Raw genomic sequence first — 72089 nt, forward strand, 5'->3', positions numbered from 1 at the left:
TGTTGTGCAGCACACAGCTGACAAAACAATGTATACCTCGTTGTTCGCAAATCACAGGCAATCTATCTGTAGACATTAAATGGCAGCCCAACCTTAGTGATGGCCAGATTTTGGAGCATAGTTATGAAAATGGTATAAGAGCCATAACAAAAACTTTGTTGGAAACAAGAAATGTAAATTAACACGAGTTGGTAAAATACAGTCGAACATGCATAAACAAGGAGCACCAAAATAACTTCATTTTAAATGATACAAAATGCACTTAAAAAGAAAAAAGAACAGAGATCTTCAAAGGGAATGAACTATATAAAAAGCATTACAAAACAAAGCACTCCCAACACCTTTGTTGCATGTTGCCGTTTTGAGGACTTTTAAGTGACTAGGAATGTTTTTTTGTGTGCATGGAAGACGCACTCTTGGAATTTTCAGGAAAAGCAGCATGCGACATTACATGTCTGACCCTTGGCATCTGTGGCCCACTGATCATCACAAATGCTCAGCTTTTTTTTGACTTGGCCGCTTCTTGTGGAACATCACCAGAGCCACTCGGTGCCTTCTTCTCTTCCTTTTCAGCGTTCACTGTTGGACACACAAAATGTTGCAAAGAAGTTTAGCAAGCCTACGTTCAGCAAAGAAATTGTTGCTCTGCAGAACCATAAACACCACAAGACTCTTTACTTTTCAGAGCAAACAAGATGAAATGGCAATAGCTGAGTGAAACCCACATTTCCTCTAATAAATAGAAGCATTACACTATGCATTTCCCAATATTATGACGTTAAAGGGCCGCTCATTTAGTACTGAGGTCACATGCACGCAGAATATGGCTGCATACAAAAAGAAATCTGCCTTTGCATCGATGCACATAGTGCTCCAGTGCTTGTATCACCGTTCATGAAGCTTGCATTCTTCTCATCGCATCTAGCTAATCACTGCCAGCATAATGCTCACAACTCCAAGCGATAGTCCAACTTGAAGCATTGCCAAAGTGGCACCTCCAAATGTCTCACTGCACATGTGTTGATCTGCAAGCCCCTACTATTCTGTCCCTTGTCAGTGGTTAGAACATATAGCTCACAAATGAAAGTACCGTATTTTCCGGTGTATAAGATGCAGTTTTTTCTGAATTTTTCGTTGGTGCATTTTATAGAACGGTTTAACTTATGTACGTTTTTTTTTTCCAGGAAAACTGCCGTCAAAATCGGATTCAATGTTATGGCCATGCGAAGCACGCTGATTGACTTAATCGCTACGGGTTCTGTTTGCAATATCGAGGTGCCGGGTTCTTCTCGTTATCGAGTTCCCAAGTGCGTTGCGAGAAGGACGGAACAGCAACGCAAGTGGCGGCAGGCCGACTGCGAGTCAACCGACCCCAAAGTCGTCGCATCTGCAGATCACTGTCAAGATACAGCGCACACCAGTTGCTACCAGAGTACAAGGCCCCCCACCCACCCTGCCTCCTGCGCTGTCTTCCCGCTTTCCTCCCTTGTGCGCCATTCGGCTCACCCTCGCACGCTTTCACTCGCACATACAGCATAAGGTGCACGGGGACAATGTTATTGCCCTTGGACTTTATACGGTACATCACGGCAACCACGATGGCAGAAATGCGTCTGGAGTGTAAATATATGGCACCCATACGCTTGCGCGTGACCCGTGTTCACGGAGTGAAATGTCACTATTTTTTTAAATCGCTTACCGAACGAACAGGTGCGTCTTATACACCGAGGTGCGACTTATATACATTTTTTCCAAGAAAGACTGCCGTTTTGAGGGGTTGCGTCTTATACAAAGGTGCGACTTATAGACCAGAAAGTACGGTAATGAGCTCGTATGCTGTTTGGTGAGACATGGATTCTTTTTGCTGCCAGCGTAATTTTTTTTATAAAAGGAAAACCAACAGAAATCCCCAGTGAGAGCCTTACACATGCGTGCTCTCTCTCTCTCACACACACACACACACGCGCACAAACCATGCCAGAAAGCAGAGAAACATCTTGTGTGGAGAAACAAAAATGGCACATGCCAGTGTTACATGCTTAAACCAGTGAAACCAATGACTTAAAAAATCTTAAATTTTTATTGGCTTAGTTTTACAAGCTTGGCTGCTGGAGCATGGAGCTTGTGCATTTCAGCAGGTGTAGGTTTCAATAGTCGTTGAAAGCACCTATGTGACTCAAGTATTACTTCTACTACTGATCACCTGGACTACTTCAGCAAGACACACACCCTATCCCAAGAAAGTAAAGGCCAATTGCCCACAGCCAACAATGCCTCACTGGCCTTTACTTTCTTGAACCAGGCTGTATATATTATCTGTACATTATATGCCCTGCTGTTCCGCTCTAGTTGCTCACTGTTGCCTATGAGAATGGGCAAAAATTGATAGTTGTGGCAGATCATAAAAACTTTCCAGAGCATGAGGTCCGCAAAGAAAATAAATTTAGTTGCAGCCAATGCATCTACGTTGAAACTGAAAGGTTCAGTGTATACTTCCACGAGTGCCATGCCAGCATGCTGCAATTTGTAGTACATATGAAAAATAGTCGTGCGATCACACACACTGACTGAAGAGAAGGTAATAAAAGAGTGCTTCTCTGTCATATTGTTTCTGTCAGTTTGTGAGTCTACTAGGATTTTTCATTATGCTACACCAACAAGCCCAAGCGTCCTCAATTCTAGGGGTATGCAAATATTCGAAACTTTCAAATAACGAATCGAATTGTATCTTAATCGATTCGGTCTTCGAATTGAATAGTCACTATTTGTAAATGTGATTATTTTTTGAATATTTTAAAATGTCAACAGTGCCAAAATAAACATAAAATTGGAGCAAAATTGGACCCTGGCGGGTGTAGTAATAGACGTAAAACATGAGAACTTGTAAAGTGACGCAGCCTATGTTATTAGGTTGCCATACTTTACAGGCTGTAAAGCGATCACTTGCACGCTCTGAAGAGCCCTGTGTATGCAAACAAACTACTTGTTTGCTTCTATTCTCCATTTGTGCATTTAATAAACAACGCTTCATAACGTACCATGCAATGTCAGAAACTTGCTAAGTTTAATAATAGTGGGACGTGAACATTGCTTTATACTAATTGTGATAATGGCTGCTCATTATTCAAAAACTATTCGAAAACTATTTGAAAATCGATTCGCTTCTGGCACTATTTGATTCGTATTTGATTCGGTCTCAAAAATCACTATTCGTACACCCCTACTCAATTACAAGCTGAATGCTGAAGATGCAACAAAATTTAAATATTTCTGCAACTTCTGTGCTTCAAAAAATTCTGCAGTGGAGTGTACACTACAAACGTTGAGATTGTTCTTTGTGCAGGCTTGTTTCATAACCTCTATATGTCAGTGACTTCAGTATGGATTTCTCAGCAGAGTGGCATGACGCCAGTTCAGAGAATATGGAATACCGTACCCAGCAGCACTTAACATTTTTTGGCAAGACTTAGCCAAGCCTAGTAAAACCTGGAAGAAGCTAGGTCGATATCACCAGCTCCGCTGTTTACTCCAGCCTTGCACCACTAGTGTAAGCTGCCCACATTTTTTTCCCTCCTATTGGAAAAGTTTAACATTTTCCTATCCACTTGGTTGAGCTGGAAGCAAGAGAATCTGCCGGATCTTTTTTGTCATCCATGAGCAGACTGCTGCAGTGCAGTTGTTTATCTTTTTCCCAAGGGCTCTCCTAAAGCAGAAGCACACTGTAACTGCAGTTTCCTGACAATCTGAAGAATTGTGCTGCTAGTTAGAACTTTTTTCTATTGTAATGAAGATGAAGAGATGCACTTGGGCTCGGGCACTAGGACACCGGGCGCTAGGGGGCGAATGAGGAGAAGACGAGGAAGAAGAGAATAGAACAGCCGGCCCAGGAATAGGCGCTGTCTCTGTTCCTTTACAATGGCGCAACCTTTTGGCAGATTGCCTCGCCACCTGCCCCGCTGTAGACCCAGAACGAGAGCCATTTGTACCACCACGGGTCCTGGAGTCAGAGATGGCTTCCGACATCGTATTATCACTGTCAGTGAAACGGTCAGTTAAACAGCTTTCAACCACATCAACGCCGGGGCGCATGGAGGCACCGACATTACCACTCCGAGAGCCCGACCTGTCCATGGATCGTGGCCCCCCAGGGAGATGCTTCCCAACTCGTCGGAGCTACATCGTTGCATGTCTACGCAGCCGTTGGCGGAGTTCGTGGCCGTTCACACCGCACTGAGGGAGGCCTCGTTGGGGGGCATTATCATCAAAAACCTGCCCGCCCGCGATAGACGCACAAGACGCGCAGGACAGCGGACGAGACGCGTGGAAGACCAGTCGCGCATTGGTCGTGGTTTTTCTTCGGTCGCGGCTGATTGGAGTGCAACAGCGGACCTCAATCATTTTGCGGCAGCGTTGCGAGGGGGCACTGTGATGTGCGGTGCGCGACGGTGATATTTGTGGTGTGCGACAAGGTGCACTACATTCAAACAACAAGCAGACGACAAGGAGAGCACGCGCCGCTCTACCGCGCCGATAACGCCGCCGCCGAAGACCGTCCGGCGTGTGAACACGCGGCACAAGAAAAACAGCAAAAGAAAGCGAATCCAATCACAAAGGAACACGGAGCCTCGAGCAGCCAATGAGAAATCGACGAATCGACCAGAGCAGCAGAAAAAGGAGCCACACTGGCAGTAGGGAGAGGAGTTCCAGAAGCGGCACCAGGACAAGGTCGGCCACCGGATCGGGAGTTGAAGATGGCCGTCGGGTTCCGGACCCGAGCCACCAGGACTTCACCCGGCCGGGGCCTCCTGCCAACCCGTTCCTGGGCGCCGGTACTCCATCCGTTCGAGAACTGCTGCCCGAGGCCGGCAAGCGTCTGCGCCCGTGGGCAGAACGAGAGCTGTCGGGCTATGGGCCCGAGCTCCACGACCAGCTGCCCAGCCAGAACGCCGCCGCCGTCAACCCCTGCTGCCAAGCCGCCTGCCTTCCCGGGCATCGCCACCCTGCGCGATAGTCAACTGCTGCTGCCCGAGGCCGGTGAGCGTCTGCGTCCGTGGGCAGAACGGGAGCTGTCGGGCTACGAGCCCGAGTACCATGATCAGCTGCCCGACCAGAACGCCACCACCGTCGGCCCGTGCTGCCGAGCCGCCTGTCGTCTCCCTCCGAGCCAGAGCTGCCACGCTCTGGCAGCCTGTACGACGTTCCGACACAACGACTTTTGGTGAGACCAACACCGCTTATCTCGTCGTCTCGTATCCGCTTCGCCGCATCGAGACTGTAGTGCATACTCACACCCGCAGCCTGCCCGAACTTGCCTCATATCATTAGTGTTCTAGCTACATGTTTTCATGTTATCTTTGTGTGTTTGGTTTAGGGTTTTCTTTTCGTTCTAGTTTTATTAAAAGTTTGTGTGTTTTTCAACAAACGGCTTTGTCCTCGATTGGGTTCTGGGAGGCTCCGCCTCAGAGAACCGCCAGAAACATTAACACACAAGAACCTGCGCATCACAGGCACGCGACGGTTGAGCAGGGCGGCTGCTCATCATGCAGGATCTCCTGCCCTACGTGCCCAACTGCGACAGGATGGTCGTCGACGAGACGTGCGACCAGAGCACAACATTCAGTGCCGACCACCCGAGGAGCTGGTTGCGCTGGATGGTCTTCACGACGACTACTTCTGATGACAACTATGCAATGGCTTTCCACCATCAGCGCGCCCTCACAGCTGCCAGGGCTATCTTGAGCTGTGTGGCCGAGTGTAATGAAGATGAAGAGATGCACTTGGGCTCGGGCGCTAGGGGGGCGAATGAGGAGAGGACGAGGAGGAAGAAGAGAATAGAACAGCCGGCCCAGGAACAGGTGCTGTCTCTGTTCCTTTACACTATATATAATTAAACATTACGCTGCGAAGTCATCATAGATGGTGCATTTATGCCCCTTTCTTAACCGCTTCTGTGCCCTGGACAAGCTGGGTTTGTCTGTGCGTTTTAAGTAAAAATGGCCAAAGACGAGCTATGCTCCTTGGTGGTACTTTTAGTTTTCTAGCAATGCCATAGACAAGCTGGTTTCGCTTCAGTGCTTTGTTGTGTTTCTGGTAGATAGCAGATAGCACACAATCCATGGGGCAGCGCAAGCATGAGCAAGTTTATTCACGCGGAAGACGTAAAACATGTGAGGAACTGGCGTTTTAAGTATGGCGATACCAGCAGCTCAAGCTTCCCTGGCTTTTTTTGAAAAAAAAAAAAAAAAAGAAAAAAGCACACTTCATGATTTGAGTGATTCCGAAGATGAAGTGTACTACTCTGAGTGAAGAAGCCACCGAGATTCTTCAAGCACTCAGCTCCGTCCTTTGAGAGTGCGAGTGAGTATCGCACGGTATATGGCATGTATGGTACTGTTAATCCGGTCCCACTGCAAATTTTATTTATACACTGGAAGTTCTAAAACACCGTCTAGGAAACGTTTCAACGAAATGGTTTTTCAAATTGGTTTATTATTGGAGGAGATCGAAGAAATAGAATGCCCTGTTACCATGCCGCCAGGAAGCGAGTAGGACAACAACAGCGGCACTCTCTCTTTCTGCCTTGAGTGGCATCCGCAAGCTACATTCTTTCCTCTCATCCTCCCATACTGGAGTCGAAGGACCGCGTAGTGTTCCTATGATAAGCTCAAGACTCCATTTTTTCTTTCAGCTTCGCGGCACGTTGCAGTGGCGGCATTGCACATTCTGCATTGGACAACTTACTGATGTAACGTGCCATGGTGAGCGAGGTTGTTAGGATTGTGTTTTAGGCCATAGCGTTCGTGCGAGTTACCTCGGCTCCTTGAGAGAGAGTGCCTTCCTTGTGCTTGGTTTGAAATTCCAGCTGTTCTCGCGGTGCGCAGTGCTGTAATACTGTGCAGAAATGATCGTCTGCATGTGAAGATGCGCTGAGTTTGTCTGTTTATAATAGCCAAACCTGGCAAGGGGCCCCTTTAAGCTTTTGTTTTGCAATAATGTTGAGATTTTGAATAAATAAACACTTAAAAACATAGTCTGCATTGCTTTTCATAAACAATTCTGTAATAAATTTTTTTCCCATTTGTGATCAGAATTTGAGATAATAGCATGGCATGAAAGGGATAACATATGCCTGATGCCCAGTCAGTAAAGCTCAAGAATATTACAGAAACATGTCTTCTAAATTTGTACCTTTTACGTCTACTTTTTGCATCACGTGAGACCACTAAACGCTCACTTATTCATAAAGCAAAAAAAAAAAAAAAAGATGTGTTGTGGAGCTGGCTTTGCCAAATGACAAGCAATATATTGTGGTACTGCAGCAAGAGTACAAATGGAATTTCCCTTGTTGTGTGCAAGGTAAGAGAACTTCTAGGCTGATAAATAGCATCTGCCCAACATACTACATGCAGGTTGTAGCAGAAAGGATGTATAGTGTCACAATACAAGTGCTGCCTCCATTGTCATCCAAGAGGAGCACCATTTTTGCTTTACTGATTGCAGTGCACACCATTTAGCTGCTGCATGTGAATTATCTAAAATGGCAAGCTCAATATAACCAAATGAAAGAAATACACAGATACGAACACTGTGTTTTCAAGCAATGTGTGAATTTTCTACCTCACCTCAGCATGTATGTGAGAACGGCTTGTGGCCCAATCTACCATGCGAGAAACTCGCGAGCAATACGATGCTGCTTGCCTCTTTAGATTACATTATTTGCCCACAGGTAGTTGGACCAAGCTTAAAATCTTGTGGTTATATTGCAGCTGCTACACTAGATGCCACATTTCAACTAGTCTGAACGCGAAACTGCATTCTTCTGCAAACTCTGTTTGCATTCTGCATTCTTCTGCATGCTCTGTTTCTGCATTGCCATGCAGAAACAGAGCCTGCCCTGACCAACATTCAAGTGTGAAAGACAGCATACATACATCCAAATATGTCCAGTGGCGGTTCCAACAGGCTTTTTCGTTGGCTTTTCAGTGTGTTTCTGGTTTAGCAGTGAAAAAAAAAAAAAAAGAAAGATTAAACACACACGAATACAAAAAAATTCATTTTACGAAAGCACCTGTGCAGAACAATGGGTAGGTGGAACTTCGTTGTGCCAATGCTAGACAACCTAAACCCCTTGAATGACAGAGTAATAAGCATATTTATTAGCCCCTGGCGTCCTCCCATCACATTGTTTCCCATACATAAAAGCAGGCTGATGTGATTTCAGGAAGAATTTTCATTCGGTGATAAGATCTTATTTCAACTATGCATGGGTGATGTGTCCAGCACAACAGATTCTTTGTTTTCTTCGCAGACACGTGAAAGCCTAACTTCAGCAAACAAATGGAAGCTATCCAGCACATTTGCAAGTCAATGCACAGCCTTCACGTCTTACACACTAGTTACTGCCCTTCTACAAAATAACATCTGTGGTTTAGCAGTTTTTCTGGTGCAAAGAACATCCACACATTGGAAATAGCTGCTCTTAAAGGGAAACTATAGCAAACGTTTTGGCTGTGCAGATCTGAATGAACTTTGCATTAAGACATGCTAGCCTTAGAACAAAAAAGTAAAGGTGCTAAAAGATAATGCAAACTACCGATATGCATTTTATTATTCAAGACACTGACTGCTTATTTGAAAATTCACCAGCTTTGTTCTGTAAGGAATGATGTGAATACTGCTCTACTTGCTGATAGAATGGTCTGTAACACAGATGAGAAATAGAAATTATCACAGCTTTTCACTGCTGTCAACAGCCCCATCTTTTCTCTTCAACGTGTTCAGATGCACCAATATGCTGCACCAACAAGGGTAGAAAACATGACATCACAGTGGTACATAATAAAAATCTTGCAGGGCTTATCAATGCACATTGTGGGGTCTCACTCGGGCTCTTGGGATAAAGGAACGACAACACAGTAGTGCAGACAATCAAAAGGGCATTTATTGCACCTTTCATACACTGATACACGCTAGCCGAATTACTACCAATAGAACATTCACATGAGAGCGCCACAAATCAAGGAAGTCCGACTCACCGCGACCCGATAGCGAACGAATATGTTCGCCCCATGCTGTGACACCATCGCCTAGTCGTTCACGTGTACAGTCACGTGAACGGTGGCGCGTTCGAACGATCCGTGTTCGTTCAAACCGGTGTCCTGCTCTTAGCCTCGCGAGACAGTCGCGCGAAGTGGGCTGGCGCACGTGCGAAACGTCCGTGCGTGTTGGTCGCCAATCCCAAGCCAAAGAGGAAGTGCCTTCGACCTTTTTCTCCCAAGTCACCCCGCCGTTCGTGGTGTTAGCATTGCGACACTCGCGCCACCTCTCGCAATGCGCCGCAACCACCACGACCGCTGCCGGCGCTTAGCCACGCGGAAAAACCAGATTACAGGAGACGCGAGCTATGCGTGGAAAACAACATCAGGGACGTGTGAGAGTCGCGCATCCCCACATCCCCCCAACCTTAAATCACTACACATACTCCGGCGAAACATGTCACAAGGTCTATCAACGCGTGCGTTGCGAACAAAAGTTAGTAAACGCGACAGTGGCCGCGCGCCGAGGAAATGTCCACACGTTATCCACAACATGCGAGCCAACATTGTCTCTGGGGTCCACCGCTGGCGTCCGTTGGTCACAGCACCACCTCTGCAGATCCGATGGCACGACTTCAGCCCAGGACTCTGGAAACGGCGATGCAGAAGTTGGCACGAGCAAGCGTCGCTTGCGCCGACACGCCCTGCCGGCGAGAGCCGCTGCAGCCCGTTGGTGACTGCCGGCTCTTTTCCCAGCCGCCGAGGGTAGCGAGCCGGACACAGGCGGCCGCCGAAATCGCTGCGCCGAACTGGCCACAGGCATCTGCATCGCCTGGGGTAGCTCGATTGTAGTCCGGTGCAGCAGCGCTGACGATGTGCAGGTGACAGCAAACCAGGGGTGACTCTGCTCACGCTGCATACACTTAATGCACTCGACAAACACTAAAGTAGTGCAAGGGAGAGGAATTCTGTATGCGCATCGCCCACGTGGTACGATGTTCAATTCGGCTAGCAAAATTTCGGGCGGCATTTCAGATGCTAAGTTCATGTGAACAAAGCTTACTTTCTTGAGTCGAACGAGTAATTTTAATTCGTGCGAGGAGAACTAATGAGGGAAGCAATGTGCGACACCTCAGCACCACGGTCCACCAGGTTGTGTCCCTCAATGTGCGACAGGCAGCTTTGTAAAGCCTTAGGCCTAATGCGTCGCTACTTTTACAACAACCGGCATCCAAAAAAAAAAAAAAACACCCAAAATGGGCACAACAGGCAGCCGCGAGGAGACGTTAGCTCTGTGAGGTGGTCCTACCCCGCTCGGTGCACACAGCATCCGAGTTGATGGCGGCCACCGTCCCAGACGGTGTCGGAGCGCCCGGTGCCAGGCCACAATACCTGTCAGCCCGTAGCGGCACCCGTGGCCCGTGGCCACCCGGCTCCCTGAGCTGTGACTTCCGAAGTCAAAGAGATAGAAGAAGCTATTTACATAAATTCGGACCACCCACGAGGCTTCCGTACTCACTCGCTTCAGGCTTGCCAATGCTCCGCGGGCGCTAGGCCTCGCTCTCCCAGGATGCAGACCACGTGGCTCTCGTACCGACGAGTGTACAACAAAACACTCGCGAAAAGGCTTAGCATGTTGAAAAGTTCAAACACGCTACAGCAACCGTCCCCTCGCTCAAGAAAGCCCGCCGCCGACACTAGCGATCAAAATCCACGCTAGGACTACGCTTCGGTTGAAACAAAGGTTGTCTCGAACCGAGCGAAACTTAAAATTATCGTCCGATGCCCCAAGAGGCCCCCCGTTGGGTGCCAGATGTGGGGTCTCACACGTGCTCTTGGGACAAAGGAACGACAACACAGTAGTGCAGACAATCAAAAGGGCATTTATTGCACCTTTCCAAGCCAAGCCAAGCTCGGCTTGGCGGTCCCTACGTGGGACTAGCTGGGTGGCGTGGGGTCTCCCCTGCGTCTTCTCTGGACCTCAATAAAGTTATTTCACTCACTCACCTTTGATACACTGATACACGCTAGCCGAATTACTACCAATAGAACATTCACATGGGCGCGCCACAAATCAAGGAAGTCCGACTCACCGCGACCCGATATCGAGCGAATATCCCCACAACATGAAATGCAGAAAGTGGCATAAATTATTTTAAATACTTCTTTATGGAAATTCTGTCACTGCCACACAGCAATAATGCACTTGGTGGGAACCATGGAGCAGGAGAGAAGCTGAAGGTTTCCAACACAAAAACTAAAACACACCACTAGTAGCCACCACAGGGGTAATAAGTTATAACATTTGCAGACTGGATTTTTGTTATGTCCCCACTGACTTGGTTGCTAAACATAACTATGACAACTGAGTTGTCTTGAATATCAGTGCAAGAAAATAAGGGAAGGGGACTGCTTAATTTGTTGTGCTAATTGTCAAGACATTTAAGCTGTAGAGTAGCTATCTGGGTCAGTTGGTACATACTGAATAGTAAAAACGGGGGTTTTTCAATAAAGCACAGTTGTTAGTCCAGTCGTTGTGTGTGCCACATCTCTTCTCTGTCCGTCTTTTGACTGGTTTTTACAATTAAGCTGTGGTTTACCAATTCTGCCAAGCCTACAACCTTCTAAATTTCAGCACTGTTTGGTGTTGAAGTTTGATGCTATTGTTGAGGATTCTTTATCAGTGACCAAGTGGCATTTGGAAAGCATAGGAGTCACTGCACCAACAAATGCAACAGTATGGGTGACAATCTATAAGACTATCATGTTGAGACATCGTCCGCACAGATTGTGTCGAAAAAACTGAGTGAGACATTGTACAATGTCTCAACTTTGTCTCCCTTACGCATTGATTTTATGGAGTCGGTGGTGATGCTCCTGAGTTTTAAATAACTGAGCAGACCTCAAAAATCAGGCATTCAAGATATTGGTCAAGCTATCTTATTCATATACTTTTGAAATAAAATTATTCCTAGCTTAAAGAACTAAAATTGTTAGTCTCATTATGACTCAAGCCTTAAACATCTGGTATTTTGCAATAAAATAATAAATGTTGGCCAGGTATGTGTATCTTACATTCAAGTGTGCACTTTTGTCATGTGCAATAAATGGTGTGACAGAGTTGTGTAGCTTTAAGACACCTTATTAGAAATACTATAGGCATGCACATTTGCGATCCATGCCCTTGAGTGGATAATTTTTACCAGCCACCCCATGTGCCTGTAGCAGCACTGGTGAAATCCTCTTGCGAAACCAGCCTTAAACAACATGAGCAGGATATTTATTATCACAAGTAAATTTGTTCAATTCATCTGCTGATTTCAAGAATTTGGCAGCAATGTAGCACTCTAAAGGAATTCTTTTTTTTTGCCATGGAAAATTGCGCTGCATAGAAATGCTTAGAACTGTTCCAGGTGTGTGTCTTCTCTAATGTTGCCACTGACATCACAGCAAGTAGCTCTCCAGGCTTAAACAACATGAGCAGGATATTTAATACCACGAGTAAATTTGTTCAATTCATCTGCTGATTTCAAGAATTTGGCCCTGGTTTAGTGCTTATTGCTTACATAAAATGAGTTCTCTGTTTTTATACAAAATAGATTGTCTTAAGCGTGACATGAGGTGCAAATAAATATAAGACCAACTCTTTTTCTCACGTAATAAAAACATTCCCGGAGTTGCCCTAGTGAGTTTCATGTGCAAGTCTATATCACACATGAAAGTCTATCTCACTATCTTCAACTACATAACAGGCATGAGCGCATCTGCTCTGTAGCAACCAGCTATGCTCATAGCCTTTTTAGGACTAGCAGGTTTGTACTAACAACAATAATTAACAGTCCTGATGCCAAGTATAGCCTACTGAATTCCTCGATTACACAACAGCAGTAAAACTGTGCTAAACGAAAACCTTAAGATGTTTGGTATGGGCAGTTCAGATAAATAATTTGCTTACTTGTGGAAGCGGGCGAGAAAATAACAGACCATTGATGCTGCCATTACAACAAGTGTCATCCAAAGGGGATTCTGAAACACATATAAGGACACGATTAACAAAATTCATGGTGAAATGTTTACAAAAAATGTCATTAGCCCAAAATGTCAGGGTGCACTTCCAGGATAACTGTTACGAACTTCCATCCTGCAACACCCATTAACCTCTGGATATTGCGCAGTACTTACACAACGTGATGTTGCCTTAAAGCAATATCATTACTACAGACTGGAATTACAGAAAATTACTACAGCTAAGCCTCGACATAAAGAAGTCGGTAAAATTGGCACTTTACTGTTTTATATAAAAATTTCATTACAGTATAGACCACTTATAACGTAACCGCTTATAGTGCAGGACCGGATATAGTGCGGTCTTTTCAGACTCGCGTTAATTTTCCCATAGCACTCCATGTATACACGTATCGCTTATAGTGCAGTTGCGGGAAACGAAATACCGGTTACAGTGCGGCTGCCTGGGAGTACGGAAGTCAGCGGAGACGGCGAACGCTCCCCTCAAACGGGTGCCCCAAGGAGTGCTCGAGGAAGAAAGAGAGACCAAGTGGAGGAGAAGGGCACGTGGTGTGAACGAACAGCCAGTGAGGCTGAAACCAGAATCTTGAGTGCGAGTCGTGAAATATCATGGCGCGCATAGTGAGCGAGGGCCACGAAACTGCCAACACCGGCCAACGCTCGCTTCACGATAACAGCAGTAAATGAAACTTCAGGGAGCGGGCGGCGCCGGCACGGCACAGCGAAGGGCGCACGCAGAGACCGTGGAATGTGAGGGAGGAGGGCGGCAGGGAAGCGGATTTCGCCTCGGCATCTCCGCCCTCCCTCGTAGCTCCCTCACTTTCGACTGTCAACGTGCGCGCCCGCCGCCGTGCAGGCGCTGCCGCTTCAGCCGGCCCGGCGCCAGCTTCCCGAAGTTTAGTTTTCTGCCGTTATCGGGAAGCGGCCGTTTGCCGGCGTGGGCAGTTTCGTTGGCCGGCCTGGGACAGCGCCGCTGCTTCCCTCTGTGCCGTAGCCGCAGCGTGCAAGGTCAACACGTGAGTAGAAAGTAGCGCAAGCATAAAGGAGAAAGAAGGGTTCACTGCCATTTTCTACGCGTGGCTACGGTAGCGTGGCTGAGACGTCGGCACGTACATGCATGTTCTGGCGCAACGCAGCATCGTCGACCTTGCCATTTGAGAGAGGGTGAAATTTCGGCCGCATTTTTTTTTTCATTCTTTGTTTTGTTCGCGCGCGACATTCAGGGGTCTCTCCTAAGCTTTTACTCTATGGCGGTGCCGGAGCAATGCCGGTCGGAGGCGCCGCCGCGTGATTTGGTTCGAATTAACGAGATTCGACTGTAAATTGAATGCAAACATTCTAGCCGCATTCCTCAACTGTCGCATATGCGTGGCGGCTCGGTGCACATGTTTTGCATATGTGCGGGCCTTGCAAATTGTTGCTTTGGTTATAGTGCGGTACTGCTTATAGTGCGGATATTCGCGACTCCGGCGACTTACGTTATAAGCGATCTACACTGTACATGGAAATTCACACATTAATGCAAATAAGTACAGTCGCTGACGTATTTCTCTTAATGGAAGTCACTGTAAATTTTTTTGAGTTACTGGGCAATCAAAAAAATGAATTTCAATGAGTAAAAAAAATATTTAGTTGAATTTGATTGAGAGTTGGTGACAAAGTTATGGTTTCATGCTGCGTCGACAATATCATCACACTGGTCCACACTGCCGCTGCAGTGGGTCGCGCTATTATGAAGAATGCAGATGGAGGGGAGCGAATGCTGTACCTGTCTCTCGCTTCAATGCATCTCTCAAACTCAAGATTACACAAGCTCCACAATTATGCAATGCATGGGAAGATGAAGCACATGAAGCCGTGGCCATTTTGGCTTGCCCAGTCTTTGCATCCATTTCGAGCCACTTGCGTACGGGCTCAGCGGCGCTGAGAGCCATATGCACAGTCACGGAGGAGACATATGCTCACCCGCCCATAGTCCCCCCTCCGCCCTCCTCCCCTCTCTGGGTGCGACTGAAGCTTGGTTTTATTGGCATCTTGCATAAAGACCCTTAGTTATATTGAGGTTCAAAATACATGGTGCTCTACGTACAAGAAGTTATAAAAGTTAAATGCTTTGTTATAACTGTAATTTAATTATAATGAAGTTTGTTATGTTCAATTGAGGTGTAACTGTATGCTGTTCCTTCCTTCTATGCATTAGTGTTTGTATAAGCAAGCAAGAAATAGTGGTCAGCAACAGGCCTCACACAATTTTTATAGTGATTAAAAATGGCCATTTCTCAATTTGATGCTAAACAACACACTAGAATACCAAATGTCTATTAGAGACAATGGTGCCTAATGATGCCTTTATGTGGATGCTGTTTCCCCTCAGTTTCAATTACAGCTTACAGAGAAGCTTTCGTTCTAATAGATATGCTTAAAAATTATAACAAGCCAAATAACCTTTCTACTGAAATTGGATGTTGACGGGGCCCCCGACAAAAGTTACTTTATCATGATGAGGATAGAACACAACATCAATTCCGTCATTCCTACCTAAACAAACTAAAACACAAACAGTCCCTTCAGTTTGTATATACAGTGAAAGCTCGATGATACGAATCTCACGGGGTCACGAAAAATATTCGTATTAGCCGAAATTCGTATCATCGAAACACAATTAAAACTACAGTCGAATCTCGATAATTCGAACTCGAAGGGGCCCGAAAATTTGTTCGAATTAAAAGGACGTATTTTTGAAGTATTCGTGCACCATAGAACGATGCACGAACGGTGCGAGTCGTGAAATATCGCGGCGCGCAAGCGCATAGCAAGCGCGGGCCACGAAACTGCCCACGCCGGCTAACGGTCGCTTCCCGATAACGGCAGAAAACGAAGCTTCAGGGAGCGGGCGGCGCCGGCACACGGGTGCGCGCGGAGACCGTCGAAGGTGAGGGAGGAGGGCGGCGGCATGGAAGCGGATTTGGCCGCGTCAACTCCGCCGCTTCAGTGGCTCCCCTCACCCTCCCTCTCAACTCCATCGTGGCTCTCTCACCTTCGACTCCGTGCGCACATCTCCGTGCGCGCCCGCCGCCGTTCTGGCGCCAGCTTATTTTAGCCGCTCCCTGAAGTTTCGTTTTCTGCCGTTATCGGGAAGCGAGCGTTTGAGGGCGTGAGGAGTTTCGTTGGCCCGACTGCGCCTCCGCCGCTGCTTCCCTCTGCGCTGCTGCCGCAGCGTGCAAGGTCAACATGTGACTAGAAAATAGAGAAGGGTTCACTGCCATTTTATCCGCGTGGCTGAGACGTCGGCACTAGTGTGTGCTAGAATACGGTTGTTGAGAACACTCTAGTCGGCACGTACACGCTTGTTCCGGCGCGATGCAGAAACGGCGACCTTGCAATTTGAGAGAGGGTGAAGTTTCCGCTGCGGGTTCTTTCCCCCCCCCCCCCCCATTCCTTCGCGAGCGGCATTGAGGGGTCTCTCCTGAGCTTTTGCTCTATGGCGGTGTCGGAGCAATGCCGGTCGGAGGCGCCGCCGCGTGATTTGGCGCGCTGCTAAGAGCATTGTCGGTGCGCGGTATGTTCGAAATAAGCATGTTCGAATTAACGAGACTTGACTGTAGCTAAATTAAAGAGTCAGAGGTAAACTCACTCAGGCACATGTACGTAAAAAGCATTTATTTCTTGAAGAACAAGTCTCTAATGTCCTTCTATCTCGGTAGACATAGCTCGCTGCAACTAGGTAAAATGGCGCAAACACAAAGAACGCAGTCCGAAGCACAGCAGCCACTCCGTCCGATGGGCGGCCGCCGAAAAGGAGGAAAAGTACAAAAGCGCCACCGCTTCAAACTCTTCGCGCCCAGTCGCGGAGTCCGCGCTGTCTGGCGCCGCGTCCGCGCCTCCGCACCGAAAGATAACGGAAGAAAGCGCGTGACTGCGCGCTGTTCTCTTTCGTGGCCGTCAGTGGGGCGGCGTTTATTCGTATCAACCGACGCAGGCCGAAAATCGATTCGTAACAACCATTCTCTAGCACATTGCAAAGTAATGGGGCTCGGCCGGGACCACAGAAAAATTCGTATCATCCGGAAATTCGTATTAGCCGTGATCGTATCATCGAGCTTTTACTGTATATATATAACTTCATAAAAGCACTGAACATATTCTAATTGCAGACAAAGCACTATATATCTTGACTGATAGCATCATGTATAAACTTTTTCCTTGGGCGAGGAGGTAACGTCTTGTAACCAGTTCACGCAGAGCCTTTCGTCATTTTTGGCTTGTGTGAACTAGCGTGTTGTTTCTTGAATGTGCTACCATGTCTTGATGTGAAATGATCTGGAGATGCTTTAGCTCATTCTGTGAAATAGTTACGTGATGTCAGCTCATACAAGATCATCAAGAAACCCCTGTGTAGTCTTTGGCTGCAGCATTAACTGCAGAAAGCAAAAAACGGGTTGTGCTACGACCACTGGATTACTAAAAAAAAAAAAGAAAGGTATGGGCTGCCGCGTCAGGCGGGCTGCAATGGGGAGCGAGCGTCCCAGCTGTAGTTGCATTCGTGCCTGCTTGGCTGGCTCGAACAGCACTACTTGTGGGGGATGGCACGCGTCGGCTTCCGCAAGAGCCGGCATTCTTAGCACATTCCCGACGCTTTTTCTACACCGTTCCCAGACAAAAGTCCTTGAGTGGTGGTGCCACGGCGGATCACGCCGTTTTTGATGCACGTGGTAGGCCGCATCTTTTTTTGATCCAGCGGCCGTGGTTGTGCAAACATGTGATGTGCATCACCAATTGCCTTGAGTGTATTGTTGCGGACTATTTTGACTGCATCAGTTCACACTCAACCACAGCTGCATCTGTGGATCGCCAGCGTGAATAGGAAATATTTCTAATAATTTGATTGCTTGGCACAGAAAATGAAACATAAGAGAGATTGTGTACAGCCAACTTAATTCAGCCTGATGGAAGAGCCTGCTTGGACAAACGCAAAGCACCCAAGTACTTATTGTTAGCATATTTGCATCAGACATTGGTATTGTTCTTCCATATTTGAATCTGCGGGGACAGGTCTATACTGAGCCTCCTGTACGAGTCCAATGGTACGGCTCAATATGGTGATTACTACGTTTGGCACACCAACATGATATGCAAGCTTTGTGTTTCGGCACAGGCCCTTTGGCCTGTAAAGCAGTAACATCCAATAGGCAGTGCATAAAAAGAGTGCAATGGTGTTTTGTCAGGACATAATTCCAATGAACTAGTCAAACCGTCTTTTACAAATAGAATACATAGTCTGAATGCTTTTTGATGTAAACAGCATAATGGTGCCCACACTGTTAAGACCTCCACATTCCTTGAACTACTCACTGCCGCTAATCCACAGCCAGGTAAACGGCAACTAAAGTTTTTCAATCAACTACAGTATAAAAAAAAAAGAGAGAAAAAAAAGAAAAGAATGAGAGGCATAAGTGCCACTTTCAGTTTATTTTGCTGAAAGAAAGACCTTATTTGTACCCATCTCCTTTCTTTATCTGCCTAAACATTTTTATGCCCTTTGAAGGGCCATTACAAAGCTATGTTACATTTGCAAATGGAATGCTTAATTAGGATACAAACATATGAAGCATGCAGAGGTTCCTTACCACAAGAAAGGGTTGTTCTCTGATGCCAACGTCAAAGACAACAAGAAGCACACCCAGAACAAAGCCTGTTGCAGCTCCAACCCAGGGAATTTGATTGTCCACTGTTCAAAAAACAGAAAAAAAGAAAAGAAAAACAATGCAGCAATCAATACACTTTAAAGCCTGTAGCTGTTCACTTTTCTTGTCGAGAAGCAACACAATCGTTGCATGGTAATTATACATTGCAGAAGTTAAAACCAAAATACAGCAACCTGCGTTGCTAAAAAATAAAAAAAAACACTGCATGTTTTATTCTGCATTGTTCCAAAAAACTAGTATCAAAAGTACATCTTGCTTTCTGCTGTTGCAGCGACATAGACAGATATTGTTGCCTGTTGGCAAAAAGTCCTGATAAATTAGGCAAACGATGATACTACGAGTTTTACTGAACAGTATGATCCTAGAAATGTGATCCTGGGAACATGGCCATCTTAGATGAAGCTGGCTTCAACAATAGGCCATTGCTAATGCCACGAACATAATTATGGTTTCACATGCGATTGCAATGCACACTCAATTAACAGAATGCTTGGGAAAAAGCCGTGCATTAGAAATTGGGCAAAACGGTAATAATTCATTAGGAGCTGTCATTCTTGCTTTGAAATCTGCCAAAGGTAGGCCACAAATCAGCATTCTTGGCATCCTTCCCTCATTCATTGTCCCATAAGAGCAGCCACGACAGACACTGCTGCTATTGGAGTCACCATTGGGGTCAGGCGTGTACGTGTGCTGAGCAGTCAAGTTTGAATTATGCTGTGAAGGCCAATTTCAGGATTGAAATAATAAAATTATGGGCCCATAGAAATGTATGGGTGCCGGCTGGGAAATTCAGTTAGGATCGAATTAACTCTTTCCCTACCATGGGGAAAATAGGTGTTTTTCTATGTTACGGCAGATGATTTTTTTCTGAAGGAACTACTGCACTCAATATTTAATGTAATACATAAACAGAAAGCAAAATGAATGCACTTTTCACGCATAAAAGTTTCATTAATGAGATGTATGTCATAACAAAGATATGAATTGTTAAAATCAAGATTGTGCGATAAAAATGAACGAAGTTTGTAAAGACACGCTTGTATCTACTAAGAAAAAAACGTTACGAAAATTATGAGATATACAAAATGTATTGCCATCTATTAGGCACTATCTCCGAAAAAATCAAAATTTTTCATTGAACAGGTATTCTGCTACAAAAATTTAACTGCAAGCACTACAGTTGGGCGTGCTGGGCCGCTGATGTTCCGAGCTGGTTTGAGTCGTCATCGCTTTCAGACTCAAATCCGACAAAAAGTCAGTGTCCTCTGATTCGCTGCTATTCGATGTATCAATAAGATCAGCCGCAGAGGCAACGGAATCACGATATCTGCGATCTCCCGAAGCGCGCGGGCCTTTTCCGGAGCGAGACATTTTTGCGTTCTGCTTTGATGATCGCGAAACTTTGGAGCGTGTTTAAAAATCACCCCTTGGCGGGGAAAAAGCAAACGGCTTAGAACACAAAACTCTAGTTCCTCCTCTTTCACGTCCGATGGCGCAGTGTGTCTGTGAGCGGTGCGGAAGGTCTCGAAAGCGGCGTTTCAAACCATCGATAGCGGGCAGCCATTTTTTCCTTCTCCTTTGACCATCGCGACACTTTGGAGCGCGTTTAAAAACCGCCTCGGGGGGGAAAAGCGAACTGCTTAGAAAACTAAAATATAGTTCTCCTTCTTCACGTCATAGTGCAGTATGTCCGTGAGCAGCGCGGAAGGTCTCGAAAGCTGCGTTTCAAACCATCGATAGAGGGCTAACCATGCCCAGTGGGTGCAGTACGGAGTTAACTGAAAAATTGAATTAACCAGCCGAATTAGGGGAAGGAGCCGTACACGTGAAAGAAACTAGGTTGTATTAAGACATGTTTGGTTAAGAGTAAAAATGGGAAATGAAAGCAAAGAATATGAATACACATATGGTGGAAATTGAGGGAGAGAGAAAAGAGTGACCAAATATTGAATAAGTGAAGACAAAACAATAAATTAAACTGGGTATGATAATAGTAGAACAGAAGTGTGATTTTAGAATATGAAGTTGAAGTTCTCCAAAATTGTGACCTGGCAGGTTAAATTGCTGAGCGACTGCTTTGGGAAGTTACTGGGTCATGACCATACAATGCCTGTTTAATCTATTGTTTCACTGATGTGTTTTTTGTGGCAAAACAAGTTCAATACATTTCTACCCGCAGGAAAAAATGTTTCAATGGGTGTGCTTGAATCCATTCATTATACCAATGGCACACCCAGTTAGAAAAGTGCTGATCATATCCCCCCCCTCCTTTTTTCTTACCAGCCATTTTTTACTAATTGATTATCACACCCAGTTTATTCTACTTTGTGATTACTTTTAATATTTGGCCAATCTCCTTTCTGTCTCTCTCAGTTTCTGACAAGCTGTGTATTTATATTTGCTTTTCATTTCCTATCGTTACTCGTAACTGAGCATGTCTCGATACAACTCAGTTTCTTTCACCTTTTTTCTTTCGCTGCCTTTTTATTGCTCATTCTTCAAATGACCAAAACGTGTAGTTTCCTGGTTCCTGTTTTCTGGGAAAACTAGGCCCACCAGATTGACGCCTACCTGCATCTGTAGATCCTTTCCATTTTTTGTCACCCGCACTTCTTAGAAGAACCTACAGCAGTACCCCTGCCTGTTTTCTTGCTATCACAGCTAAACACGCACCCATTTTATTATGATTTTTCTTTTTTCTGAACACTTAGATTTCCTTCAGCTTAATGTATGCAACAGCTTATTCTTCGCTTCCACCAATCAAGCTGGGGAAAGTGAGCTATGCATACATAAATGCTGCCAAGGAAAGCAGTTGCTGCCCTGACAAAGACAAGTCCCCTTCTAGAAACGTTGGCTCCAGTGACAGTCTTCGCTCAGCTACTGCTAAAGGGGCCCTGAAACACTTTTCTAACTAATCATAGAATGACATCACTAGTATTAAATTAAGTCACTTAACAAATCTCCTACCACAAACAGCTTTTATAAAAGCACAAGTGAACTACTGTTAAAGGGGCCCTGAAACACTTTTCTAACTAATCATAGAATGACATCACTAGTATTAAATTAAGTCACCTCACAAATCTCCTGCGTATTAAATTAAGTCACCTCACAAATCTCCTGCGACAAACAGCTCTTGTATCCTTACAGCACAAGTGAAGTGTAAGCCCCCCGTCTCGAATGGCAGTAAAACAAATCAAAAGGCGCGGCGTGGGCCATCTGACCAGGGGGCTTCAATGCACCGACGCCACTTGAGTAATGGCTGTCGACGGCTCACACAGAGCACGATCTTGCACACAAGTAGAGAAAACACGTAGCTGACACTCCTAACTACTGCATAGGTTGGGGAGCAGAGAAAACCACTGGCGCCACAGTAGCAATTGTGCTTGACAGTGACGAGAGGCCTCGGACCCCCTTCTGCGGTGCGTTTTCTTGGAACCACCGTGGATGTCCTCCTCGCGTGCGGCAAGCGGGTGGGTGGGTGTGAACGGATTCACAACTTGAGGTTGCACCGATTAGTTAAACGGAAGGCCTCCCCTAAAGAGCGACAAACAACCCCTGCTCGCATCCGACTTCTGTACTGGTGTTGTGGCGTTGTAGCCTTGGCATATGCACGGTTCGAGTCTTGACACGGGCAGTTTGAATCGCGCAACGCCGACGAGATGTGCGGCCACCATTACTGTTTATGGGCGCGCCACTGCGCGCACCGCCTTGTGGTTTCTTAGAGCCGCATGAGAGCATATCGGTTTTGTCTCGGACTATAGGCACCGAGAGGATGTTTTCTTTGTCTTACGGTCTAGACACGGGGTCGGTGTTTGGCTGGAAAACAGTTATCCCTTGACAGGTTAACTCGAAAACAAGTGGTTGTTTATGATGCCACATGGCCCTCGACTCCTGGGAATCTGGTCGCTTCGCGCACATGTTCGAGGACTGGCGCCATGATTCCAATGCTTCCTGAAGTCTACGTTTTGTACATGTTTTGCTTGTTATCACTTTATTACACTAGTTGCGCTGGCATGCTGTTTCTTGGACCTTTAGACAAATACGGGCAGCGTGACCCTCTCCCCTTTGTTGTTGTATATTATGTATTTTGGGTGAGGATTCTACACTGTGAACTGTGCTAAAAAGTTTTCCAAGATGGTTGGTTGATCGACTGGCCAATCATGCATCGATGTTCTAACGAACTCAAGGGTTGGTGAATGATTGTCCAGTCACAAAACAAACCAACAATGATTCGTCGGCAAACATTTCGGGCATGTTGGGTCTAGAAAATGCAGCTGCAGCGTTCCGATTGGAGAGAGTGGTTGTGGACCTGACTTCAGGTGCTAAGCACCACCGGCTCGGCCGAGATAGGGTAGCCCCTAAGTGGTCCAAAGCAGTGTAACTCTGTAACCGATGTATCATTGCAACCAAGCTTTCTAAAATCATTATAAATACAAGTTTTCTTCGTTGATACATCAGCGTCTGCCTCCTTCAAGCCACAGTCACTTGTTGAGCCACCTGTGCAGACCGTGTCTGACGGTGCGCCCCGGACGCCGAGCCGAGGTGGGGGTGAGAACCACGCGTCATCATCATCATAGTTAGACAAGACAATTACTTGAAGTTATAGTAGTTATCCACTGCAGGACGAAGGCCTCTCCCTGTGATCTCCAATTACCCCTGTCTTGCACTAGCCGATTCCAACCTTGCGCCTGCAAATTTCCTTACTTCATCACCCCACCTAGTTTTTTTGTCGTCCTTGACTGCGCTTCCCTTCTCTTGATGGACATAAATAAAGGCTGATGATGATAGTAGTTATCGGCCTTTCTTGCTCCTTTCATTTTCCGCTACTGAGCTGGAAGCTAGTGGAAGACGAGCGAGACACCAAGAGGACGCAAGGAAGCTGGCCCATTTTAAAAGTTGAACATATTGGCGACGAGACGGCTCATAGAGGCACCTGGTGGCAGTCACATTTACGCTACGCTTTTCATCTTGGCGGTCACCCGCAGCAGACGCAGCAACTGTCCTGTGTAGACCGGCAGTACAATAATGAAAGAGCGACACTGCCGAAGTGAGAGCAAGCAATTTTTTCCCCGCTTTTGACACGCGATTGTAAATTTCCTGTTGCATGCAGTGCAATATTATTTGGCTCACACAATCACAGGAGCCTCATTAACCGATCGGCAACCTTCCCTAACAACATTCAAAAAACGTTTCAGGGCCACTTTAAAGCAACATTAAAGGGGCCCTGCAACTTTTTTTCGAGCCGCCATATTTGCTCTAGAACAATTCACAGCACTTCAAAGAACAAAAAGCACAATGAATTATGATTATTAACACATACAAACCAAAGTTATCAGTCAGAGAAATTTCAAATACAAGCAAAATGAGGGTTACTCTCAACTTGAATTTTCAAGGTTCTAGATGCCACATTTCACTCTCCTGTGACATCAGACAGTGGTGCCAATAGCAGTGGGGCATTAGTCTGCACGCCACGGTTGCCAAGCCTACTCAGCCTATTGATGGCCTTATCATGATCCCATGGCCTGCACGATCGGGTGGCACACAGTCTGATCTCGAAGGCCATGTCATCACTTTTATGGTTAAAAAAGCTTCCGCGAGGCGGCCATTGGCGCGCCAAAGTGCTCGGCATGTTGATGCATCATTCCCATGGTTGCAACACCTCGCCTGTGGCTGTGCAATACTTAAAATGGTTATAAAGCATAATGCTGTAAACATTTTTTTGCCGTACTCGCACATTATATTTTTAACCAATGATCATAGTGTCACACTTTGATGTCATGTCCTGCCTACGAAGCACACGAAATTGCCAAACTGAGGTGATGCAATCGGTTCCACTTTCCCTAGCGCGTTGCAGGGCCCTTTAAGTGCTTTATCTTAAAGTCGTTAGGTCAGAAATGCCAGTCGCTGTACTGTTTAATGAAAGTGACATGCAGTATGGGCCACTATATAATGGCCGAATGCAAAATGTGACCTCATGTCGCTTTTTTTCATATGCGCCAATTTAAATATAAAATTTTGCATTCATCGCATATGTTGTTTTCATCACTCTTAGCTGCTACATTGAAATATCCGCATAATATCTTACTGCAGCTTAACAGATGTCAGCACCGTTAAAATAAATTGGAACAGTGAAACTGTGTTTCTGTGTGTCACACTCATGATCAGTGGCTTTTCTCACCTCTGATCTGCCGTTCCAACTCTCGCTTTGCCTTCCTCAACTGGTCCAACACCTTGGGTTCATCGGCTCCAAACTGCAATGATTTCTAAAGAGACACAGGAATACAACATTTGAAACTGGGCTATATTGTTACGGGAATAGCGTGTATTTACATATTATTACTATATACAAGGTTACAACAGCCACAAGCAGCAGCAACGAATGCAAGGCCCTCGTGTGCCTCTGGCCACTTTGTCGCTGTCGTCGTCATCCGACTGACAGTAGCAGCACGTGCCCTATGTCATGGCCCTACCCTCCTGGGTGAGAGTGCCGACCCGGCGCTTGTTAGGACAAACCAGAGGGGGCGGTCACTATTAAGTCTCACAACGTGCACAATAGCAGAGGGTGGTCGCGTGGAAGGCGCTGGCTAGACGGCTGGTTCAATTTTGTATGTAACGTTGGTGCCTCGATGTAACACCCTGTAAGGACCATCATAGCCCGATAATAGCTTTTCAGACAGACCGATATGGTGGGACAGAGTCCACAGTAGCACGAGGGAACCTGGGGAGTAACACACGTCTCTGTGGCGACGGTCATACAGGGCTTTTTGGGAAGCCTGGGTCACTGAGCCGTTCACGAGCGATCTGGCAAGCTGTATTGATGTGCACTATGGCGTCGCGAACGTACGTACTGGATGAGCTTAGAGAATTGGGAAGTAAAGTATTGAGAGGCAGAGAAGGTTTGCATCCATACAGAACATATAACGGTGAGTAGCCAGTGGTGTCATGCCCGGAGGAGTTGAAGGTGAAAGTCATCATCATCAGCCTATATTTTATGTCCACTGCAGGACGAAGGCCTCTCCCTGCGATCTCCAATTACCCCTGTCTTGCGCTAGCGTATTCCAACTTGCGCCTGCAAATTTTCTAACTTCATCATCCCATTTGGTTTTCTGCCGACCTCGACTACGCTTCCCTTCCCTTGGGATCTATTCTGTAACCCTAATGGTCCATCGGTTATCCTTCCTACGCATTACATGGCCTGCCCAGCTCCATTTTCTTCCGCTTAATGTCAACTAGTATATCGGCTATCCCCGTTTATTCTCTGATCCACACCGCTCTCTTCCTGTCTCTTAACGTGAGTCCCTAAGATTTTTCGTTCCATTGCTCTTTGTGCGGTCCTTAACTCATTCTCGAGCTTCTTTGTTAACCTCCAAATTTCTGCCCCATATGTTAGCACCGGTAGATTGCAATGATTGTACACTTTTCAACGACAGTGGTAAGCTCCCAGTTAGGATTTGGCAATGCCTGTCGTATGCACTCCAACCCAATTTTATTCTTCTGTTAATTTCTTTCTCATGAGGTGAAAGTACCATACGGCAAATTAGGGTCCCAATTGCGGTGGCCGGCGGAAACATACGCTGAAAGCATATCGGTGAGAGTTCGGTTCAGGCGCTCTGTGAGTCCATTCGTTTGCGGGTGATAAGCGGTTGTGAGCTTGTGGCAGGTAGAGCATGAACGAAGGATGTCCTCCACAACGCGAGACAAAAAGTACCAGTCTTGGTCGGTCAGAAGCTGCTGAGGAGTACCATGATGCAGGACGATGTCAAAGAAGAAAGTCAGCGACATCTGTAGTGCAGCTGTTTGAGAGGGCGCGGGTAATAGCATATCGCATCTCGTAGTGGGTTGCGACAGCGATCCACTTGTTACCTGATGTCGAGGTTGGAAAGGGACCAAGGTCAAGACCAACACAAAAGAATTATTTGGCGGGAATGTCGATAGGATGAAGCAGACTGGCTGGAAGCATAGCTGGCCGCTTGCAGCGTTGGCATTGGTCGCAGCTAGCAACACATTGTTGCACGGAGTGGTAGAGACCAGGCCAGAAGAAACGGCGCATGACGCGATCATAAATGTGAGAGACACCAAGGTGACCAGCGGTGGGCTCATTGTGAAGCTGACAGAGGACTACCGACTACAGATTGGCAGGCAAACAAGAAGGCATTCAGGGCCATCTTGATGCATATTGTGGTGGTATAAGGTGCCGTTGTGAAGGCAGGAAAAGTGGAGTGAAGGGTCGGGTGTAGCAGAGCTAACATTGTCGATAATGGAACATCAAGCCAAGTAGCGGCGTTGTTCGTCCCCTACATTAAGGAGGTTCGAGATAGACAATACGCAGGTGTCAGTGTCTTGCTCGATGACGTCATAGGAATCCATGGGCCGCCATGACAGGCAATCGGCATCTTGATGGAGCTGACTGAACTTGTGCACTACCGAAAATGAGTATTGTTGGAGGCAGAGAGCCCAATGACCAAGGCGGCCTGTAGTGTCACTGAGCGAAGAAAGCCAACAGAAGGCATGATGATCTGTTACGACGATAAAGGTACGGCCAAACAGGTAGGGACAAAATTTGACGACAGTCCAGACAAGAGAAAAGCACTCTCGTTCTGAGATTGAGTAATTCTTCTCTGGTGTGAACAGGAGGTGGCTAGTGTATGCAATAATGCAGTTGTGTCTACACTGATGCTGAGCGAGGACAGCACTGATTCCATGGTCGCTGGCATCTGTGCGAACCTCTGTTGGTGCAGTCGGATCAAAATGAGCTAAAGTAGGAGAAGTAGTGAGGGCATTGATAAGCGCCGAAAAAGCAGCAGCTGGGGACGAGCCCCGTGTAAAATCAAGATCTTTTTTGAGGAGCGCAGTAAAAGGACGCGCAATGTCGGCGAAATTACGGATGAAATGGCAGACATGCGCACAATCCAACGGAGCTACGTACATTTTTAGCTGAACAAGGTACCGGAAAATTCTTCACAGCGCTTTTTCAGGATCGGTCTGGACACTCGTTACATTGACGAGATGGCTGAGTACGAATATTTCAGGGTGTCTGAAATGGCATTTTGAGGAGTTGAGTTACAAGGTTGACATTGTGGAATACCTTGAGAATGGTGGAGAGGCGCTGAATATGGCTTTCAAACGTTGGTGAAAAACGATGACATTGTCAAGGTGGCAGAAGCTGGTTGACCATTTGAAGCCGCGAAGAAGTGAATCCATCATGCACTTGAATGTGGCTGGCGCATTGCAAAGACTGAAAGGCATGTCTTTAAAATGATAGAGGCCATCCGGAGTTACAAATGTGGTTTTTCGCGGTCCAGTGGATCAACAGCAATCTGCCAATAACCTGAGTGAAGGTCAATAGATAAGAAATACTGGGCGCCGTGAAGACCGTCGAGTGCGTTGTCTGTACAGGGCAAGGAATAAAGTCTTCCTTCTTTACCTTGTTGAGGTGTCGATAATCAACATAAATTGCCAGGTGTTGTCTTTTTTCTTGACCAGTACAAAAGGAGATGACCGTGGACTACAGGATGGTTTGATGATGTTCTTGGCCAGCATTTTCTCAACTTCTTTTTGGATTATGTCGCATGCCGCGGCAAAAACAAGATAAGGGTGCTGGTGAATTGGTTTTGCATCACCGGAGTGGATGTTGTGCTTAGCAAATGCGGTTGGGCCTAATGGGCAATTTTTGAGGTCAAAGATATTGGCATAGAACAGCAAACCTGACAAAGATCTGCTTGCGTAAGTGGGAGGTCTGCAGATATCATTTTTTTAGATGCAAAGCAGCTTATGGCGGGGGCTTTGTCCGTCCCTCCCGCGGCGTCCCACACCCCCACAGAGCATGTTTGGTCCTTTGTCCGCCCCTCCCCCTCTCTCTCCTCTCCTACGCTCCCCCCTTTCTCTCCTCTAGGAATCCGGAGCAGCGAGCACGAGAAGTGGTGCAACAGCTGCATACTCCGCTGGGGGTGCCACAGTAGTTCCGCGGTATGAAAATGACGGAGCGCGTGCGCCTCATTCTCTCTCTTGTGCAGCGCTGCGATGAGCGCTCGGGCCGCTGCCGCGAAACCATCTCCCGCTCAAGCTAACCATCTCCCCGCTGTGTCGCATCCACACATGGTTCCCTTTAGCGGGAGATGGAGTAATTTTTTTTTAAATCGGCCCATGGTGATGCGATGGTTGTGAGAGAGCCTGAATCACTCCAATGGTCATTGACCGCTAACACTGAAATATCGCATTCTTGCAATAATGACATGGTGGCAAGCGTGATACCAGCAGGTAGCACATTGGTAGATAGTCCAAAAGTTCAAAACACTCAGGCAGGTTTTGTTTCTGTGTACGGTGACCACAGTGTGCGGGAGAATGACAGAGTGCATCAGGACCACGTCGTGAACAGGGGAAACAATGTTTCACCATTGCACACAGAAGGAGAGGGACCTAATGGGACATATGTTGCAGCTTGTGGTGGCAGAAGATGGAAAAACTCTACAGAACATAAGCGGCTAGGAGTATCGGATATTACGTGGGTGTCAAAAAGAAGTTCCAGTTGAACACCTGTTGAGCAGAAGAGCAATGCAAGATCGTGGGAAATATAAGGCAACAAAATTGTGGCTTATTACTGTGACAAACGAACTGCTAGCGCCACGGCTACAAGGCACATACAAGAAACATCATGTATCCAACGTATATACACAGACTTTATCATTGCTACGGAAAAGTCTGCCATCGTTGTATGCTTTATTTTGCTGTTGTGTAGACGATTATGTATGAATTAAAATACGAACTGCAGGGAATAAATTTGCTGTTAATGTATACATTCATAGTTTAGAGTCTATAAAGAGAAACAATGTGCAACAAACGGTATGCTTGTATGCCATACAAACATACAATGTTTGAAGTTTCGTGTTTTGCATACTCACGCGGAAAGACTCCATTGCTTCTTCATAGTGCTCAGCCTTAAACTCCACTTCAGCCTTGCGGTAGTAACCCTGCATAGTGATGCAGGCAAAAGAATAAAGATAGAAACTATGATAAATAACACTTTAGTAGTGATGACTAGCTTGTAAGACCCAGACACAGTAATTCTCTTTTTCAGAATGAATGATCATGACTTGCGATTACTTTTTCACTCCTGTGTGGTAGACCTTTTAAGATGCATGCATAACTTCACACTGACAATGCAGTGACTTAACTGCAACATGGCAGAAATCTTAGGAGTGTCCACAACTTTAAATGCATGAATATGCATGAACGCTACTTAAAAGCAACGAAGACATACCTTGGGCCATTCTGGGCTGAGTCTGATGGTTTCTTTGGCATCTTCATAAGCCAAGTAAAACTGGTCCATTTTCAGAAAGGCCATTGAACGATTGCTGTAGAGAACACTATTTTCACGATCATTCGCGATGGCATGTGTGTAGTGCAAGATGGCCTCGGCATACTTCTCTTCCTTAAGACACTGGTTGCCTTTCTCTTTAAGCTCTTCAGTCTGGGTGTGAAAGTTGAAAAGTCAAGGTAGTGGTTAGCTTTACTACAGAAGGTAGTGGCCACGTGACAGCAAAAAACTCATTAAATCGACAACATAATCAACTGTTACTTGAAACAACTAAGCGGCATTCGAAGCAGCAAAATATACAAAGATTAAAAAAAAAAAAAAAAAAACAGAAAAAACACAAAAAGAACAAGCGACACGACGATTTTTTATGCGATGCTTCTTGTTTGTACTCGGCACGAAATGCATTGGACTGCCAGCGTTTATTTCTTTAATCTCATAACATTTTCATTTTCGTACAACACTGCAACAGAAACAACAAATACACTAAAGCACTTCCATTTGCAGTACTTTCTTATGTACTAAATGCCACAAACCAACAGATTTTCGCAAAAGGTCGGCTACTCGCAGACACAAAATGCGGGCGATTAAATACACGCGTCTTCAAACAGCACCGAAAACGTTTCGTCTTAATGTTCTGGCACTAAAGTTGCCCTCCGTGAAAGAGACATTCCGACAAATCAACGCAATGGCGCGTAAATTCGTTTGGGGCAGTGCGAGTGAAAGGAGAGCGAAACATGAAAAGTAAAATATATAAAACAAGCGCTTTGATTTTACATCGTGCCGGAACATGAAATGCAGCTGGTGTTAAAGAACGTTCGCGAAAGTTGCCACACGCGCTAAAAGCTGCTACAAAAGCAAGCGCGTGCGCGGTACTGAAACGTGAAATGTTCTATATACAATATAGTTTTCTTAAAGCGCTCCTCGCAAAAGCACATTGGTTAATAAGAGGTCTTTGAAAATATCTTGCGTGTGCAGTATGAGCCGGTTCAGAGTGGAACTGCAGATAACCTGACGATAAAGAAACGGTTTTCAACACGCTGCACAAATGAATGCATATGTGCAACATCCTAAACCAGCATATAGTGCACAATTGCATAAGCACTCCCACATACAGCGCTTAAAAACAGGAAAGGTCTATGTATACCTTGCTTGGAGAACCCTTCATAGTACTTGCACTCTGCTTGCACTCCCACTTCTGTTTCAAGAGAAACAAGCGATTCGAGAACCAGCTATGGCTTAGACTACTGTCAGTTTAATGTAAATCGGCTCGGCTTTGGCTACAAAAAAATAACCGAAACCGAAACTGCCTATTAACACTAGAGGTATAAAAATAAATATATGAACTGGGAATGGACGATGCAGACAATAAAAAATAAAATTTGAGACATTGACATTATAAAATCCAACAGACTTCTCACTCATCCGTGGATATCACTATATTACATGTAGCAAGAACTTGTGATATCGATTTAGGTGGACACACACATATCGTCTACAAAATATCAGCGGCGAATATAGCTTAGAACATTTTTAAATAAATTTTAAAAGTATGTGCGCGCAGCCACCCGCAAAGCGCAGCACCTCGCGACACTGACATCAAGGAAGGATTGATAACCAAGAAAACGGGTGCGCATGGACTGTTTTCACAGAAGCTCCCTCTGGTTTAAAATAAAAAGCTCTCCCTCTCACTGTATCCATATCTTCCAGTGCAATGTCACGATCGAGCGTGGTTGAAAAGCATTATGTGTATCAGAGAGTATCCATGTCTTCCAGTGCAATGTCACGATCGAGCGCCGTTGAAAAACATTATGTGTATCGGAGAGCATCGTAATTGCACACGTACAAAGGAAATAGTGGAAGGTTAATCTCTAAAGCGGACCTCAACGTGCGTCAGTGCATCTACTACACCTGCGAGCGCAAATGAAGCTTCATTTTTCAGCATAAGTACATGTGTGTGTGCTTGAACTCATTCGTAATTAAACGGCGTATGCTCCATGAAATACATCCCGCGTCCTCTTTTATCCCCGTATCGTTTCACGTCACAAAGGCAATAAATTATCATGTTAAAAAAGCGATTACATTCTAAAAAAGTCTAAAGACGAAGAACAGGACGAAATGCACGAAACGAAATCAAGTTTAGAGGAAAAGCGACCAACCAAATAAATGTAACACGAAGATGCGGAAAGAGCGAAATTACTCATTATTTGTAAATTGTGAACTTCGTTGTGGTCTGGCGGCATAAAAAGAAAAGGGGAAAAAAAGATAAAAAGAAAAAAAAAAAAGAAATTCAGGCAGAACCCATATTTTGTGTGTGTATGTGTGTGTGTGTGTGTGTGTGTGTGTGTGTGTGTGTGTGTGTGTGTGTGTGTGTGTGTGTGTGAGAGAGAGAGAGAGAGAGAGAGAGAGAGACGTTTTAATGGCAGAAAGGTGGAGAGGTCGGCCTGAGTGAAGTGCCTCTAGCCTGCTACTCCACGCTGGGGAATGGGTTTGGGGGAATAACAGAGATAGGATGTGAAGAGGAAGGAGGATGGTGGTATGGTGAACACGATGATGAGGGCTGCACAGCATACTGTTTCTGTGCTATGCGTACGTGCACACTGCCCAGAACAGCACAGTCACCTTCGCTGGAGAGGTAGAGGCTACTACAGTGTAGCTAGAAGATGTTTATCGTAGTTAATGCGATTGGATATCAACTGGTGGTGTGCATGTAATTTGGTGGTGGGACCCATTATTTAGAGAGCAGAGAATGCGTTTCATGTTACGCATACATAATAACTAGGAAACTCGTGTATATTAATAATAATTGTACGAATAGTGAAATGATTAATATGTACAAGCGATAAGGACACACCTAATTGGTGGTGTGTGCATGAGCCGTGTGCTGCAACCGGGGTCCTCTATCTCGCACTTGATTCTCTCTGGAAACTCTGCACCATCGAGCTGCGCGCGTCCGCACGAAGTCCTCCTCTTTTTGCGTGGCCTCCGATATTGCAACGGTGGCGCTCCGGTATGTGCAACATGTGGCAAGAAACGCGATAAAGCGTGCGGCGGTTCTTCAAAGTAGATGAGGGCAAGGATGGGAATGGAGAGAAAATCGAGCCGATTGCAGACACTGAGATGAAGGATGTCCAGGGTGAGCTTATGGCGGCCAGTGGGCTTGTGAACAGGAACCTCCCTGAGGAATGTCGCGTTAATCCGAGCATTTGCTGACGTGATTTTGCTCTTTGCGGCGTCGGCCATTTTTCGACACGGCGCAGTTTCACCAAGGGCACTGCCAACATAGCCACCTAAGGATTTCGCCTTAACACTTATCGCTTTGGCATGCTGCTCCTGCTGCGCTGAGAAGGCTCCTCGACTCGGCACGTCCGTTCCCTTCGGCGTCACTAGAGAGGGAATACGAGAGGTTGTCCAAGCTGGTACGCAACCTGGGGCCGTATTCTGTAACGCTTCGGTTTTCGAAGGATTCGGTTTGCGTGCAGCGATTGGTCTCCGCCTGGGTGACGCCATCGCCTCAGGGCGCGAACGCATTTTTTGATGACGTCACGCACATGTCAATCACGCGGAAACCGAATTTGTCGTCTGCTACGAAGCGAAGCCGCGCGCGCTGCTTCGGTCTGATCCGAAGCGCGGTGTGCCGTGTGCAGAGCCTGTGCGTGCCGTGTGCACGGGCGAAATCGCGGCACTCGGAGCAAAATGACGGCGTGTGCGGTGCCTGTGGCGCCTGTTATCGTGCTTTTAGCGAGCCTCCGTTAAGGTGGATTCACACGACCGGACGGAGGAGGAATTTTCGCAGCGGATGGCGTATCACGTGACGCGCGCGTCATCAAAACGTGCCGCCCTCGCCTAGTCCGGCCTCCTCCGCTCGCGGTCCGGATTGAAAATGCTCGCCGGTATTTCCATCCGTCCGTTTGGCGGTCGTCTGACCTCAATTTAGCGTAGTCAGCGTCAAATCTGTCAACATCGGACGCATTGGCGTGGCTACGATGGCGTGTTATCGGCCTGGAGCCACGTGTGATTTCGTTGTGCAGCAGTGACCGCGTGTATTTTGTGGTGATGCAGCGGGAAAGGCGAGTCATGGTTGCGCGCGCATTTCTATTTACTCAGACCGCGCAGCCTGCGTGACTTCAACATGAGTGAGGTGCACAAGAAAACGCTAATTGACGAGACAACCATCACTTTTTTGGTTCTTGTTGAGGGATTCACAGCGCTATGAAATATAGAGCACACCGAGTATGCAAACGCGCAGCTGCTAATAAACGTTGGAGTCGAGAGTAAGCACGCGGATTCCGCAAACGGCGGTCCGGCTGTGCGAATGCGACCTAACTCGGCTGCGCCGCATTCAAGTGCTGACGTCACTGTTTGTCCGCGGAGCAGGCGGGATTTTGACCTCGCGTGTGTATCCACCTTTAGGGTGGCTAGAAGGGGAGGTGTGAATACCGGCGGCGCAAGCGTGACCCCTCAGCGCACCGATGCCGCAGGGCGGCGCTGTTGACCGAGGCGCGGGAAGGCACGCAACCGAAATGAGCGCATCGCCAGCCTCGGGTATCGCGCGCCGTCTGCGAGCGTCATGGAATATACGCCTTTATCATGAAACAACGTTTTATCAGCCCACATCACTACTCCTGTGAGATTTTACGGGCCCAGTTCGCATTGCGTCGATAGATTCAAACGCGTTTTTTTTTTTTTTCCTCCGGATCAGGATCATAGGGGCTGGGGGCTCTGGAATAATTTCGACCACTTCGGGTTCTTTAACGCGCACTCACACCTTACGGCACACAGGTGCCTTGCATTTCGACTCCCTCAAAATGCGACCGTCGTCGTCGAGGTCAGCAGTAATCACCCTACGCGTGCCGTACGTACGACCTGTAAACTGCAGTCATTACCCGATTACTTCTCGACGGACAAACCACTTTGTGCCAGCGCTTGAAGACGTGTAGCATGCACTTTCGACGCTCAAATAAGCAATTTACTATGATTGCAGACAGCAACAGATCTGGTCATAAAATCGTTTATTTAAGTGAGGAAAACAACTATGGGAAAATTTGACCTACAACACGCAATATTTCAGTGCTTTTAGTTTATTCTCAGTGCCCTGCTGAATGAGACCTTTAAGCAAAAAATGAATCCTTATTACGCAATAAAAACGTACAACTGATGCTGTCAGGGCAGCAGAATGCTCTAGGCAACCAATTTTTGGCACATCACCAATTGATCAACTGCATAAACTTTGCCACAGCTTTGGCATGCAAACGAGTGAGTTTGTTTTCAATAAGGGCATTAATTGACCAGCTTGTAGAATGGTTCTGATAGATATAAAAGGCCCCCAAGGTCCCTTCTGTTTGTTCTTTAGATTCCACAACGGTTTCGTTGTGAAGCTGCCCAGCCAAGTAGATGCTACAGCTGGCAAGTCCTTCTCCAATGAAGAACACTACCATTTTGGTTAACACAACAGGCGCAGCATTTCGTTCAATGCAAACTCTGCAGTTCAGTAACGAGCAATGTTTTGTTTAAACTTTTGCAGTGACCACAGTTCCAAAGGTCGCTTAAGCTCGATAATGAACAATTCTTCTGCGACTGGACTGGGCATTCCATCCCGCTGTATATTTACAGCCTCCACGTCTGCCGGTGGGCATGCATTCCCCCGTCTTGTCAATAGACAAGCGCCGCTTCTCTTGTAAGATAATAATAATAATACTTTATTCGTACTCAGAGAGTCGAATATGTAGTCCAGGCATACAGGAGATATAGTAGGCGGAACTGCCTATACCGGAGTGGTTTGCGTGCCGAACCTGGGACCCGTGGAGCGTGTGAGACATCTTTTTCTTTCTTTCGTCAGAGTCATGCTAATGTATTTTGGCAAGTTCGGAAATACTGTGGGCACGGCATCTTCTGAGAGGGCATGAATGCGACGTGGTATCAAGACTGCAGTTCCATTAATAAAGTCGCGAACGATAAACCTAAGGGAAAAAAAAGGCGGTGGTGATCAGATTGAGCTAACGTGAAAGGCCTCGTGAATAATACTAGGATGGCAATTGGCAATGCCACGACGACGCTGTGCAACACGCTATCTATCGCGAGAAACACCACAAAACAGGCGACGAGACCAAAACTGACGGCGAAGGCACGGAGGCGAGGCGAGGCCGGCCAGCCGGCGCGGCTATGCTTCCCGCGCCGCGAGCGGTAGCGCCATATTTCCCCTGGTGGCATCGGTGCGCAAGGGGGTCACGCGCGCCTGCAGGAAAGCGCCGCCGGTATTCACACCTCCCCTTCTAGCCACCCTACCTCCGTGACAGACAGCGACAACCTCGACGTCGACAAGACGCCTTTGAGATGACAGACGAGGGATTCCGGCGACAATTCACATTCTCAAAAGAGACAGCGCTCCGACTGTGCGAGGAACTTGAGTGTGTATTTTGGCCGCAACGCGAAGTTAGCGTACGACGTCCCACCTAGCGGCATAAATGGGTCAACCGAAGTAAACAAAATTCGTTAAGTCACTCACCGCCAGTACAACTCACACACGTTTCATGATGAAAAACGTAAACCTCATCAATACCATGAACAAATTATTTTTATTTACCAAGAAGCGCTCGTAAATTGCTATATTTTTACTCGGTTTGTGACGTTCACTGCCACAAAAAGAAACCTTCGCGCCGATTGGTCTCTGTCCTTTCACTTGTTTTCATTACGTCAACGGACCGCCCCAATGTGACGCCACCGCCAAACCGAATCCTTCGAAAACCGAAGCGTTAAAATACGGCCCCTGGTGTACATGTTGGTATGATAAGCGCAAGAAAATAATAACGATAAGAGATTTTTTAATTGCAGGGAGCCTATAAGTAAGCTACCATTGCCACAGGCGCTGGCTGTGGCTTTGTGCGAACCACGGCCGCGATGCACCTCTAACTTGCAGCTCTGCCAAAGGTACGAGGGGCACACAGGCGATATCGGTGTGTAGCAGAATATAGTTCCGGGCGTGTACTATCTGATTAATAACGAGATAAGAGGGTTTTAGCGTTGCTTCTTGCATGATGCATTACAGCGATGCGTGATACGTTAGGCCCTCCGCGCATGCACGTCGCATACTATCCAGGAAGGAAAAAGTTAGGAGGGAGCATCGCACAACGCGACTGAAGCCAAGCGTGGCGGCCCAACACGTGATAGTCATGTCAGAACGCGCGGTAAATTTTAGGGTTACCGATGTGAGTGCATCGCTGCGGCAGGGCCACCGAACAAGTGCACATTGATTAAAAAACTACCGGGCACCAAACCTCTCGGCAAATTTCAATTCTTGCTCCGTGATCTCTACCCAAGAGGTCACGTGTTAGGCCGACACTGAGCAATGGGCTGGCTTCACGGAGCGTTCGCTTGGCAAGGCTGGCTGCGTGACGTCATGCGCTCTCCTAACTTTTTCTTTCCTCAATGTCACGTACTCTGAATTATTGTGGTGGTTATCCGCTGGTAACCGTAATAGCCACCCTAGCCGCGATGAAGTACAGCAATATGGCAGCCTGCATACAGGCCAGACCGTCCGCTTCGATCCAAATTCGTGCTTGTTAGCTCTTCAACCGGACAGCAAAAAATAAGTGGTAAATTTCGTCATCGCTTAGTCTCATCTCACGCTGAGGGCAAAGCATTAGGTATCATTTGTCGTTATTATTTAAATCAGTTGCTTGTTTGTTTTGATGCTGCTAGGCCTACCGAGCGGTGCCGAGCCGTAAAAGTGGTTTCACGTCAACTTAGCGAATGGCGCCGCACTAATGTGAATGGACTAATGTAGGCAGTTGACACTACCGTGTATGTACTATTAATGATGTCTATTGGCTTATGTGTATTTCATGCACATCATGTACAGAATGCTTCCAAATGCTCAGATCTATTGATTTATAATCCTGGTTTTCCATTTACATGTTTTTTCTCTTCTTTCATTACTTTTCCTTTTGTATGTATATGTCGCACACGAAGATGTTGTTGCCAATATACTTTCTCCGTTGTGTACGTTTATATCATTTTGCTGTTCCTTATATTTGTATCATGGTGGATTGAAAAGCACTGTATGCTAGATTTGTTTTTGTATGTTTTAATGCCACTTATGTTACCTCATAGCGAAGGTAAAGGCCATTCGGCCTGACGGGGCTTCGCTACGTTCGCTACGGGCCTTTAGATTCACTTCGTTTTTCTGTAATTGTCTACAGAAAAAAATTGCTCCATCTCCCGCTAAAGGGAACCATGTGTGGATGCGAAGCAGTGGGGAGATGGTTAGCTTGAGCGGGAGATGGTTTCGCGGCAGTGGCCCGAGCGCTCATCGCGGCGCTGCACAGGAGAGAGAATGAGGCGCGCGCGCTCCGTCATTTTCATACCGCGGAACTACCGTGGCGCCATCAGCGAAGTATGCAGCTGTCGCGCCACCTGTGGTGCGCGCCGCTCCCGATTCCTAGAGGAGAGAAAGGGGGGGGGGCGTAGGAGAGGAGAGATAGGGGAAGGAGACGCGCATGCACTGGGGGGGGGGGGGGTGTGGGACGCGGGCACCGCTCCGTACAGTAGAGGATTCCGATTCCTAGAGGAGAGAAAGGGGAAGCGTAGGAGAGGAGAGAGAGGGGAGGGGACGCGCATGCGCTGTGGGGGTGTGGGACGCCGCGGGAGGGACGGACAAAGCCCCCGCCAAAAGCTGCTTCGCATTTAATAAACCGTTCATTCAAAAGTGGTTTCATGTCAACTTAGCGGATGGCGCCGCACATTAGCATGGGTGATTTGTTGACGATGTGGAACGCTCTAAAAACCTCATTGCTCACTGCGCCAATAATTTGCTAGTCCGCTCTATGTAGCACGGTTCGTGATAGCCGCTGAAAGGGCACCGGATGAATCTCCGGAAAGAAAACAACCTGATTCGTCTGGTAACCACCTACGCCCTGAGCAGGATCACCTATGCCACCCCTTACCTTCGCCTCAGTGCGACTGGCAAGCTCAAACTCAACACCATGATCAACAGGGCCCTATAAACAAGCCCTACATCTTCCCATTTCCCCCTCTAACGAGAAACTGGACGCCCTCGGCATTCACAACACCATAGACGAGCTTATTGAAGCTCAGCGTATTACCTAATACGAACGACTCGCCAACTCCACCACGGGAAGGCACATTCTGCGCACCCTAGGCATAACTATAAACCACCCAATTCGGACCAACAGTACCCGTCCCTCCGAACATTCATGCTCAGTTAGTTATCCCGCCCAAAGCTTGTAATATGCACCCAGAACACAATCAGGGGCGACGTGCAGACAGAGCTAAACCGCTACAAAAGCGCTACGACCAAGCCGCAGACGTAGCCTACGTGGAAACTGTGGAATAACCCCCCAGAACTTCATGGCGGTCGCCGTATAGTCGCGGGCTCACAGTATAGCTTCGCCGCGGCCGCGTCAATACTCACCACTCAACCCGAAGAAGGAGAGGAAACGGCCATCGTTTTGGCTTACGTCTCTACCAATGCACACTGCATCATCAGCGATTCAAAAACGCCCATTCGCAACTACACAAGAGAACTCATAGCACCCCAAGCACAGAAAATACTCTCCTAAGACGCCGTCAGCAAGCAAATGACTGGCCGCGGTCTGAGGAAGGGGAGGAGGACTGGGGGTTAATCTCCCAACCCCCGCCGCTCCAAGACCCATCATGGACACAATAAAGTTTTATCTCTCTCCGGATCGCTACAGGTAAAAAATTAAGTATTTTCCGAAAGAAGCAAGGTTAGTAGCATTAAATGTGTTTGGTGCGGTCAAAAAACAACTTGGTAAGAGCGCCAGTATAAACGCTGTCATACAGAGAACCGCGTCCCTCACGAACGCCAGCGAACGCTCCCTGTACCAGTGGGTTTCTGAACATCAAAGAAGCGGCAAGGTGGCGTCTCCCAAGAGGTTTTCCCGCGGCGCTAGAGGTTGCCAACGGAAAAAAAAATGTCGCAGTTTGGCCCGAAAGGCGAAGCATCAGTTGCGATAGCAAATTAGTAGAGAGCTATACGGAGTAAGAATAGCAGTTTTATCAGCTGTGTAAACTTGGACATGTAGCAGCACCAGCAAAGCGCAGAACTGTTGTCGACGCCGTCGGCGTTTTGCCCGCGTTCGCACCGAACGCGCGCGGTGTTGGTGACTGTTGCCGGTGCCTCTGGCGGCGGCTCGGAGGTTTTCGACGAGATCAGAAAGGGACACTCGTCGACCAGCGTTGGAAGTCTTTACCACCTTCTCGCCTCTCAACGTTTTATTGAGATAGCAATTATATGGACACTCCAAAGCGGATTTCTCCGTCACCGTCGCCGTCGCCGGGAATATTAAATTTCTCATTGGTCATGGGTGCTGGGGTCATATTTAGGGAGCTTAGGATGTGCTTACCAATGTGGGTGTTCGATAAGCGCTGGTATGGAGCTGTCAGGTGGGCTTCTGCGAGCTCACTAAACGTATTCAAGGTACCTGTAGCCTGGGCGCGAGGGACGCGCGCTTTCACGGGGAGCGAACGCACGTCGGAGAGCAAACGCGCGTTCTGCGCCGTGCTCCACGAAGGGCTGCAGAATTAAGCGTCTCTTTCCTCCTTTGCAATCACCATTTATACAGAGAGCAAACGCGACTTCCTCCGTCGCGCGAAAGGCCGTGGGGGACGTTAGCGAAGGAGGGGAGGCGACGTTTAGCTGTGGCACCAAATGCGTATTTATATAAAAACGTTGCGAGGCGACAAGGTGGGTAAGATTTCCGACGCTGCTCTACGAGTGTCCCATTCTGGGGCCGTATTCTGAAACGTTCGCCTAGGCGAAATTTCTTTTTTCGCTTTCAGGCGTGCGCCGATCGGCTGTTTTAGCAAAATTGGATGAGCTGATTGGGTGGTTGAGCCCGACGTCATTCAATTTTGCTCAACCAGCCAATTAGCGCACACGCTGATTTTGCCTAGGCGAACGTTTCAGAATACGGCCCCTGATCTCGTCGAAAACCTCCGAGCCGCACCCAGAGGCACCGGCAAAAGTCACCAACACCGCGCGCGTTCGGTGCGAACGCGGGGTCATTCTCGAACATGTCATGCTTAATCGTTTAAATAAATACACAGAAGGCAATCAGTTATTCCCGCCAGAGATGATTGGCTTTTCCCAGTCGCTCTCATGCCAGGATGCCATGCTAAGGCTCAAGCATGACCTGCTTACTCCTACAGGTAGTAAAGACACCCAAGTCATCTTGGGACTCGACCTTCGCAGTCCATTTAACAAAATAGATCATGGATCTATCTTACGTGAATTGAATGTTGTTAAATGTGGTAGAAAAATACATGACTCCATCCGCGAATTTCTTACCAATCGCACAGCTGTCATTAGTATCAATGACCAAATTTCTCCCCCAATCACCCTAGGTAGCTTTGGCACTCCTCAGGAATCTGTGCTTTCGCCGTTTCTATTTAACCTAGCTGTGAGGTCTACTGGAGGGACACTGGCAGAAATACCGGATCTCAAATATTCTTTATATGCAGACGACATTACCCTATGGATTAGGGATGGTTTGGATGGCTACATTCAACATACCTTGCAAGAGGCTGCAGATGCAGTGGCTACGAGAGCCGTGTTCATGAACCTCGAGTGCTCACCCGCCAAATCTGAGCTGTTACTTCTATCCGCAAATAAACGCGATACGCCCAACATTCAGATTACTATTAACGGGAAGCAAGTTCACGTAGTGGACAAAATCCGTGTACTTGGCATTCACATTCAATCTAACCGACTCAATACTTATACACTTCAAACGGTTACTGCCATCGTAGACAACACCACACGGCTTATAGGAAGGGTGTCCAATAAGCATGGAGGTCTTCGCGAAGCAGAACTGCTAAGACTGGTACAGACGTTTTCCGCTAGTAAAATCACATTCTCCCTTCTTTATCTCCACTTAACCAGGGCCGAGGAAGATAACGTTAACTCACTGATACGCAGACTCTACAAATTTGCCCTTGGCGTGCCAAGTAGAGCCTCCACTGAGAGACTTTTGGCTACAGGTACCTTGAATACGTTTAGTGAGCTCGCAGAAGCCCACCTGACAGCTCAATACCAGCGCTTATCGAACACCCACATTAGTAGGCACATCCTAAGCTCCCTAAATATGACATCAGCACCCATGACCAATGAGAAATTTAATATTCGCCTCCCGATTCATGAGCACTTTCATACCCCTCCTCTCCCTAAGAATATGCACCCTGTTCATCACGAACATAGAAGGCAAGAACGAGCTAAAGCCCTAGCTACAAAGACGTGGTCTATGTCGATGCCGCAGAGTATCCGTGTGGACACAAATCCGCCATATCGGTCGTCGACTCCACTGGCCGTGTCGCGACGGCAGCATCCATTCTAGCCTCTTCGGAGGAGGAGGAGGCGGTGGCACTCGCCGCAACAATACCCAATTACTCTGTCATAGTAAGTTACTCAAAAATTGCCATATACAACTTTGAAGCGGGTAGGGTTTGCTGGATAGCCCTAGCCATCTTATCACATAATCCGCCATCCAAACTTCTGAGTTTAATACCTGCTCACGCAGGCCTAATCGGCAATGAAACGGCCCACGCAAGTGCTCGAGCTTTCACGAACCGAGCGCAGGCTAGACTAGGGGACGGTTCAGACGCCAATAATCTCCCTCCAGCATTTACCTCCAAAGACAGATTACTTACATACCACGACATTTGCGGGAATTACCACCTAGGTCGCCGAACCTTCCCACCTTTAATGCATCGGTCATCACGCATACACGAGGTGCTATGGCGTAAACTACAGACTCACACTTTTCTATCCCCTGCCTTACGTCACAGAATTCACCCGGGAATATATCCTACCTCAGCCTACAAGTTTTGTCCTGCTAGCAGAGCGGACCTAAACCACATTATGTGGCAATGCAAGCACCACTCCCCACCCTTAACCTTCGTAGATTTTTAAGTAGTCGGGAGCTGTGGGAGGCTACCATGCACAGCTACAACCCCGAACTTCATGAAGCTATCCTGAGGTGGGCTGAAGTGGTAGAGACGGCCTACCGCGAGTAGGACAACCTCTCTCGCCTTCTTCTCGCAGCCCCTTTCCCTTTAAGATGGGATAAATAATGTTGTTTCTCTCTCTCCCCGCATGAGTAGCCTTTAAAAGGAAATGCAGGCCTGGCTTTCACAAAGGGAGGTTCCCTGGAGTGACGATGTGGCAAAGGTAGAGTTAATGAAACTTATGGACACTGTGAAAGTTGATGGCAACACATACCGTATAGACTGTATTCCTGCTGCTGCTGCTGGGACACCTCGTTTTAAGGATACCACCGTATCACTGCCAGCTCAACCCCATAAAGCTGGTGTGGAGCGATATGAAGTGGTTTGTGGCTCCTGCGAACCGCAGATTCAAAATGTAAGAGCTGAAGGAACATGTTGCAGATGCCATAGCACAAGTAAGTCCACAGAAGTGGAAGAACTATGTTAAACATGTGGTTGAGGAAGAAGAGAAGATCGGAGAAATGGTCCACATCATTGACGATATTGTCGACAACCAACAACCAATCGTCAGTCTAGAAGATGACACAGCAACCTCTGACAAAGTGGCCAGCATGGAGGATGAACACTTTGGGTGCCAGTGACTTCTCAAACTTCAGGCAGTTCTCCTGGAACATTGTGTTGTTTGCCAGACACGGATTGAACTTTAGAACATGATTCTACTTTGAAAGCATATTATGTTTATTCATTTATTTTTCTAAAACTCAGTGCACACACAGTACGCCATACATTACGACAGCCGAAAACTCTAACGGGCAAGCGAAAATTGAGCTGTCGGGCTTCAGTATCAAGCCAGTTTCGGCAGCAGAATAATTGATGCTTAGTCACTTTAGCATGTAACGATGCGTGGTTCGCGACTGCTGTAATATACGTAACGTTACTATAGCCACACTTCCTATTTCTCGGGGGGAAGTTAGCCTTATCGCTTCCTTACATATTCAGGCGTAATAAACAAGCTATATTAACTGCGTGGAGCAAGTACCGAGAAAGCAGGCGAGCAGACACCAGAGAGACGAGCAGACGACGCGGCGCGAATGAACGCATATTGAGGGGCTTTCGCCTTTCCTAAATTGGCTAACGAGCCCTGGAGCTTCCACAGTGCTAGCACGCGAGCACAGCGTTCCAGCGCGGCTGTGTTGCAAACATACAACAACGCCTCCTATAACGTCTTTATAGGATGCGTTGCATACGACTGCGCTCGAGCTCCGCGCTCTATAGCGCTGTTGCCACCTGCTTCCTGTTCCGCTTAACGGTTGCGTTCTTGATTGGTGTCCCAATTGTTGGTGCTGCAAGTGCTCGTTATTGCGCGTAACATTTGCTCTCGGGAAGACTGAGCTGGTAATTAACGCACACTGGTCGCGGAATCCAGCAGTCCCCAACTACGTCTGCGATGGAAGAGATAGTAGCCAAAGTAGGAAACGTTGTCTTCGAGCTGGAGGTGGCCCTCGATCGACAGCTCGGCGCGCTTCCACTGCCTTTTCCCGGCATGGACAAGTCTGGAGCAGCCGTGTGCTGCTTCTATCTGAAGGGCAGCTGCAGCAAAGGATCCGCATGTCCCTTTCGGCATGTTAAGGGCGACCGAACCGTGGTATGTAAACACTGGCTGCGGGGTCTTTGCAAGAAGGGCGACCAGTGCGAATTCCTTCACGAGTTCGACATGACGAAGATGCCGGAATGCTATTTCTACTCGCGTTTCAACGCATGTTGTAACAAGGAATGCCCATTTCTGCATATAGATCCCGAATCCAAAATGAGAGATTGCCCCTGGTATGACAGAGGGTTTTGCCGGCACGGCCCACTCTGTCGCAATCGACACACACGGCGCGTGATGTGTATCAAGTATCTTTGCGGATTTTGCCCCGATGGACCCGAGTGCAAATTTATGCACCCCATGTTCGACCTGCCTGTTCTAGACCCTGTGCCGCAAGGGAAGAACATCGTCTGTCATTATTGTGGTGAGCCTGGGCACAAGGCATTATTTTGCCAAAAAATGCCCAGTGATACGCGCGAGGAGCAGCAGTTTCGTATGCAGTTCCACAATCACCACGGCGGAACGCACCGACGCGACCACGACGACGGTGGAGGAAACAACACTGGACGAGTGCAACGAGGCCTCAGACCACTGGATCAGGTCACCTGCTACAAGTGCGGCGAAAAGGGACACTATGCCAACAAGTGCCCCAAAGGCCATTTGGCTTTCCTCAGCAGCGCACTTCGAAATTCCCCGCACGTGTAAAGCTGGCGCACGCAGTGCATCGCAATATTTGGCGCTGTTTTGTATGTTTCAATTAATAAAAAAGCTTTGTGGCAGAGTTTGTTTGCCGCGGTCAGAAAAAAAAAAAGCGGATCCCACGCTTTGTATGCTGTTTGCTTTGATTGACGATAATTAGCGGGGATGTTGGCGGTGAATGTGTAATTTGTTAAGCGTTTAGTGCAATACGAGAGTCGTGAGTTGATGTTAAACGTTAGCTTGTGTGCACCACTGCTGTTTGTCTGCGTAGTCCACAGAATACGCAACTTTACTACTACTACTACTACTACTACTACTACTACTACTACTACTACTACTACTACTATACTACTACTACTACTACTACTACTACTACTACTACTACTACTACTACTACTACTACTACTACTACTACTACTACTACTACTACTACTACTACTACTAATAATAATAATAATAATAATAATAATAATAATAATAATAATAAAAACGCCAAGAGCAGTGCACATAGGAGCGGTTATGATAAGCTACCGGCACAAGGCAGCATTTCCATCCGCCTGCGCAGTCTGGGTACATAATTATGTGAAGCTGGATGCCACGAACAGCTCATTCAGCCATTCTGTTAGCTGCCGTGCGATATGGCGCTGTGAAACCGAGCATAACTCCACGTCGCTTTGCCGATTCTTTGAGTTGATGGCTCCGAAAGGCAGGTCCATTGTCGGACATTATTAGTTTTACGTTGTCAAGCGTATTGTTACGGCGCAACCAAGAGTGGCGCTACTCAGACGTGCTGAGGTATAATCGGTCTCGCTAGCCATCTTTTTTATGTATCGTTGCCTCTCTTGTATATATTGCAAATACACCTGTATATGTGACTTCCGCAACGTAAAAAATTGGTGGAGGTGTGAGATACCCACGAGAAACAACAACGGAGCTCCGCAGTGGTCGTCACCTCGGACAGGGCAACATGATGGACGAACAGGACCCGAAATTGGCTCTTCCCGGCCCTTGTCCGCAAGCCATGCACATGAACGACTATGACGCCAATCTATAGACACTACTTCGGTGTCTTTGTTATGTCGTCGACGGCGGCCCGGGTGGCGGTGGAGGCGCCGCCGTAGAACAAGGGGGATCGCGCCGCAGACCGGCGGCCGACGACATGGAAGGAAGGACAAGTGCACAGTCGAAGTACCCCTCGTGTAATCCCAGTTTAAACATCGTGTCTCCGGTATAAATAGGCCTCCACCAGGTGACGCTAGCAGCGCTTGGTCACTGCCACTCTGGGGCATCCTAGTCGGGGGAAGCATAGACGATATCACATCATCCCCCTTTTAAACAAACACAGTATCCATAAGAGTAACAGTAACTGCACGCAACAAAACTCGCGGCAACAAATTACATACTGCACAGAAAGTACACCTGCAAAGTACACACTGCAAAGTACATACTGCAACGTACACGCTGCAAAGTACACACTGCAAATAAAGTGCACACCACAAGAAAATACACAGTAGAGTTAAGTAACGTGGTGTCCAATGAGATCCCAAGCCTTCCGACGCCTTTTTGCTTGTCCATCCACATCCTCTGCACAAGTCGCAGGTGGTTCACTCACTCGTAAGGCAGAGCCTCTAGGCCCGCTGGTACGGCGACTTCTAGCCGATGCTGGAAGTGGTGAACAAGTAGTAGTATTGTCCTGTGGTTCACGTAGTGATGTGGACGCTATGGACCGATGTCCATCGGCAGGAGCGTGGGGTATGAGTGCATGGGCCCGTCGGCCCAGAAGGCTGCGTCGTACATGACCGCATGTCGTCCGTAAAAGTCCGGCAAGGGTCAAGTCCACAGGAGCCGCATTTGGCTCGGTTGATCTGTCGCCCGACAAATGCGGCGGCGAAATGAGCTACTTCGACGCTTCTCCCCCCTCGAGAGAGCATGGCAGGGGAATTGAAGAAATACTCTTCGGAGAAGCAGGCATCGATACAGTATCCTTCACGGGCGTAGGCATGGAACACGTAGGCATAGAAGTAGGAGGCATTGGAGTAGGCCTCGTAGGATGAATACTCTGAAGAGACGGCGTCGGAAGAGACGGTGTCGGAAGAGTAATTGTAGTCGAATGGACACCAGGAGGCGTCTCCTTGAGACGCTCGGCACTCGTAAAGGCTCCTGTAGTACATGAGGTGCTGAGAACTGTAGGCGTCTCTCGAGCGTTGGTGTCTTGCGTTCCGAAGTCTCGCTCCAGCATCTTTAGCGTCTCCTCGTACTCGTCCGTGGACTCATCGTTCGATGAATGTTTGGAATTCCCGGCCTGTGTCTGGGCCTCTTGGAGCTCGAAATGTGTAAGCAGGCTCTCAACCCCTAGGGCGGTAAGAATCCTCTTCTTGAAATCGGGAGTGGTGTCTCTAGCCAGTTCCACATAGATTTGGAAAACGCGACGCCAATGCGCCCACGGTATGAGCATTGGACCCGGCGTGTGCAAAAAAGGCGGTGGCGGAATTCCACAAAGCATGGTCGGCGCCAGAGTCGGGTACACTGGAACGCAGGTACGACCTAGGACGCGGTCTATGTCTTGGCAGCGTCTAAGTTCACGACAGCATCAATGAAATGCACTGTAGCGTTCAGGGGGGGGGGGGGGGGAGGGTGTTAGCGCCCGGGTAGCGTCTGAGCCCTTATAAATCCGCACAAGTGATGGCAGGAAGTAGTGACGCGTCTCCGTAGTAGTACAGTATATTCTAGGCACTGTAGTAGTAGCATCTGAGGTCCATAATGTAAGTCGTCACAGCAGTATATAGCAAGGGGTTCTTCATAGACAGCATGGACAGCAACTTGGACGCGTCGCAGCATCAGTAGTACAAGTCGAACAGGGATGCGTCTCAGTAGTAGCAAAGTCCTTGGCGTCTATTGCAGAAGCGTAATCCGAAGCAGTAGTAGTGGCAAGAGAGAATAAACTTTATTACAGTACCGAGGAGACCAGTTGTGCCTCGAAGGTGGAGCCCTTGGTCCGGGGCCCCATAGGTAGCAGCCACCGCCTCGGCACGGTCGACCAGCCATTGCTGGCCAGTCGCCGTCGCGTCGGTCAGCCGCGCCTCCCAGGACGTGAGGGTGGGGTTTGGAACGGGAGGGACGTGGGGAATGTCTTGGCAAAGCCAGACCATATGCAGTAGGGTGGGGCGGTCGGCGCAGTGCGGGCATTGGGCTGGACCACGGGAGGGGTAGAGGTAGGAATAGAAAAGGGGCGTCAGGAAAGTATTCGTCTGTAGTTGTGGCCAACAGACAGCCTGTCGGCGAGTAAGGGAAGGATGAGGTGAGGGGTAGTGTTGCCGAGTTAGGCGTATCTCAGCAAGTTGGGATGCGTACGCGAAAGGTTGTGGTCGGATGATGGCAGAGCGATCCCCAGCGGCTCGGTGAGAGAGTTCTCGGGCCAGCGCATGAGCACGCTCATTACCGGGGATCGCTGCGTGCCCAGGCACCCAGACCAACCGAAAAGTATTCGAGGTGGATGATAGGAAGGACTCTAGGACTCTAATATGGACGTGGTAGTAGGATGTAAAGTGTTGAAAAGAAAACGCCGACAAGCTGCCTGGGAGTCTGTGAGAATATGATTGGGGGTAGAAGGAGGGAGAGAAGAGGTGGAAAGGATTGCCCTAGAAATCGTGCGTTCTTCCAGGAGGGAGACGTCGGTTAACGTACGTTCCGAGGCTGCGAATACGGTCGTGAGATCAGAGTTCACTACTACCGTGACTCCCCCGCGTTCATCCGCTGGGCATGGCGTCAGTGAAGAGCACACAAACAGCGCTGCAGCCCACGGGATATTCGCGCCGCAAGTAACGCGACCGATGATCTCGGCGGGCAGTAGTGGCAAGGTTCGGATGTATTGCCCGCAGCAGTAGAAGACCGTTTCACCTCGTAGCCAATTGTTATGTCGTCGACGGCGGCCCGGGCGACGGCGGAGGCGCCGCCGTAGAACAAGGGGGATCGCGCCACAGGTCGGTGGCCGACGACGTGGAAGGAAGGACAAGTGAACAGTTGAAGAAAGAACCCCTCGTGCAATTCCCGTTTAATCATGGTGTCTCCGGTATAAATAGGCACTCCACCAGGTGACGCTAGCAGCGCTTGGTCACTGCCGTGCTGGGGCGCCAATCGACTCTTCCCGGACCTCGTCCGCAAGCCATGCACACGAACGAGTAGGACGCTAATCTAGACACTGCTTCGGTGTCTTTCGGGGGAGCTCCTGAGTGGTAATCTATATTTCTCGCTTACCAATGTGTTTGCAGTAGTTCACAAAGAAAGTCATCCACATATTGACTCTTGCCGCCGGCTGCGCCAAATTATTTAACAAGCCCGGAAAAAATAAGCAGACCCATTACTGTTTATTTCTTTGTCGTTGTCATTGTTGTTATCCGGAATAATTCTGACGCATACCTACTGTGGCGTATTGGACAAGGATCGCATGGTTAAAGGAAATGGACAAGAAGAGGGCAAATAAAAAAAAAAGACAATTCTTAACGCTGTGACCTCATGAAGTCATTTCTCTCTTCCTCATTATCATCTGCCTTACTCCCATACTGAGAATTCCGTGCTTCCCACTTTTTAACTGCCTGATAGCGCTTCATTATATTGTCATCGGTGAAGGTCATAATTGTTATTTTCAACGAAGCAATTTCGCATGAACGGATCATACTTCCATGATGACTTAGCACTAGGCATTAAGTTCGCTGCTGTTTTGCAGATATATACGTACACGACAACACACGATAAGATACATGCCAATGTCGCGTTGCATGGTCAAAAATATCATGGTTCATGTTTGGGCAAATGGCACCGAACATAGATTACCACTATGCAACGACTATTCCTTCCTGTACTGAGAGTCGTATTGTCAAGACACCCTATAGTGTGCGCAAGGCTGATATACACCATCCAACTTTTGTGGAGCGGGGATAGACACAGATAACACTTTTATTTTCCATGCAGTGAGCCCTGGAAGGCCGAATGTTAAGTTGGGGCATTTCAATAAACCAGTAAAAGCGGCAGATCCGACTGCGGCAGTACATACAACCTGATGCTCAACACAAGCGTTATACATCAGTAGTTGCGAAGAGAGCGCAGTAGTCGCGAATCAGAACACAAAGTAACCGTTTAACGAAAAATGGGGTAATTTTGACAGGCATTATGCTTATACCGGATTACACCCGCCTGAGGAAGAAGAAGACGAAGAAGAAGAAGAGGCGTCACGAAACTCGCACCAAGAATTCTTGGCCAATCCTCCAGTGTGGGTACGAGCCAAAGTATGAGGCTATCATCATCATCATCATCATCATCATCATCATCATCATCATCATCATCATCATCATCATCATCATCATCATCATCATCATCATCTTTGAAACTCGCGCTTCCTGTGCTCGCGGCGGCGGTCGAGGAGGCAGAAGAAGAAGAAGAGAGACGTTTCCAGCGGTCGGCGGAAAACACCCCGTGGCTGCCATGGCACCTCCCCACGTCGGGATGACGTTGCACGACGCCGACAAGAAATACGACATCGCCCGTCAGCACCTCGCCTACCGGGTGAGGATTATACCTCTCGAGCGATCCCAAAGAGCGCTGTGCCTGTAACCCCGACTTCGGCACAGGCCGCACGTGACTACGGTTGCAGTAATACCAATATGTGACTTCCAGGAGCGATCATTTGGGCAAGTTGGCATTTCGCGATACGAGGTTGTGTATAGCAGGGAAATAGCTGGGCGACGAAGGCAGCGCTTGTCCTTCGTCTCCCTTATTTCCGTGCTATACACGACCTCGTGTATAATACCAATATAGCGACACTATTACTTGCTCTTGGTTGTTTGAATTTAATTTGACAGTACACTGCAGCAGATTACAGCAGACTATGGAAATGTATCCGCCGTATTTGAAGTTCATTATACGAGAAATTAACTTAACACAAGCACCGCACGAAATACGGGGACAAGATGGAAGGACGAACACGGCACTGAATTCCAACGCTGGTACGAAACGTGGCACACAACTTGCAACAATGACAACACGGCGCTGACTCCTTTGTAAGAAATCAACCGCATGCAGGAATGATATTCCGCACCCAAATGTCCAATACACAAAGACAATGAAACAGTATTGAAACAAATAAGTCACAGAGGCAAAAAAAAAAAAAGAGAAAAATCGAGGAGGAACTTCTCTGGGAGTGGCCTAAGGATGCGTAAGCATAATGCCACTTGCTCATCTCCACGGAGCCCGGTGTCATTATCAATGTTATGAAACTCGATCCGACCAGTATAAACTCTTATCGGTCGTTATCAACCTTACAGGACTAGACACCACCCATACCAATCCTTATCGGCTGTTATCAACCTTATCAGACTTGATCCCGGCCTTATCAACCCTTATCGATTGCTATCAGCCTTATCGCAGTTGATCCGATTCTTAGCAACTCTTACCTGTCCTTACCAACCTTATCGGACTTGATCCGACCCTTATCAATACTTATCGGTACTTATTAACCTTATCGGAATTGCTCCGACCATTACAAGCTATTATCGCTCTTTAGTACCTTATCCATCCGCGTCGAACCATTATGAACCGTGATGAGACCCATATAACCCCTCATCACTCCTTATCCTGATAAACTCATTGACTTCTTATCTATCTGTGTTGCGCGACGTGAAGCGCACGGGCCTTAGAGATCGGTGGTATTTCGGTGTACACACATAAATGCATCTACATAACATTCGCTTCCACACTGGACTGTACATGTCACACTGATTGAATTGCTGCCGAGGTTTCTAAGTTGCTGCACTTTTTCGATGAAATTTCAAACATGCACCGCGAAAGTTGAAGGCAATCTTGTATTTTACGAACATTAGACCGATTTTAGAATACGCTTGTGTTGCATGGGACCTATTTACAGGCGTATTAAAAGATAAATTAGACAGAGTACAGAATCAGGCTGCGATTTTTGTGACCGGCAATTATGATTTCACCATAAGAAGCTCGCAGATTACAGATAGATTGGGCTGGAAACGACTCTCCTGTGGATATGGCTAAAGTTTCTCATCAGCATTTTTAATGAGCAAACCGTAATAATAAAGAAAGATAGGCAGATTGAGCGACCATTTTATGTGTCAGCAAGGCATGACCATAAGCTTAAAAAATAAGCAAAGAAAGGGAGCATAAATGTCGCCTTGAAATATTAGAATTCTCATTCTTTCCTAATACTATTACTGCTTGAACTGAGCTCACTGCATATTTACTTTTGATGTATAGAATACGCAATTGAGTCTGATAAGACACACGTCCATTTTTGACTGTATTTTTGTCCTGATTTTATTATGCAGATGTTATGTGTTTTTATTCTTTTTTTCGCTTGTACCTACCTGCAGAGATGTTTTCGTATCTGGTACTGTGAGTGCCGTTGACACTGTTTCCCGATATTTGTGCCTATTGAGATTTGTTGGCCATTTTTCTTTTTATTTTCTTTAGCTTTGTACCCCCCTACAACAATGCCACCGGGTGATGTAGGTATCTATAATAAATAAATAAAATAATAAAAAAGGTCACCAGCCCTTTCCCTGTCGAGAAAATGGCGGTAAGCGAATCTTCTCGTCTGTGCACGCAACCTACTACTTTTCCTTCCCTTGTGTTGTACAATTCTCTGCTCGTCGCTGTTGTCGCTTGCATTCGATGTCTCGAGTTTGCTCGGCGGCGTGGTTAGCAGCATTCGCCCGACATTGCCGCTTTTAGATTCTTCGAAATTAAATTGCTTCGCAATTAAAATCTGTCCTTCATGTAAGACAATGAATGGCTCATACCCCCTTAAGCATGGCTAATACCCCCGTAAACGCGGCCTCCCCATTACGACGACAGAAGAGAAGTGAAATTCTACGCTGGAATGATGAGCGGCAACGGAGCCAGCTGCGGACGAAGACGACGACGCTCGAGACAATGCTGCTGATGATAGTTTTCTGCACATAGGCGATTTCGCCTGGACATATCAAGCTTCGCTTTAAAATAATTTGTTCATGGGGGACACACAAAAAATTCTGCCGGTGACTTTGATAAAATGAGTTAGTTCCCAAATGGGCTCATCTTTCCATTTTCTTGTTTGGCCTCAAGTACAGCTCACGCGCATGGAAGGGCGCTCTAAGGCGCTGTAATGGTCACTCAAGCCCAAGAAAGCCTGCTCACACAAGAAAACAGAGTGATGGTTTCACTGCATTTCAGCTTTGTAGCAGGTGAAGCCATTACTCTTGGCTCTGAAAGAAAAAAAAAAGTTTATCTGTTCGACCTGCGCACTGAAGATAATGAGTTTTCGTGCATTTAAGACCGTTTTCATGCGCCATGGCTAAAGAAGCCGCTAGTTTTGACATTGCAGTTAATTTATTTCTGTTAGGTTACTTCTTTCTATTTGTTTTTTTTATACAAAGATAATGGAGCGCCCGTTCAAATTGCAAATAATAATAATAAGAAACCAATCTCTTAATTACGGGAAAGGGCTCCTCGACGACGTGCCAATTCTAGCGTGAGGGCTTCTGAAGGCCAGGCAAAACGTCAGCGAAGAGTCGCCGACCCCTAGTTGCGGGAGCGCGATGTTGAGGCCAAACGTCAGCGTCGTCTAGCCCTCCAGGAACCCGACAACGGTGGTGCACGTTTCGGCAACGCTAGCACCAACTTCCCCGGTGCGATGGCCAGGTTTCAACGCGAGTTTCTTAACCGAAACATCGGAGCCAGCTGCAGTGCGTGTGACCGGTTGTGGTTCGAGCACAACGTGGTACTCGTCAGTGCAGTTCGTTCGGAGGAACACCGAAGAAACACACGACAAGCTTCGCTTACCCCCATCTGCTCGGCAGGGGAGGGGCTACTGATTCTTTCAATACTTTAGTTCCCGTGTGACAGATTTCTGTGTTTCAACGGGAGGATTCGATTTGTCGAAAGATATGACTTGTCTGTACAGTTATAATTGAAGTGTGCCTTTTCTGAGGCTATCTTGATGACCCAGTATTTTCTCTCTTGCAGCAAGGAACCGTAGCTTTTAAGTTCGGCTCCATGTACCTCACCGTCCCGACCGTCAGGGTGAGCACATTTTTTTTTGTTTCTTCACTTTTCAACGCATTTCGATTTCAACTAAAAACTTTGCGGCGCACGCTACGTGCGGCATACAGATGATGTGAAATGTCCGTATTCTCTCCCTTGAACGATACTCGTAGAAAAACAAAAAGGAAGAAAAATACCTCTGTTTAAAATGCAGTGATTTTAGAAACACGTGCTGTCATTGGAGACGTTTCTCGGTAATTTCCTTGCGCCCCACTTTTTAAGAAAAAATATGACGAGAAAGCAGGAAGAGCGTATAGTTTTCTTTTTTCATTTGTCCTCGGCTCACTTGCCTGTAGTCAGGTTTTACCATTATTTTCAATTTGTCTCATATATCACCAAGAATACCTGCTCACATGGCACGGTAGTTTAATATAATAGAACTGAACCAAGTGACTCCTATCTTTCTATTATTACGTGTAAGCGGCCTGAATCTGTTGTGGTTTCGTTTGGATACTAATCTATGGACACTTTACAATTATAGACACTTTACATGGAACGGAAAGACGAGGCGTCTTTCCTTTCCTCTCGCCTCTCACTGTTATCTTTTATTTCGAGTTTTTGCGCTACTAGGTATCATGTTAAGTAAACACCAACTCGCCCAAGAAGAAGTTATTCTATAGACACTTTGTTCACGACCAGAAGCGCCGGAATGTGGCCGGTTTTACCCCTGAAATAGTCGGCTAATCAACTTATTAGGAAAGAAAGGCAACGGCAAACGGCAATGTACGCCACAACAGAACCATGTAGACTTATAACACGTATTGTTCGCAGCTTATAACAATCTTACAAATCACATTTGCTCTAAAATACCCAAACACATGTACTTGAAGCATGGCGCATCATTATTTTATTCGAAAACGTAAGAAATATACATCCTGCGTACATTGAACGCACGAGAACACAGGCTTCTTTCTTGGCTGCAAAGACACTAAAAGGGAAGTTTCTTGTGGCTGTAGGGCTCACCGATGCCATAGCGCATCATACTGAAATCGTCAATGGAAAATAACAAATGTTGAGTCTCAGAACAAAAAGCTCACGACTCAAACTCGATGCGTGGCTATCGGTGCGTGAGTGAAGAGGAGCGCGATGCCAGTTGAAATAAATAAATAAATAAATAAATAAATAAATAAATAAATAAATAAATAAATAAATAAATAAATAAATAAATAAATAAATAAATAAATAAATAAATAATAAATAAATAAATAAATAAATAAATAAATAAATAAATAAATAAATAAATAAATAAATAAATAAATAAATAAATAAATAAATAAATAAATAAATAAATAAATAAATAAATAAATAAATAAATAAATAAATAAAATGTGAGCAGCTTGCACTAGTGGTGCAAGGCCGGAGTAAACAGCGGAGCTGGTGATCAACCTAGCTTTTCTTCCAGGTTTTACTAGGCTTGGCGAAGCTTTGCTAGGAAATGCCGAATGCTAATAGGCACGGTATTCCGAATCGGCTCGCCGCCGACGCGCTGATTCTCGCTTGGCCGCGCGACACGCTTCAAGATGAGTGGCTTCTTCTTCGGGTGTCCGGATCTTCTTTGGTCGTCCGATGTCAAGGGTACATGTACTCGCCACAGAGTCAACGAGAGTTCTGCCACAGAACACCCATCCGAGTTTTATCTCCCCGGTCACGTCACGGCCAAGCTGCGCCTCCACACTTGCCGGGGCGTGGCTGGTCGAAACCTGCCGAGCCGGCGCCAGAGGCGCCTGCCGCAGTCAGGGACACCGCGAGTGTTCAGCGCGAACGCAGGGACACAGGGAAACGCGGGCGGCGTCGGCCGCAGCTCTGCGCGTTGCCTCGTTGGTGCTGCTACAATCGAGGTGTGTTCGATTCAGGCAAGATTCTCTGCACCTTCTGCACCCATCCACGGTGCGCTGCACCTAAACCCTCGATTCTCCAAGGTACAGCGGCGCCCCTGAACTCTCGTCCTCGATTGCGCGGGGTGCGAGGTTAGGAGTCGCCGCGGTGCAGTGCACCTTTGACCCTTGCTGCGACAAGGTGCAGCCGCGCGAACCATCCACGAAGCGCCATCGCGGACGCGTGCAGACGACAATATGGCCATGTTTGTGGATATCGACGGCGTCCGCACACAATTATTCACCATCATGGATGAACTTGGCGTGATCGTCTTTGACGGAGACGCCGAGCTGTCACTACAGCAGGTAAATTTGCCATTATGCTCTGTAAACATAATAGCATGGCTTGTATATACGTGTGAAGTGGCGACATTTATTCCATTGTTCTTGCAGATGGAACACGGGTGCGGGTGCTCTGCACACCTAGCGGTTTGGCCGCCGATTCTTCGGACATGGAGCTGTCTGGAGCGTCTATACTTCGCGTTGCGGAGACGCCACGCCACCGACGCCAGGGACCAATGAAGCTGCTGCCGCAGCTGCCGTGCCGTGTGGAGCCATGCCGCCTCCGCATCGCGATTCTGAAGAAGCTTTGTGGAGTGGCCGAAGAACGAAGTTTCTTATTGACAGCTATAAAGAGCATTTCGGCCGCATCGGGAAAAAAATGTCGCAGTTTCGCCCGAAAGTAGAAGCAGAATTTGCGATAGCAAATTAGCAGAGAGCTATTCAGAGTAGAGATAGTAGTTTTATCAGCTGCATAAACTTGGACACATTCGCTTACTAATTGAATTAACAAGCGTGGTGTCAGCGCGCACAAGCAAACATAAATAGATCACACTCAATGACCGCAGACAACGACTGTCAAAACGCTGGCAGCAAGCGCAGCCGCCGCAGCGAGCGAAGGTTCGTGCGGTCTATCGCTTCAACGGAAACTGAGCGGCGAATGCACAGCACATACAAACGTCAGAGCCGTGTGGAGGTCGCTTTTAAGAGACTGCGCGGGCGACCGCCACAGCCGGGCAAAGCACAAGCGAAGTTGTTGGCAGAGTAGAAGCTCCCCCCCCCCCCTCCCACCCGTGCTGCCTTCCCGCTTTCTTGCTTTCGCGTGGGAGATTGAGTGGCCAATTCCCCTTGCACCCGGTTGCAAGATACGCATTTGGTGCCGCAGCACCGCATACCCCCACGGCCTTTCGCGCGACGGAAGTCGCGTTTGATTTCCGCCGTGCGTTCGCTCTCCGTGATAGCGCGCGTCCCCCGGCTGAAGTGTCCGGCTGAAGTGTCCATATAATTGCTATCGCAATAAAAGGGGGACTAAGCTGAGGCTTAGCATTCTATTTGTTTGTACATTTTGTTACATTTTGTATTGTTCTGCACGCAGGAACAAAAAACAGCTGATGCTGTTTTTAACGGATGCATTGAATGACGAGTTCGGATGCACCATAACGGTGCTTGAAGTGACCAACAAATGGAAGTCACTGGAGAGAGCCTATAAAAAAGTTCGCGTTAATCAGAACAACTCTAGAAGCGCAGCTGCCGAGTGCAGTTTGGGGGGTCAGTTCACAGTGCTGCTTTTATTTTATTCACAATATTGTATGCTAGTGCATAGTTCAGCTAACACCTGACGTCTGTGTTGCACATGATACACATCCATTGAAAGAACGCTTTACTCACAGCGTGTACATTAAATTAGTAACAAAACTGGCAGTTTCCAGGCTTAAGGAGTCCCTGAAATACTTTATGCTAAAGCATTCAAAAATGTCAGAATAGCTTATTCTAGTAGGGCATCGTTCAATTTACTGGAAATTGTACCGCTGTTGTATGCAGTTATGCTTTCTCCAAGCCATGCGTGCAATTCGGCTAAGTGATTTGTTCGACACCAATGTTTCTCCCTATACAGACCACTGTTTGCACTGGGATATGCATAAGGGCATGAAAAGCAGTTAAAGAGCAGAAACTTCCTTTTTCTGTTGTTGCTACAATATGCCAAGTTTTGCTTGTGCAAATTCACGTTTTACTGGTGTACTAAAGTTCTGTTGCCACTTGCATTTAACGTTTTAGAGACCTGCAGGACTTTAAGGAGAAGCAACACCACATCAGTCCAGTAGTGACGTATGCACAGGGATGCAAAATTGTGCCAGACAACTGGGAGAGGTGAGCGTGGTCATATATAAAGATGGCAACTTTATGTTTTCTGTTGCATCCTGCGTGTCACCTAATGTCACTAGTAATAAACATTTCCTATTTAAAATGAATGTGGGCAACACAGGTGCCATGCGTGCAGTGTATGTGATGACATAACCCACTTAATCTGTGCTTACAGGCTATTTATTTCAGAAAGCAGCGCCTCAATGTCCGCACTGAACATACAGTGACTGCCATCTCTTCAGCTATAGAATTCTTGGCCCCTGGACTAACACTGCCCGAGTGTCTCGTGCCAATGAATATACAAAGCACTGGTCTTATTGACATACTTTAGTCTGTTGATTGTTGTGGTATCTGTCATGTGCTGTGCACAATTCAATTTTTATCATACCAATCTGGAGCAATATGATAGGCATGCCGCGAGGCAAGCCTCTCTCTCTAAAGAAATGTAGTTCTGCTAGCAAACAATACATTTGCTGCAGGGAGCTGCAGGGTGCAACGCAGGCCCCAGAAACGGCGCTTAGCCAAACCGCAAGCTTGGAGAACGCACAGGTGGAGCCGCGAAAGCTGAAGAAGGACCCGCCCTTGGTGCAGCTGCTGCAGAAGCTCGATGAAATAGAAAGAAATAGGGCAGCGCGACACGAACAGAAGATGACCCTTCTGGAGCACTTCGTGAGCGCGTACGAAGCAAAAAAATAAACACCTTGTTTTCATCAAATCTTTTCTGGCATTTATACAACTCAGACACAAACAGAAGGTACAAGGCTGGGAGTGCAAAACATGCAAAACAAAATTATAGTGGGCAGAATACGGCAGAAAGTAAAGTTCGCATCGTTGAGAAAAGTTTACTCTCAGCACGGTGTTTCAGCAATATTCTGGGCCGGTATTTTGGAGCGATGCCTTTCCGGTGCTAATGCCTTTTCGCGCTTATCGCGCTTTGTCAGTGATCAGAGCGACGGTCCCCTCTGGTTATCAACGGGATCAGCCAGCCGTGAGCGGTGGATGATAAGACTAGTATATAATAACTTAATAAGTCATAGGGCATCGCTACAAAATACCGGCCCTGGCGTCTAAACTCGCACATCTGTTTAATAGCTGCAGTACTTGTGATGGCTCCATCGTTTTCATTTCGATGTTGTCCTCCCTGGGGGGTCTTCGTTGTCACCTAGCATGTCAATGCTACTGCTACACAGGTTATGTAGCACGCATGCTCCAAGTACAATGAGACAACACTGGTCAATTGAGTCTGCATCTACAAGATACAGCCTTCTGAAACGCTGTTTCAGAATGCCAAATGCATGCTCAATTGCCACACGTTGTTGGCTGTGTATCTTGTTGAAATTCCGCTTATAGCGCTCAAACGTTGCCCTATTATCCTTATACGGAGGCATCAGCCATGGGAGAAGCAGATACGCCGCGTCCCCCAGCAAGTAGTCGTTAGTGCACTTAGTCTCTGCTACACCATAGATGGGGCTTTCAGCACGCGCGCGTCGTGTGCGCAGCCGGGATAGCCAACGAAAACGTCGATGAAACGGCTGCTTGAGTCGCAGATCTCTTGCAGAACGATAGAAGGGAATTTTTCCCTGTTGTAGTATGATTTTGGGGACTCCTTCTGGTGAGAAATTTAAATGTGGCAGCCGTCAACACATCCTATGTTTTTCTCGGTCCTCTGCCGTTGCTTCTAGCAAGAAAGCGTGCTTTGATATTCGCCTGCTCTTGATCACTAGGCCAAGCAATCACTTCCTCGCTGATATTGAATAAGAAGTCCAGAACCCTTTTGAGGCACAGATACACTGATGACTCAGACACATCAAAGGTATCAGCAATTCTATACATACTGTTCTTAGTACCTAAATAACTCAAAGCAATGAGGCACGTTTTCTCAGCGGGTATTTGCGGGCGACCTCCCCGAGGCATTGGGAAAAAGGCAGACGACTTGAAATGCTCCGCAAGGGTTTTAAATGTGTCTCTGGAGAGCCGGAAAAGGCGCTTGAACTCGTAATCAAAATACCTGGCCACAACTTCCTCGTAGTATCTTGGAATGCGATTGCGATCGCTACGGACAAATTCAGCACCGACTTGGCACAACACTGCGTCGAGTTCCTCGTCTTCGCTCTCAGATTCTATGAGTTCCATGACAGCGTGGAGGTAATCCATTTCGTTGTCCGTGTCAGCAAGTTTGTGGACGCACGGGATAAATAAAACGGCTTCTTTGGACACGCATGCTGTCGTTGCTGTCGTCGCGCTAATGCTTACCCACGCCGCTTTTGTAGACCAGCAGCAGACGACAGGCTTGCACCTAACACTCGATTGATATGTTAGCGGTGGCGCTGCTGATAGGTTGCATCTTACAACCTCACTCAAGGTGCCGAGAACTTCTGCACCGCGTGTCGGCCCCACCTGCACCTTTTCGTTTCCGGTGCCGTGCACCTTTTCTGAATCGAACAAACCTTTGGTTTCTCTCTCTCGCTCTCATTTTCTCTTTCCCTCTCCCGAGCATTGCGTGCGCCACGCGCATGCTCACCTTCCCTGTCCTTAACGTCCAATGTCAAGGCAACATGTGCACGGCACGGAGAGGAGGCGAAGCACACGCCGCCTCGCAAGGTGGCTGCTAGGCAACGCAGTGACGTTATAGCGCGGCGAGGTTTTGCGGCTCGCGGCACAACTTACGGCCGGCTTAAACAAGCTCCTCTGTTAATAAATAATTTGGAGGACGCTTAAGCTTCGCCTTTAAGAGTAGAATGCGATAGCGTTATCGGGCTCCGTTCGCATCGCATTTTTCTTTATGAGTAGGCTTCACTGCAACAAAGAACGTAGGAAAGCCAGCTTACAAAGACCAAGCTTACGCCAATCTCCTTAAAGTCGGCTTCACTTTTAAACACAATTGTATTGCTGCGAAGACATTTTTCAGGGGCAATATAAGCCGTCTTATATGGAAATGGGAAGGCCCTAGGAACTTTTCATTATTATTTTATAAATTGTTTGCTGTTGCCCAGATGCCCAAATGTGTCCATAACGCATTAGGAAGTCCCAGTTTGACCTGCTGAGGATGCGAGCGCCATTTGGATGGTGTTTTAGCAAGCAACCTACGCGGACGCGCCGTTGTTGTATGGTACAAATGCTGGAAAAGGGGTTTGTGTTTGAATTTCCTCGTAACAGAATTATGTTTTCTGGTACATTCAAATTACAGTCCGACGATATCATGTCTGCAGGTTGGGGTTAAGTCGTACTTTACGATTTTCTGACGGATATTACTTTGAGAAATTCAATTTTGTTCACTAACGCCTTGGGTCACGCGGAGGGACTGCGCGGTCGAGGTGGTTCGAGATGATTTTCTTGGCCGGGCAACACCCCCGACGCCGACAACGACACCGGATTTTCTGTGACACGGGGCCTCCTTTAACGCTATTGCGTAAATAAATAAATAAATAAATAAATAAATAAATAAATAAATAAATAAATAAATAAATAAATAAATAAATAATTTTCCGTTGTACTGTGACGTCGCTGGGGCGCAGGTGATGTTCGTGTTCGACAAAGAGGACGACGCGCAGTACAAGGCGCTCAAGGCGGCCGCCGAGAAGATGCACTACGAGTGCACGCTGGCGCCGAACACCGAGGAGGCCGTCAACTACTACCTCATGGCCCACCCGCACTTGGTGTTCGTCGATGCGCGAGGCGACAACGCTGTTGAACGAGAACCGAACGCCACTGAACCGGCGGCCCTGTGCAGGTGTCCGTCTTTCCTATCTCTGTGGGCTTAGCTTGCACGGCCTTTCTGAGGCCTCGAAGCGGAGAGCTCCGCTATACACTGGGGACAAAGTAGGGACGGAATGGACGATGTGCAAAAAGCGCGAGTGCGCTTCTCCAAGCAGCTCATCTTACCTAACCGAGACAACAGACCTCGGACTGGAATCTTAAATATGCGGATTAGTGACATCACTCCTGCTGTTCTTCGTTCCCCGCACCGTCCAAGCTATCACACCACGTGTCACATGTTTAACAGTGCTACTAGCGGGAACGGTGCTATATCTTGGTTAGGTTAAATGAGCGGAAAAGTCATTTTACTAAATTTTGGATATTGTCGGTTAGCAGCCCATTCACGGCAGCCTCTCTGCGTCACCAGAGCAAGCTTATGTGTGCGGTTCTCCGAATTAAGGACCGAATCATCAGTGCCCAACCACAGGCACTCGTACCATGAGAGATGCTGTTGCTGAATTGTTGATTAAAAGAAAATAAGCGTTTCTAGGAAGCTGTGCCATCAGTGCGCTGAAAGAGAATGAGGTAGCTACACGTTTCTTGGCGTATCAAATTGTAGAAGGGTCATCTTGGGTCATCTTAAAAATGGCACGCAGAGTAGTAGTACTTGGCACATACGGAATGGGGAGAGAGCGCGATGGTGAAAGTCGAGGAAGAGGAATGCGTAGCCTACATGCTCACAAAAAAAAAAAATTCTGGGGTTTTGCGTGCTAAAACCGCGAAATGATAATGATGCACGTCGTAGTGGGGGACTCCGAAATAACTTCGAACGCCTGGGGTTCTTTAGAGTGCTTGTATGCTCACAAGCCATGCATGCAGGTCGACGTGAACGCGAGCGAAGGCATGTGTTGACGGCGTTACTTATAATGCTAACGATTCACCGGTGGTTCGCTCTAAGTAGGACGCTAGGAAAGTTTATTATTGAAAGGGTGCGAAGCAAAAACGATGTCGAAGGAAGACATGAAGCAACAACAAATGCAAGCGCCCTCATTATCGTTCCCGGGTGTCTTCTCTGCTACCGTTTTCATTTCCTATTCTTTAAATATTAGATGCATTGTACCAACTATTTCCAGAACAAGCTCTCAAACGTCTCAAATGCGCTTTGACCAGTTTTATTTTTCCAGAATAGGGTTTACGAAATCGCAATATGAAGGTGTCATTGAGGGTGTTTGACCCGGAGTTTGTAGCACGTTTAAGTATACACGTATGGTCAGCGAACGGATTATCTGAACTCTAGGAACATTCAATTACTGCAGATACGTTGACCAAGTTCGTTGAGAATAGGCAGTTTGGCACTGTGTTAATCATGCAGTGGTGAACAGGCCTGTGCAGGTGGCTTGCGGTCTTTGGCGAAATGCATCATGACAGAAGCCTATACTCTAGACTTCTATCCCAAAGTGGTGCGATGGAACCGCAGGAATGTTTAATGCAGAATTCCCACTCTGATACTTAATTGCACCCGATAGAACACATAAGCACACATCTGGTGCCAAGTTGAAAGCATTAGAATGACGAGGATTCATATGTAATACTTTCTTTTAGCGCACGCATAGTCAATGTCACACGTTGCGAGGGACGTGAAAGCACAAAAGTATCGTGCTTTTTTTTGTTGCAAATCAACACGCCCGCTTACTCTTGCATACATACGCGCTCGTAAACACTCATGCATCATCTTGAAATTAAAAATATAGCGCTTCACCACCTCCACTTTTGCCTGTGCATGCAACTGAATTCACAATAGTTGTTTTACGACTCAGCTGGCTTGCATCAGTTATAAGGTGGACATGATGTGCCGTTGAACTCCGAGCATTATTGTGCAGTATTGAGATTCGACTGAGAGCAGAAAGTGGTTGCCTTCAATATCGACAAGAAATGCATAGCTTTAAAAATATTTCTATCATACAATTCCTAAGCTTCTTTTTTCTCTTCAAAATACGTATTCCCTTTGCTTCAAGGGGAGGGCACTTGGAATTGCAACGATGCACTTCGTTTTGCCCTGCAGCGACGTAAGTGCCTTAGCCGCAGGGGTCCCGTCCCTTCGTTGTTGGCGAGCTCCACTGATTCTCCTGGCTATATATTTTTTCAGAGATGTCACTTTTGCTTGCCTTCCACTACCCAAGCCGTTCACGGATCAATACAGAGTGCGTACGCAATCCTATATAAGCCAATTTGAGGAATCTGCACATGCTACAGAGTTCAAAGCGGCTAAAAATCATTGCCTGTGTATCACTTGGAGCAAACAGCACGCGCTGAACTCTGCACAAAGAATTCTCCCTTACAGTATATCAAGGTTGAAGGAATACTCAGTACGTTGTTTTGAAGGACATACAGAGCGCTGAAGACAACGACGACTAATGTAAGTTGACAAAGCAACACCAATGCGGCTACACTGTACTATAGCACTATCCACACTCGTGATCATTTGAACCCAACCGGAAGCTGAAGGTCAGAATAACCAATAACGACAGGGACATTACCGAGACATTCGCATTTTCATATAAGAAGTATTAAAAACAATCTTTGCGGAATTTTAAAAATCGCCTGTTGCCTGAAGCACAACTTTATAGTTACTGATCTTTACTACTCGAAGATGCGGAGATTTTCCCCAAAAAATCTAAATAAGCAATTGACCAACAAAATGTTTCGACTAACTGTTGGCTAATCACTTCTGGGCGTATATCGTAAGTTACAAATTGGGGCCGATTAGTTCCCAAGGCTTATGAACATTAAATGTATGCGTATGCTGGCACCAGTTTTAAGTTCTGCGGCCCCAAGTTGTTTGCATTCGTTTTTCATTTAAATTTGAACTGCACTGTTTAAGTTAGGTTGTCGTTTAAAAAAAGTTAGAGAAACATTTTGTCGCAAGTTTGACATTTACCTCGGAACTGCCCCTAGTTTCAAGATTTGTTTCAACTGGACTTGGCTTGAGAACTCGCCGGCTTTATCAATCCCAACATGTACCATATAGTGATTAATATCGTAACCTAATTTGGCTACTTAGCAAAAAATTTCTCATGCAAACAATGTCTGATTATTCTATTAAGATTAAAAAAAAAGTACTTGGTGCACCACCATCTAGAAGTCACCAAGCAACTGTTGGTTCTCTCGTTCGTTCTCCATCCCTATCTCCCTAGCGGTTTTTACTGTGGTTCTTCAGACCACACAGCTGAAGGCACGGGCACCGATGGTGCTACTATGTAGACTACGAATGCGCACCAAATATATCAACACCAAGGCAAGTGGTCTAGAAAAGTTGTTTTCATAGGAACTTTTAAATTTTAAATTAAAGTGGACTGAATTGGACCCTTGGTTGCTGCAGAAAAGTTGTCGACTGGACTTGTTGAAGCATGCAAAGGAAGCATTACAAATATTACGCCTGGATACGGGAATGCGAGTTGATATATTAGTACATGCCACAGGTAATCACCTGTCTCCGTTCCTCTCACAGAATGCTCCGGAGTTTCAAGGGTTGCGAATTCTCCTGCCTCGTCGCTGTCGTAAAGAAAGGGTGAGCATTGTTATTATTACAGTTGGTTTTTCCTCCACAGCTTCTTGGGCAGCTTTTGCAAATTGCTTTGGCTGTGAAGGAGCAGAGATGTAAAAGTTAAGTTATTCCGTTGGGCTCAACGTGCTGTCGACTGAAGATCTTTTCTCTTTGTCCGAGTCACCCATGGCTGTGTTTCTTCTTGCTTGACGCTATGTCACTAGCTGAACACAATAACAATGCGAAGTTCAAGGGTGAACTAAGGTTGATCTAAGAGCACACGTGAGCTATTGCAGCAATGAGTGAGATCTTACGCTTGTTTACGATGTCGAAGAACTATAAACAACCTCGACACCTGGTCCAGGTTGGTTCCGGATGCCTTTCCTACAGAGATACATTGCGATCACTTGCAAGTAACGTAGTTGGCATTAACACACAACAGCGAAGGTTATGCAGAGCTATCTATCAGGTATAATTTCGAATAGAAAGAAGCAATGCTGGCTTATAGGTTGTTTTGCAGTTGCTGAGGACTTCCCGATACAATATCTGAATATTGATTTTAGGCACAGCAGCTAACATATATTTTCGAGTAGCTATCGTACGAGACTACAGCTTTGCAAGCATGACCTAATAGCGAAACTTTCGAGAATTTTACATGCACGTATTTTGTACGCATGCATTCAAACTGTGACCGTAATGAACGTATCAAGCGCAGTTGTGTTATATATATAAAAAACGGCTTGGATGGTTTTGAACTTGATAGCTGCACTTTCACTCAACAGAAAATTCGACGCATTTATGGCTGCAACGTCGGCTTAAGGTAAACAACGAGAGCATTAATTGTCTAATAACGCCAAAAATGACAACAAATGACGCAGACATGATAAACAACTTCAATGCAACATTAGCCCGACCTCACCGAAGTATCAAAACTAATTGTTTTTCTAGGCAAGTCCTGTGAGGTCAGATGAAGTGGAACTTGACACTTGCATCTTAATTATATCCGCTTACTTGTGATACCGCGACTATCAGCCTTCAACCTTTGCTTTTCAGGCTGGCCGAACAAGAAGACGCAGCCATCATTCCGCTGCTCAGGTCTGGCTACAACAGGGTAACCATCCTCTTCGCCCTCGTCCACACTGTTGTCATACTATTTCTTGTACAATGCTCGCATTTGCACCGAGACGTGATGCCTGGTGTATCGGCAAATCGGCGTCGGCGTCACAGTGGCTGTCGAAGTCGGTCTAGTGACTTACGAGTTGTTCTTGGGCTGTTCGTGTGTGTTCAGATGTTTGTTCTAGTGGCACAGATATATATCTTGACGTCATGCGCACTTGTATAGGCAGGTAAAGCAGGAAGGAACATTTATTCGGAGTTGGTGACCGTTGTAGCGGTGTTTGTACGCCTGCAGTTCAGAATGGGTAGGAGAGGTATGATAAAAAAAATAGAAACGCTCAGCGCATTAATCGCAGTGTGAGCAGAATGCACAAAGCGCAAGGATAGCAGCGGCAGCTGTGGGCTGCCGCTGCTATCCTATCTATCTGCTGTAGGGGGAGGTAACAGTTTTCTCTTGGACTTGGTGGCCGTAGTCTAATGAAGTTTGAACGAAATAACGCACATGTTTTGGGACTTGTGCCTGCGAAGCAAACCAAATAAGAGGGTCCAATTAATAATAAGCCATTCGCCTCAATGCCCTTCATAACCGAGCTGTAATGCGACATGCATTAACTCTCCGCTAGTGATCCTTGTCAGTATAGAGACAGGGGACGAGAGAAAGTCAACCGGCCAATTACGAACATCCTGCGAAGGTAGCCGAATGCCAGTACCTGATCTTGTTGATCTTCGATACTTCTGTTAGCATATGCCTCACGAACAGTATACGGCAATCAACTGATAATATGATGCCAATGATCGTCATCGCTTTAGTTGGGCGTGATGCTGCCACGACGCCGCTTACGCGAACAATAATAAGCGTTATATTGCTTTTGTTACGGACGAGTTAAACCATGGTTAACAGTTACCTTCAGCACTATAAAACTGCGCACTTTCTGTTTTAACTATTTGCCGAGTGTATGCATATGAGGGAGAAACTGGAGGTTCGGTGTCACTCTTAAGCATCATGTTGTCATGTTTCACGCAGTGGTTCGCGGAGTCATTCTCCCTGGGCGTGTGCCTGAACGAGATGCTCCAGATCGAGCACAACGATCTGATCAACCTGTGGAAGCTCATGGCTTCCGAGACACTCTTCTCCGCGTTGCACTCTTCACGGGACAGCGTCATCGTCACCGGCTCAAAGCACGAGATACTGGTGGGTATACTCGCCAAGGAGGGTATAAAGAAAACGCTCCGGTTGCTGCTTACGACGCCAGGTAAAACCCGGCGTAGCCTATCTGTATGTAAAAAAGAACGCGAAAGCTGGAGTTGGGTCTGAGCATGAACGCTCTTGTTTTGTATGAAATACTAGATCCCATTTGGGGCAACCCTTTCTCCTCTTTTAGGTCACACTCTTGGTAAACAAGAAAGAAAATCTGTGCTTTCAACCACCACGGAAGTGAACATGCAGTCAAGTTCGAATGTATATAGAGATGCAACCTGGGGCTATTGTGGGCATTAAGGATTGTTCCAGGAGCAATTTTGTTTCACGTGTTCAGTCACGACCGTTTTTGCTGCTCTCTATTTAAACGCGGTGTGGCTTGACGGCAATGAGGAGCTCATACACGCTCGAATTTTTGTTTTGAAGTACTGCTTAACGTCAACAAACACATTCGCTGCGACGAAGCCGCACGTGAAAATAAAACTTGCGTACAATTTTGCGCCTCACTTTGTACTCGCTGTTAAGATTTACACGCTCGGAAATGCGATATTCTAGAACAAATAAGAATATGTTACTGACATTTAAAACTGGCACGTTGACTTTGCAATCAATCATCGTGTCACGCATGCACAAACGTCGAGCAAGGTTCTGAGCAAGGTCCGATAAAGGTCGAGCAAGGTTCATTTAACATTGTTTGTAAACGATATGGGAGGCGTTCAGTGGCACGCTCGTATTGTGTCAAGCTGGACGTTACTGCTTCGACTACGATGCCGTCTTCACTTTCAATTTTAAGACGTCAACTACAACGCAGAAGCTTTTCTTATAACCTTCTCGGCAGACACTCTGGACGCTCCCGTTTTTTTCCGACGTTCTGCCCTAATGTACGTGAAATATTGCCGAAGTCTGTCGCGCTTGCTATCAGTGACAGAACTATTATTAGTTTTACTCAGATAGAAAGCTGCCCTCAGCCACCACTTACTGATGAATTGTTAGGGCAGCATTTGGTCCGGCAAGTCTGTTATGTGGATCGCTACAGTTTGTGTTATTAACTTATACTTGGTGATATCGTAACGCACCGATCACCTGCGCCATGATAACAATGATGCTGCGCATCATTTTAGTAGTCAAGCAAACTTCGATGGCATATTTCTTGTTCCCGAAACCATTTCCATTCTTGCTGGTGGCAGGGAAAATGAGGAGAATGACTGAAAATACAATTAGGCGCAGTTATGAGTAGGAATGACTTCATGTAGGACGCAAGATAACATTGTCTACAATACCAACTATATTACATTAACGACACTATCTCCTAGTAGGACTTACGTGTGAAGGCCACTACATTTTGTAAGCTTTTGCAAAACCATTTTTTCCAGTGGCTTACTTTTTTTAGCTATTAATATATTTTCGAATTTCACACCTCGACATGGACACGGGTACGCCAGCGTGACATCACATATTGTTAAGCATATTGTCGTATTCGCGGGTCCTTTTGGCACAGGAAAAGTTCCAGAAACTTGCTTGGTTGAGTCTTTTGCTCCATGAGAATGCAATGCAGTAGTTCTTTACTGATAAACAATTAGTTTTATCTGAGTGCACTCTGTCAAGATTCACGAAGTCACGACGAGCTATTGCGAGAACTTCAGGGCAGTGTCGGCAGTCGTATTTGATCGTTGCGTCTCTTCTGGCTTATCAGGCTGCCTATAATGGTAACCGTGACCGTTTTACTATTGCAGAAGCGTATTTTACTAATACATTACAATTAACCTAAACCTTGACCAAACGAAAGTTGGCGCAAACGGAGATTCAGTGATGGGTGTGCGCTTTTCGCGCGCGCAGTACATGAACTGTGCTGCTGAAAAGCTTGTCGGCTTCTCGGTCGAGGAAGCTCTGGGCACAGACGCACAAGACCTGCACCACCTCGCGCTGCTCAGGCCGGACGTCGCGGGCAACATCAGCACGCAGCTGGGCAAGGGCAAGGAGTGGCAGGGCACGCTGTTCCACAAGCGCAAGGGTGGAGAGTGCGTCCCCGTGCTCAGCAAGATCGTTCCCATAGACATTAACATTGTCGGGTACGTGACATGCCCGTTTGGTCGGCCAACCAAACGGGTTGACGAACTCATTGTGCGCTGCGCTTGTTTGTCCTTGAAGAATGGACACACACACACACACACACACACACACACACACACACACACACACACACACACACACACACACACACACGCACACACACCACCACACACAACCACACACACACACCCACACACACACACACACACACACACACACACACACACACACACACACACGCACGCACCACGCACGCACGCACACACAACACACACGCACGCACGCACGCACGCAAGCAGCACGCACACACATGCACACGCACGCACGCACGCACGCACGCACGCACGCACGCACGCACGCACGCACGCACGCACACTTTACTCTGTTTTTGTAGTTATGTATTTATGTATTTATGTAGTTATTTATGTTTACTAGATCTAGGCCACGGATTTTTAGCCAGCGGCACTCAGAGCCATGGGGGGCAGATCTGGAACATCCTTTTTTTGCCCGATGGCGTCGCGTAACACCTGAACTTAGGAGAGGAGGCACGGGGCCTAAAAAAGACCCTCGTACGCTACCTATAGTCGGGTACAACTTAGGAGAGCAGGCACGTGGCTAAAAAAAGGCCCTCGTATGCTACCTAGTGACATCAAGGCTATCACCGAGGGGCTCGATTTTTGTCAATCATCACCATACAAAGCCAACAGACAATGAAGCCATATTATTCCATATTATGATATCATAAGAAGCCAACAGAGGCACCAAGGACAGCATAGGGGAAATAACTTGTAATTATATATATATATATATATATATATATATATATATCTACCACATACTTTTTCCACCTTGACACTCCTTTATTGCTGACGCATTAAAAAGTTCTGGAGATTTTAGACCAGTGATTGACTACTGTGCAGAGAAGGCGCTCAAGACTGTGTTTTCTTGGATTTTCTTCCTATTCGCATAAGTTTCACCAATTTAAAGCGAATTCAAGAACTAACGATTTTTAGCTTTCGGATTTGAACAAACTATCTAAACTGATGCGCGTCCATGGAGCACCGTGGTTTCATTGGAACTTAGGAAATAATCTGCAAATATTTAGACGCTTCACTAGCACCTTATGGTCATGCCTGTAAAATTACTCCCATAACCTTTTGAAGATGATCAGTTCATGCAAGATGGGATCATACAAATCTGTCGTCGTCACTAAATGCCATAGTTAGGCGACAAAGTGGTGTATTTTGGACATTACCTGTCAACATTTACGATTAGGAACGGACCCCACATGTAATTCACTGCAAGAAGAAGGTTGGAATAAACGCTTGCATTGTGTGCCGTGGAAAGACCAGGAAGAGTGCGATGCAAAGTCTTTTAACTCAGCCGCTTCATTTACTCTCCACCGTTGTGTTCCCGCAGGAAACCGGACTACGTCGTGTACGTCAAGGAGAACCCATTCTTCATGGACAAACCGTTCTCACCTGACATCAGTGAGCTTTCAACTCCTAGTTCATGTATAAGCATGTGTCATCGACATCATAGTAATGGCGGAGGCGCGCAGCAGTTTGAACCTAATTCAGCACCCACAATTGTCAGGCGCTAACAGTTCATGTACAGACGCCTGTAGAACTACCACCGTATTTAGTAATTTAGTAATAAGGGAGCCTCCTCGGACTATTGCATTACGCCCTTCAATCTCCATGGGGAGTGAACATTTAAAATTTTTTTTTATTCTGAGGCGACAAAGCTTTCTCGTCAACATTCAGTGCCTTAACCTTACACGAAGCGTTAGAGTACACTGACGTATCGCCTTGAGAACCATAAACCACACCTTGGCGCATGCGATAACTGTGTACCTAAGTCACAGGCTTTCCATCACGCAAGAATATATTATCAAATACGCCTAAGTACTCTATGGGTGCACCAAGTTGTTGTTCAGGTTCGTAGAGGAAATATTTCACCTAAGAATTGTCAGTGAGACGGAGCCACTTGATTTCAATAT

General features: G+C 46.9%; 3 protein-coding genes across 3 annotated transcripts in view; 2 read left to right on the top strand and 1 right to left on the bottom strand.

The window, feature by feature from the left end:
• Window positions 1-215: 215 nt before the first annotated feature.
• LOC119443010 (uncharacterized) lies at window positions 216-31310 on the bottom strand. Its single transcript, XM_037708116.2, has 8 exons — window positions 31225-31310; window positions 30024-30233; window positions 29665-29733; window positions 24945-25029; window positions 18689-18789; window positions 12991-13061; window positions 7932-7990; window positions 216-579 (listed from the first exon to the last, which is right to left on the bottom strand). The coding sequence occupies exons 1-8, from the start codon at window positions 31243-31245 to the stop codon at window positions 497-499; spliced, it is 699 nt and encodes a 232-aa protein (XP_037564044.1). The 5' UTR covers window positions 31246-31310; the 3' UTR covers window positions 216-496.
• A 13059-nt stretch (window positions 31311-44369) lies between these two features.
• LOC119443011 (cleavage and polyadenylation specificity factor subunit 4) lies at window positions 44370-45423 on the top strand. The gene has a single exon (XM_037708117.2). The coding sequence runs from the start codon at window positions 44509-44511 to the stop codon at window positions 45352-45354; it is 846 nt and encodes a 281-aa protein (XP_037564045.1). The 5' UTR covers window positions 44370-44508; the 3' UTR covers window positions 45355-45423.
• Window positions 45424-50826: 5403 nt separating this feature from the next.
• The window catches only part of LOC119440774 (high affinity cAMP-specific and IBMX-insensitive 3',5'-cyclic phosphodiesterase 8B), an 81699-nt gene continuing 60436 nt past the window's right edge, over window positions 50827-72089 (top strand). The window contains exons 1-8 of the mRNA XM_049663051.1: window positions 50827-50907; window positions 54370-54426; window positions 61979-62193; window positions 65668-65727; window positions 66757-66814; window positions 67844-68011; window positions 69854-70086; window positions 71507-71577. Coding sequence (XP_049519008.1) covers window positions 50827-50907; window positions 54370-54426; window positions 61979-62193; window positions 65668-65727; window positions 66757-66814; window positions 67844-68011; window positions 69854-70086; window positions 71507-71577 — 943 coding nt within the window. The remainder of the gene's footprint in view (window positions 50908-54369; window positions 54427-61978; window positions 62194-65667; window positions 65728-66756; window positions 66815-67843; window positions 68012-69853; window positions 70087-71506; window positions 71578-72089) is intronic.

Source organism: Dermacentor silvarum, chromosome 2 (genome assembly GCF_013339745.2).
Source record: "Dermacentor silvarum isolate Dsil-2018 chromosome 2, BIME_Dsil_1.4, whole genome shotgun sequence".
Lineage (NCBI taxonomy): Eukaryota > Metazoa > Arthropoda > Arachnida > Ixodida > Ixodidae > Dermacentor > Dermacentor silvarum.

Bases quoted from the DNA above. Each gene is read 5' to 3' on its own strand.
- LOC119443010 (XM_037708116.2), bottom strand. From the start codon at position 31,245: ATGAAGGGTTCTCCAAGCAAG. The intron at 13,062-18,688 runs GTAAGGAACCTC...TATGTGTTTCAG, and splicing joins GAGAACAACCCTTTCTTGTG to AATCCCCTTTGGATGACACT. The intron at 580-7,931 runs GTATGTATGCTG...TGTGTCCAACAG, and splicing joins GCCACTGGACATATTTGGAT to TGAACGCTGAAAAGGAAGAG.
- LOC119443011 (XM_037708117.2), top strand. From the start codon at position 44,509: ATGGAAGAGATAGTAGCCAAAGTAGGAAACGTTGTCTTCGAGCTGGAG.